The 72,089-nt window shown below is 45.2% G+C and overlaps 3 protein-coding genes across 4 annotated transcripts; 2 read left to right on the top strand and 1 right to left on the bottom strand.

The window, feature by feature from the left end:
• The first annotated feature begins 32,610 nt into the window (after positions 1–32,610).
• LOC128309229 (uncharacterized) lies at positions 32,611–36,907 on the top strand. Its single transcript, XM_053045607.1, has 2 exons — positions 32,611–33,085; positions 35,832–36,907. Exons 1-2 carry the CDS (start codon positions 32,611–32,613, stop codon positions 36,905–36,907), a joined length of 1,551 nt encoding a protein of 516 aa, XP_052901567.1.
• A 10,942-nt stretch (positions 36,908–47,849) lies between these two features.
• On the bottom strand, positions 47,850–49,011 carry LOC128309237 (uncharacterized). The gene is made up of 3 exons (XM_053045614.1): positions 48,867–49,011; positions 48,193–48,379; positions 47,850–48,006 (listed from the first exon to the last, which is right to left on the bottom strand). The coding sequence occupies exons 1-3, from the start codon at positions 49,009–49,011 to the stop codon at positions 47,850–47,852; spliced, it is 489 nt and encodes a 162-aa protein (XP_052901574.1).
• A 4,357-nt stretch (positions 49,012–53,368) lies between these two features.
• LOC128309227 (myosin regulatory light chain sqh) lies at positions 53,369–56,410 on the top strand. 2 transcript variants are annotated; one of them, XM_053045605.1, is made up of 2 exons: positions 53,369–53,443; positions 54,912–56,410. In XM_053045605.1, the coding sequence occupies exon 2, from the start codon at positions 54,967–54,969 to the stop codon at positions 55,489–55,491; it is 525 nt and encodes a 174-aa protein (XP_052901565.1). In that variant the 5' UTR covers positions 53,369–53,443; positions 54,912–54,966; the 3' UTR covers positions 55,492–56,410. The 2 variants fall into 2 exon arrangements, with proteins under 2 accessions (XP_052901565.1, XP_052901566.1); XM_053045606.1 differs by having other exon boundaries at positions 53,436–53,443; positions 54,932–56,410.
• Positions 56,411–72,089: the final 15,679 nt, after the last annotated feature.

Raw genomic sequence — 72,089 nt, forward strand, 5'->3', positions numbered from 1 at the left:
CACCAACAAAACGTGAAGTATTGTCGTATATTATGAGCTTTTTTGATCCCTTGGGATTAATTTCTCATATAACAATACATAGAAAGATCCTAATGCAGGAACTCCATAAGGAAACTAGCGGATGGGATACCCCTATATCACAAAGGTTGTTGGAACAATGGGACTCTTACCTTGAAAATGTAAAACTTGCCAACCAGATCCGTATTCCAAGATGGATCCTAAACACTGCTGGCTCTGAAATAGAGTTGCATGTATTTGTTGATGCATCTGACCTTTTCAGCAGTAATTTACTCCAGAAGTAAAAATTCCGTTAACTGTCCACATGTGCAACTTATTGTAGCAAAGGCTAGAGTTGCGCCAATTAAATTGTTATCGATTCCTCGATTGGAATTGCAAGCGGCATTATTGGGTGTACGCCTTGCAGATACAGTAAGAAATGAGACACGGCTAACAGTAACTAGATCAATTTTCTGGAGTGATTCGAAAACTGTGTTGAGTTGGATAAACTCAACACACCGCAAATATAAGCAGTTTGTGGCTCATCGCATTGAGAAATATTAGATACAACAACCGTGGACCAATGGAGATGGGTACCGTGTGGACAGAATCCAGCGGATGAGGCAACAAAGAAGGTTCCGGGATCGTCATTATGGCTGAAGGGTCCAGATTTCCTGAATAAACTAGAAAAGGTTTGGCCGCAATCCACAATTGGAGAAACAAACGAAGAGACTAACTTCGTGAACACGTTTCAGCAAAAGGATGATTATATTCAGGAAACAAAATTTTCACAGTGGTGGAAATTGATAAAACGAATTTGCATAATGATGAAGATCATTGAATTTGGCCTGAAACGCAAAACGTTTAAAAAGGCTTATACAAATGCAGATCGAGTACGGGCCGAAAGTATCCTTTACAGGAAAGCCCAAATGGACAAATATCCAGATGAGATTGAGGATCTCAAAAGGAATAAAGAATTGACAACGATAGGACCGTTGTCAGAGCTTGCACCCATATTGGATGAATATGGGGTAATGCGATTCTGGAGTAGGTTGGAATATACCTAGCGACTGCCAAAACCAGCAAGAGTATCGGTCATACTACCGAAAGATCCCACATCACGCACTTAACTATTCAATGGTATCATGAATTATACCATCACCAATCCCATCGAATAGTTCTATCGACACTACAACAACGGTATTATATAGTTGGTCTTAACACAGCATTCAGATACGTCAAGGCGATGTGCCAGCATTGTAAAAATGCCAAGGCTAAACCTACACCACCAATAATGGCACCACTACCTATTTGCCGAACGGATGCATATGTTTATCCGTTCACACATACGGGTGTCGATTATTTGGTCCCTTTGACGTAGCAGTTAAACAATCAGTCGAAAAACGCTGGGGCGTCATATTTACGTGTATGACGACGCGTGCAAGCCATATAGAAATGGCGGAAAAATTGGATACCGACTCTTTCTTAGTCTGCTTTATGAACTTCCAAGCTAGAAGAGGTGTAGTGTCGCAAGTGTACAGCGACAATGGAACAAATTTCGTCGGGGCGAATAACGAGTTAAAGGAGTTAATAAAAAAAAAAAACTCCGTGATGGAAGGAGGCGAAGCGTTGAAACTTAACATCGCCTGGCATTTCAACCTACCGGTAGCGCCGCACTTCGGTGGATCTTGGGAAAGGCTGATTCGGATAATAAAGTCCAACCTAAAGGAAATGATACAATGCAGGCCAAATCACCCACATAATTCCGAAACATTACGAGCAGCGTTAATACACGCGGAATTTATCCTGAACTCACGACCGTTAACGCATATACCGCTTAATCACGAGGATGATGAAGCACTAACGCCATTCCATATTTTGATAGGAAGAGCGGGAAATTATTCGGTACCCACAGAGTTTCAGACGCATCCAATGGAACGAAAACATTGGCGTCTAGCGGTGCATTACGCCAAGGAGTTTTGGCGTAAGTGGAGAAAGGAATACCTTCCGAAAATTGCTAAAAGACCAAAGTGGAACCGATATACCGAACCACTAAAGGTGGATGATATTGTCGTCATAACAGATACCACCAACAAATTTGGCGCATTGTTAAAGGGTCGAGTAATAGAGGTACAACCAGGGATGGTGAAATACGATCCGCAACAATAAAGACTTCGCAAGGGACATATCGTCGCCCAGTTACTGGAATAGCGGTATTGGACGTTTATAATAAACAAAAACCAATAGGAAGCGAAGCAAAAGGAATCCAAGGGTCTGATGATGATCAGACCAACAAGGATCAAGTTGAGGTAAAAGAAGACCAACAGAACTTCATAGGCCTCATGAAAGAATGCCAACAAATGGAAAATTTCAATGCTCAACACAAAAAGGGTGTAAAGCAAAAGAAGAGAAAAAATTGTTTGAAATATTCAAAACATCTTCTGAAAGACACAACGGATGTTGGTGCAATAACAAGTGAAGATGAGCCCGTACCAAGGAAGCGTACGAGCAAAAAAGGGTTTAAATTGAATATATGGAATACGCTATTAATCATTCTTCTTCTATTTTCAGTTCAAGCATTCGGGAAAACGATTAATGGGTTAATCGCATATGATTGTGCGAATGACAATGTAAATATTACAAGCTATTCACTGATGAAGGTAGCCTCTTGCATACCCCCAACTGAAAACGTAACCACAGTAGAAACAAAAATTCAGGTATTACAACGTAGTCCGAAAACATTAACACATGTGCGCCAGTGGGTTTGGTCTCACTGCGGGGCTTGGTCTCACACTTCTGAATATGAAAAAGGATTCGCGTACATAGTAAAAGAGTTTACTCCAGATGAATGTAGGCACGCTCAAGTGGTAGGCGAAATTTTACTCTCTGATACTTATAAGGTTAGGGAATTACGTCGCAATCATACTACAAGGGGTCAAGCATTAATCATCGGCAGCGTCACGGGCTCATCGTGCGAGGGAGGTGTCTACTCAACACCATCTTATACGTGGACGAAGGCGCTGGTATACTACGAGTACGAGATCAGCATGTACGACTACGTGACGACAGCGAACTTCGAGGAAGACCAAGTGACACTTCGAAGTAGTATCGTGTGCCCGTACAGTGTTGGTTGGTGTTTGGACACGGAATACGGCTATCTCACCTGGGATTTAGATCAACAAAAGCTCTGTGAAAGGACCGACTTCGAGATCATCTACGAAGGTACGGTCAATAAGACGTTTAACGGCAACAAGGGCGATCGCATAAACGCCGTTTACACCTTTACACACGAACAGATGTTTTCAATAAGGGCGCGTGATGTAAAACAGATCTGCGGTTTCGACAGTTTCGATACAGATCACCCGAGGATCTTTATCCTTGAGTCAAACGGGTATTAATCGCCGTTTAAGCGCAAGGCGGTAAATGAGAAGAACTTGGATCTCTTCACATATTTCAACTCCAAAATAACACTGGTTGAAAACTACCTTGAGCAGAAACTGAATGATGTATACACCGCGGTGATGACGGAGATATGCAAGGTTGACAAGGCATTGATGGAAACGAAGTTGACTTTAGCACGCATTAATCCAACCGAATTCGTTTCCAATTTGATACGGCGACCGGGGCACACAGCGATAGTCGCCGCAGAGGTGTTGTATATTCTTGAATGCAAACCAGTTTTCGTCACCTACCGAAGAGAGGACGAATGTTATCAAGAAATACCAGTGCAATACAACAACCGATCAGTTTTCATGGCACCGGTAACGAGAATGTTGCAGCTCCGAGGAACGCAAATAGATTGCACTCCGCTACTACCGGCTAAGTTCAACATCGGAGGAAGATGGTACACGACGGATCAGAAATTAAGGGAAACCACACCGCCACAAGAACTAACGACGGACGTCGTGATGAGTTGGTCATACACACCCTTGCCGAGTCTAATGGAAAGTGGCGTGTACGACTACGAGAACCTGAAGCGGATGAAGGACATGGTGTATGAGCAAAGCGATAAACGTATCGCCTCATCAGTCATACACAAAATGATATCCGGCCAGCATCCCAATCTTCAAGGCTTCACGTTCGAGACGCTCATCTCCGAGAACGTCATTCATAACGCCTTCCATAAGTATTGGTCAAAGGTACTATCGTGGTCAACATGGCTGGGAAACATCACGTCTACAGCAATCGGCATCTACGTGTTAACCCGATCCCTCAAATTCATCGTCGACACCATCATTCACGGTAGGATTCTGTACGACATCTACGGTATAGGATGGCAGCTCTTGGCCTCGTTTTGGGATTCATTGACAAACTTCTTGTCACATCGTAATCATATGAGGAAAGATCAGCACCAAACCGATGCACCAGCTACAGCACCTACAATAACGACTCAGCTTCCGAACACCAGAACCAAGCGGTATCCGGATTTACAAGGGAAAATGATCAACCTTCAGAACCAACGCAACGATTTCGAGCCATGAAGTCTACAACATCATCCTGTTCATCAGCCCTTCAACGATAAATGCAAGTACGTAATTGAAACTTCGATTAATTGAGAGTGAATTGATTTATCGCGTTAAGATGGTAAAACTTGTATGTTTACCATACCAGGGAGAGTATATTACGAACGCGAATGTAAATCGAGCGAGCGAACCTGCATCGGAGAAGGTAAACGTAAAGAAACGTAGAGAACAGGAAAGGACTAGCAAGTAGACGAAAATAGATAAAAAACCAATAAGGTCCAACGCTCAAGCGTGGGCGTAAGGTGTGAAATGACACACGCAAGGATACTGTTGTGACTGTTATCACAACGCGCGTTGTTTACACTAGAGTAGCCCCTTACAACAGCATTGCTGTTGTAAGGTTTCTTAGTTAGGATGATGGTAGAACAGTGCCCACCATCATTATAGCAGCGGTTACGATGGCGCCCTGGGCAAAAAGCATAAATAAGGCCGAAGGATGCGCCTTCGGCCTCTTTCACCGCGAACCGTACTAAAATACACACTAATTTTGTGATATACTTCAAAAGAATATCGAACATTATTATTTTACTTAGAACGGGACGCAAAAATCCGCAACATTTCACAAAATTAGTTTTCACTTCACTTCGTTCGAACATTTCGCGTACGTAAATCTTGTAAAAGTAGTGCGTTAAACCGACCGAACGATACGCGCGCGCATTTAAATCTCGCCACTTGGGAGTAGTGTAAATCGTGTAAATTCCTTAACGAATTAGTGAAGAAAGTTGTTAGTTGCCGATGGAGAGAGCAACGATGGATACCAGCTGTGAGGAGGTTGTCGAGCTGCAGGAGCAGCAGGCAATGACGTCAGCAGCCCTTCAGGAAAGACGCGTAAGTGTCGTGGAGGAGCATTCGACGAACGGGGAAGCGCCACAACCTTTCCTTCCTCGGGACCTTGAGATAAGGAAACGGCGCCTTGAGCTTCGAAAGAAGGAGCTAGAAATCGAACGGGAAGAGATCGAGTTGGAGGAAGAAATGTCTGACCGAAGCAGTCAGGTAAGCGCGTACGTCGCGAAAACGAGAGCCTGGTTACAGGATACGAACCGCATCGGAGTGACACCGCAGGATCGTCTTGCTGACGACGATCTTCGCAATGGTGGTTCGGGTCATCAACCCTTGAACCCGATCGCAGCCACGGGAGCGTGGACGGCGCGTATGGGCCCGGCACCGCTGCGGTACAACAATGCGATGGCGGCCGACGTGAAGGGTCATCAACCCTTGACCCCGGCAACGACACGGTGTCCACCGGAATATGACCGTACGTGGGCGGAGGACCAAGCAGCGGCACAGGAGCGGGAATACGCGGAATGGAGGCGTGCGGTGGAAGACTCCATCAAGGTCCACCGCGAAAGCAAGCCCTACAGGGCTGAAAACACGGGCGTGAATTCGACAATACTGTCGAAACCCGAGCCACAGAGACGTGTGCAACGCTTGACGCCGGATCAGGAAGCATCACGCAAGGTGGTTCCCAAAGAACTTCCGTTCTTTTCAGGAGACGTTGGACAGTGGCCGCTGTTCTACGCAACATACGTGCGTTCTACCGAGTTGTGCGGATTCAGTGATGATGAAAACCTGGTACGGCTTCAACGGGCTTTGCGTGGGCCGGCACTAGAGTCAGTGGACCACCTGATGCTGCTACCGGACGGCGTACCCAAAGTGATAGACATTCTGCGCACAGAATATGGCAGACCAGATTTAATAGTTGATAGTCTAGTGAACAAGGTGAGAAACTTGCCTCCCGTTCGGACCGAACGCTTGGAGACGTTAGCCGCTTATGGTAAGATGGTGCGGAAGATGTCCGCAACGATTGAGGCTTCGGGGCTGCACGATTATGACTGCAACGTCACGCTGCTTAAGGAGCTGGAAGCAAAGCTTCCCGGCGAGCGGGCTTTAGAATGGGTTCGCTACAAAATAAACAACAAACGACAAACCATAGGAGAGTTCAACGCGTGGTTTTCTGAGATTGCACTGGCAGCGAGTGCCGCCTCTAAAACGTTCGACCGAAATCAGACACGACACGAAACACCACGACCACCCCCGGGAAGGAAAACACCCGTGCACGTAAACGTACACAATACAACGCGGAAAACTACATGCGCACTTTGTCACGATTATTCTAGTACGTTGGCTGACTGTGCGCGATTTGGAGAAATGACAACACGCGAACGGCGATCGTACGTTATGGGACGTAAATTGTGCATCACGTGCCTGGGAACGCATCGAGGCACGTGTTTTGTCAGGACACCTTGTGGTACTGATGGTTGCCGAGAAACTCATCATAAGCTGCTTCACTACAGGAACTCACAACACACTCATTCACTAAATTCGCACATCGGTAATGACACTAATTCACTTTTCCGCTATGTTCCAATTGTAGTGCACGGCAAGAAGGCAAATATTAGAACATTTGCGTTCATTGACGAAGGATCCTCATCCACATTTGTTGACCGTGGGCTGATAGAAGAACTGGGCATTGTAGGTACTTTGAGCCCTCTGTGTTTGAAATGGACGGATGACACGCAGCGAAACGAGTTTGATTCGAGGGAAGTCCAGCTACGTATCTCAGGCGTACACCAAAGGGCAGCGGCGTTCGACATAGGGAGAGCACACACCCTTCAAGAGTTAACGCTTCCGGCGCAGACGTTACCAGTTTCGAAGCTGGTCACGCAGTACCCATATCTAACGGGGCTCCCGATAGCGTCCTATACTGATGTGGTACCGCGCATCCTGATCGGCGTCGACAACATCCATCTGGGCAAGCCACTGAGATGCATCGAAGGGAAGTTCAACGAGCCGATTGCCGCCAAGACGAGGCTCGGATGGACATTGTTCGGTCCCTGTTGCTCACCCGCCGCGGTAAGTACCACGGCTTATTCAAACTTTCATCTATGTACCTGCAATGAGGAAGAATATCATAAAATGAACACGGCGCTAAAGGGATACTTCTCTTTGGAATCCATCGGAGTTGGTGCTTCGCAAATACTCATGCCAAGAGAAGAAGAACGTGCAATTGCGATGCTGAATACCGGAACGCGGCTCTTAGAGGATCGCTACGAGACGTGCTTGTTGTGGAAGCACGATCATGTGCGCCTTCCTTGCAACCGCGAGATGGCCCTTAAACGTCACATGTGCCTGAAAAGAAAGTGCGAAAAGAATCCGGAATTAGCCAAGGCAATCAATGATAAGATGGGCGAGTATGCAAGTAAGGGGTATATTCGCCGTGTGTCGGAAGGAGAAATCTTAGAGAGAGGAAAGAGGGACTGGTACTTGCCAATTTTCCCGGTTTACATTCCGAACAAGCCCGGTAAACTACGAATGGTGTTTGACGCTGCCGCGAAGATTAACGGAGTAAGTCTGAATACATTTCTACTCGCCGGTCCAGACCAGCTAGTGGGGTTAGTACAAGTCCTTTATAAGTTTCGGGAGAATCGTGTTGCTGTTACGGGAGATATCCGGGAAATGTTTTTCCAAGTACGCATGAACCACGCGGACCAGCGAAGCCAGATGATATTTTGGGATGATGGCAGCAAACAGAATGGCGAACCCAGTGTATACGCCGTTTCTGTTATGACCTTCGGTGCGGCATGTTCACCCGCTAGTGCCCACTTCGTGAAGAATCTCAATGCGGAAAGATTCATTGACCGTTTTCCGCGAGCAGTAGAGTGCATTAAGTACGAGCACTACGTGGACGATATGTTGGCTAGCGTCGAAACCGTAGATGAGGCGGTGACGTTGACGGAGAATGTACGGCTTATACACTCGAAGGGCGGTTTCGAGATCCGGAACTGGCTTTCCAACGCGAAGGAGGTCGTACGCAAGCTACGGGGAGAAGCCGCAAATAACACGTGTGTCGATGTGGGCTCGAACCAAAACACCGAGAAAGTTCTAGGCATGTGGTGGGATACGGATAAGGATGTATTTACCTTTCGTATAAACCCACGTATCAGCGAGCAGCTGTTATCAGGTGGTAAACTGCCAACAAGACGTGAAGTATTAAGCACGCTTATGATGATCTACGATCCTCTAGGGCTTATTGGTCACTTCCTCATGTTTCTTAAGGTACTTTTGCAGGACCTATGGAGATCCGGTATACACTGGGACAAACAAGTCGATGGCGAAGCTGCAAGGAAGTGGATAAAATGGATCGGATTACTGCCCGAACTAGAGAAGATAACGATCAGAAGGTGCTTTCGCAATCTTACGCCGTCAAATGCATCTTGCATACAACTCCACGTTTTTACGGACGCGAGCGAAAGTGGGATGGCGGCGGTTGCTTACCTGCGATTTGAGGAGAACGGCGTAGTAGAGTGTGCCCTGATTGGTTCCAAAACTCGGGTAGCCCCGCTAAAACTCTTGTCCATACCACGATTGGAGCTTCAAGCAGCCGTGATAGGCGCACGCTTCGCGGACCACATTGCGAAGTCACATCGGCTGAAAATCAACAGAAAAGTGTTCTGGACGGACTCACGGAACGTGGTGAGCTGGATAAAGTCGGACCACAGGCGTTACAGCGCGTTCGTTGCCTTTCGGGTGAGTGAACTGACCGAATTAACTAATATTAACGAATGGAGATGGCTCTCTACCAAGGTTAACGTGGCGGATGACGGAACGAAGTAGCAAGGGGATCCCGATTTGTCCTCCTCTAGTAGATGGTTCCGTGGTCCAGAGTTCCTGTGGGAAGCGGAAGAAAAGTGGCCGATTAATAAGGATAACCCAAGCGAGGCGTCGGAAGAGCTACGTAAGAATCTACTGCACCATGCCATCGTAAATCCGGTAATCGATTTCACCCGGTTCTCACGATGGAAAAGGCTATTAAGAACAGTGGGCTATGTTCATCGATACGTCGGAAACCTTCTTCGACGCGTTAAAAAGGAATCTAAAGGGTCTGTAGGACCACTTACCCAGGAGGAGCTGTTGGCTGCTGAAAGGTTACTGTACATCTGGGTGCAGTCGGATGGGTTTGGTGCTGACATTAAACGGTTGAGCAGTGACGTGAAGAAGAAACATCCCTGGAAGGAAGTAGTAAAGAGAGATAGTGTACTGTACAAACTGTCGCCCGAACTGGATGAAAAAGGTATACTACGAATGCGAGGGCGGCTAACTAAATGTGTATCGTTAAGTGCTTCACTTGGGAAGCCTATTATCTTACCTAGGAGGCACCCCGTTACGGATTTGATCATCAAGGATTACCACGAGCGATATTGTCATCAGAGCCATAGTACGGTAGTAGGCCAACTCCGCACGCGATACTACATTCCGAAGGTGCGGGTGGAGTTCAACCGAGTCCGGCGTGGTTGTCAGCGTTGTAAGATCAGGAACGCTGCGCCAAATCCACCGTTATTGGGCAACATTCCCCTGCAGAGAATAGCAGTGAACCAACGAGCATTCACGTACACCGGGTTGGATTATTTCGGGCCTATACTCGTGGTCGTGGGTCGTCATTCCGAGAAGCGCTGGGGAGTGCTGTTCACTTGCCTCACGACGAGAGCAATTCACCTCGAATTAGCACATTCACTGACAACCGCTTCGTGCATTCTAGCTATCCGGCGGTTTATCGCAAGAAGAGGGTCGCCTAGGGAGATCATCAGCGACCGGGGAACTAACTTCGTCGGTGCGGCGAGAGAGCTTCACGACGCCCTGAAGGATGTGGACGAAAACGCAATGGAGTCAAAATTCAGCGGCCCTAATATGAATTGGAGCTTCAACCCACCAGCGGCGCCTCACTTCGGTGGCAGCTGGGAACGTCTCGTGCAGTCGGTGAAGAAGATCCTATGCAGCTTTGACCTCCCACGGCTACCTACGGATGAATTGCTATTGTCAACATTGGCGGAGGTGGAAATGATAATCAACTCTAGGCCACTTACCTATGTACCGCTTGACGAGGACTCGGAGAGCCCTATAACACCGAACCACTTGCTCCTGGGGAGCTCCGATGGAAGTAAACCTGCTTCCTGTTTTGATGATTCGCCGAGAGCAATACGAACGTCGTTGGGTGCCGTACATCTGAACGCAAGGATATTCTGGAGACGATGGATTGCGGACTACCTGCCAACTCTAACCCGTAGGTCGAAATGGTTCCACCCAGTGCCGCCGATCAAGGAAGGTGACGTGGTGCTGATTGTGGATGGAAATTTACCCCGGAATACCTGGCCGATGGGACGCGTACTCGAAGTGACTCGCGCCAGGGACGGTCAAGTTAGGCGAGCGAAAGTGCAGACAATAAACGTATTAGAGAGACCGGCAACTAAAATTGCGGTTCTGGATGTCGCGAAAGCAAAATAAGTAGACCGCGTGGGTTTCTTTGACAGGTGACAAGTGTAAACATCGTTAGGAGAGTGTAACCCCCAGGAGCGTTACACTGGTAGGGAGAATGTTGTGACTGTTATCACAACGCGCGTTGTTTACACTAGAGTAGCCCCTTACAACAGCATTGCTGTTGTAAGGTTTCGGAGTAAGGATGATGATAGAACAGTGCCCACCATCATTATAGCAGCGGTTACGATGGCGCCCTGGGCAAAAAGCATAAATAAGGCCGAAGGATGCGCCTTCGGCCTCTTTCACCGCGAACCGTACTAAAATACACACTAATTTTGTGATATACTTCAAAAGAATATCGAACATTATTATTTTACTTAGAACGGGACGCAAACATCCGCAACAGGTACGTTACAAGTAAAGCACACAAGGAACACGCCCAAGGGACAGGTAATAAAGGATAAGAAAAATCCTAAGCAAATTACAGATCGCCGGTTCGGCTTAAACTAAAGAACAAAACTTCATAACAAACACGCCTTATGAGAAACATGTAAACATTAACCGCCATTAGGGTAATGTCATAAAATACCCAAGGATTCGTAGGTCAGATAGCGTACCGGATAAGGGTAATCAGGTAACACCTGAACTAATAAGCGAAATAGGGCTTAGCGAGCGCGCCATGCGCGGGTAACCAAAATATCCTATGCAAATAATACGAATCGAGATGCACTCGGACTAGCGAGGTGCAATAATATGGCATACCTGATTTCATGTAAACCTCGTTTAGGTAAAAAGGCAATAGTGATAAATAACGAGATGAAGTTTCTATCGCATTCTAATTCTTCCATCTCATTTGCACTTAAAAACTTTCAAGACACATTGTTACTTTAAAAGCAGGAAATTTTGTTAAATAAACTCACTTGTATTTGCAACTTTACCGTGATTGGTGCTTATTCGAGTCGCTGTGTTTGCCATCGAATTGGAAAAAGGTCTGCTGGGGAACTGATTCTGCTTGCCAGGATAGAAGCCTACTCGCTCGACCCAAACGATTTGATCGCTTTCACTTCTACCTGAGATTTACGCGAGAGTCTCTCCTGGGTGATCATACCTTCGCGTGATCATCCAACAAACGGCGGAACCGTGTTCCGATTTTTTCCCGTCAGTAACAAATGGTGGCTCCAGAGAGGAGATTATTATAACTCGCGTGTGTATAAAACCTCTTCGAACGAACTTACGTTCTGGTGTGCTGTCGCCCAAAGAACAGCAAGGTGCAAATCCGAGTGATAAGAGATTGTGACGAGTGCAAGTTTTAAAAGGCTACTGGCTAAAGTGAAGTTTAAATATCTACGGACAAAAGAGTTGCGCGCCTTTTAAACCAAGTGTCTAAAGTTCATTAGCCAGCGGACCTAGTGAGCCAGGAACTCGTGAAAGTGCCGGTGAAAAACGCGGACCGAGAAGGGGACGAGGAGTATCGCTGGGACAACGATAATCCAGTACCGGAAGCACCGCCAGTTGAAGAAAACAACGTCGAGGAGCAGTTAGTCGTCGACGAGGAGTACTTCGAGGAGTACTTCAAATGAAACAGAGGACAACGACGAACGCATCCCAGCCAGTGCATCAAAGGAATCACCAAAAATCCGAGAGTCAGTAAGTGAAATATCCTATTATAAGCACGGCAAGGAAATCTTAGATTCGTCCGAAATGCCTTATAAATTCGTAAACAATACGAAAGGCAGTTGTCGCCTATGCACAGCGGAAGATACCGCTTTGGCATCAATGATCGCATGTTCCGAATGCGATCGATGGTTTCATTTAACGTGTATCAAGTTGACACGTAAGCCTGGGCCAGAGGAAGTCTGGCTATGTGGCAAATGCCAACAGATTAAGTATGAACTTAATAGGCAAAAGGATGAGCTCAGAAAATTAGCCGAAAGAGACGCTAAAAATACAGAAGAGCTCAAGGCCTTAAAGGAAGGCCAAATGGACCTCGGTGAGGTTAGTTCCATGAGGGAACAAACGTTAGAAGAATTAGTTTCGAAGTTGCTGGTAAGTCAGCAACAGCAAATGAAAGAGTTTGCTAAATTGTTAGCAAACAACGGTGGTGAATCCACCCAAATGGGGATCTTGGTCAAGAGACAAGCCCTAATGCAATTGCCAAAATTTGATGGCAAATCCAAGCATTGAACAACCTTTAAAAAAACCTTTGAAGACACAACCCGAGAAGGGGAGTTTTCTAATATAGAAAACTTAAATCGTCTTAAGTTGGTTTTACAAGGAGCAGCTTATAAGACTGTTCAACAGTTGATGATGGAAGCAGAGAATGTTCCGGAGATAATTAAACGTTTAGATGAAACGTATGGAAGACCTAACATGGTAAACATGGAGCTGTTAAAGCTCCAAAAAATACGTAAGGATTCCAAAAATGTAGTCTCGGAGATAGTAAGTGCTTTAGAAAACATCATTTCAAATGTAAAATTGATGGGGTTACCAGAGTATTTGAATGATCACAGATTAGCGATAGATCTATTGGCTAAGTTACCGCACTACATTCAGAGGGATAGAGCAAAGTTCATATCATCCGCAACCTCAAAGATGGATGTTCAGAACCTTGACGAGTTATGTCAATGGCTCAAACCCTATGCTAAGATGACGGACGTGATGAATACAATGGCAGGCAACACATCAAAGGAAAATGTCCATGTGCATGAGCAGGGCTCAACGGATAAGCAAGCCACGAAAAAAGGAAAGAAACCAATGAGATCTTCTAACAAAGGATGTCTGATCTGTAAAACACCGTGTTAACGAAAATTGTAGGCGAGAATTAAATTGGCGTTCGATTCGGTTTAGTTCTAAAGCAATACTAATCTATATTTCTCTTAATCGCTATTCTTAATTCTATTCCCATTCGGGTTCGCTCGTGAGCGCCGTTTACATATTCCGCTTGGCCACTTCAGGCTGATCCTATCTCAATCCTTAACAAACCGCATGGGACGATAAGGTGCTTTGCATTGCTAAAAAAGGTTCCGTCAGAAAGATTGAAACTTGTTATAGAAAAACAACTATGCTACGGATGTTTGAGTTCCAATGAACATAGCTTAAGAGAATGCAAAGGTGCCAAAACATGCGGAATAGATGGGTGTACGGATAAACATAAGAGAATGTTGCATCAAAAACAAGTTGAAACTATTCAAACAGTACAGATGAATAACCACAACAGTGTGGCAACAACTTGGATAACCCATTTTCAGACATTGCCCGTAAGGTTGATAAATGGTAATAAGTCGGTAAATGCTTACGCATTTTTGGACTCGGGATCTTCCGTAACATTAATTGAGGCGGATGTCGCTAAACAATTAGATCTGAAGGGGCCCGTAATACCACTTCAACTTACGTGGGCACAAGGGATCAAATCCATGCAGGATACCAGCCAAAAGGTCCAGATGACCATCAAGGGTGCAACCAAAGAAAGTTTTCCTTTAGATGATGTAAGAACGATTAGGGAGATGAATTTACCGCTCCAATCGATGCAGTACGATGAAATTACTGCCAAATATCCTCACTTGAAGGGACTGCCAATTCAAAACTTTAATGCAGTTCGTCCTTCATTATTAATTGGGATAAATAACAATCATCTATTAATTGGAACTAAGCACAGAATTGGCAAACCTGGAGAACCAGTTGCAATGAAAACCAAATTAGGCTGGATAGTCTTCGGCAAATTGCATTGCGAAGAAACTGTAGTTGATCATACAATGGTCGTCCAAGAAGAGGACGCCATCAGAGGAATGATGAAGAAATATTTCTCTGTAGAAGACTTTGGTGTAAAACCAGTTGCACGGCTACCAGAGTCAGAAGATGACAAGCGTGCAAAACCCATCTTGCAGAATACGTTAAAATTCAAAGATGGGAGGTACGAAGTCGGTCTTTTATGGGTAAAAGACAATCATATATTTCCATGGAGTTTGGATAACGCCATGACAAGATTGAAAAGTTTGGAGAACAAACTAAACAAAGACCCAGCCTTAAAGCAATGGGCGATGGAAACCTTCGAGAGCTACGTAACAAAAGGTTACGTAAGAAAACTAGAACCCTGGGAGATCATAAAAGATGCTTCGCCATTATTCTATCTACCTCATTTTATAGTAATCAATAAGAATAAAAACCCACCTAAACCACGGTTGGTTTTTGACGCAGCAGCTAAGGTGAAGGGACAATCGCTTAACTGTGCGTTACTATCTGGTCCCGATGCTGCAACATCCTTGTTTGGAATTCTAGTAAGATTCCGTGAAGGAAAGTATGCGATCTGTGGTGACATTAAGGAAATGTTTCACCAAGTTAGAATTCGAAAAGAGGACCAGAATGCGCAACGTTTTATTTGGCGGGATTGCCAAAATCGATATCCTGATATTTACGTCATGCAAGTAATGACGTTTGGATCAACTTGTTCACCTTCATGCGCACAAGCCGCCAAGAACACAAACGCCGAACGTTTACAAAATAAATATCCTCTCGCTTTAACTCCTATTAAAAGTCAACATTACGTTGACGATTGTGACGACAGTTTCAACTCATTGAACGATCCTATTAAAACTGTCGATCAAGTAATAAGGGCTCATGATGAGGGAGGATTTTGTATTACGAAATTTTGCTCCAATAGCGATGAGTTAATTGTATCTTTACTCAAAGACAGGGTAGATCCTGATGCAATAAGAATGCTAGATGAAAAGGATGGTGATGCATCCAAAATATTAGGAATTTATTGGAATACGGCGAGGGATGAGATAGGATTCAAGTCAAGATTGGACGTCCTACCAAAGGATGTTTCAAGTAAAATGAGACCACCAACAAAACGTGAAGTATTGTCGTATATATTGAGCTTTTTTGATCCCTTGGGATTAATTTCTCATATAACAATACATAGAAAGATCCTGATGCAGGCACTCCATAAGGAAACTAGCGGATGGGATACCCCTATATCACAAAGGTTGTTGGAACAATGGGACTCTTACCTTGAAAATGTAAAACTTGTCAACCAGATCCGTATTCCAAGATGGATCCTAAACACTGCTGGCTCTGAAATAGAGTTGCATGTATTTGTTGATGCATCTGACAAGGCCTTTTCAGCAGTAATTTACTCCAGAAGTAAAAATTCCGTTAACTGTCCACATGTGCAACTTATTGTAGCAAAGGCTAGAGTTGCGCCAATTAAATTGTTATCGATTCCTCGATTGGAATTGCAAGCGGCATTATTGGGTGTACGCCTTGCAGATACAGTAAGAAATGAGACACGGCTAACAGTAACTAGATCATTTTTCTGGAGTGATTCGAAAACTGTGTTGAGTTGGATAAACTCAACACACCGCAAATATAAGCAGTTTGTGGCTCATCGCATTGGAGAGATATTAGATACAACAACCGTGGACCAATGGAGATGGGTACCGTGTGGACAGAATCCAGCGGATGAGGCAACAAAGAAGGTTCCGGGATCGTCATTATGGCTGAAGGGTCCAGATTTCCTGAATAAGCTAGAAAAGGTTTGGCCGCAATCCACAATTGGAGAAACAAACGAAGAGACTAACTTCGTGAACATGTTTCAGCAAAAGGATGATTATATTCAGGAAACAAAATTTTCACAGTGGTGGAAATTGATAAAACGAATTTGCATAATGATGAAGATCATTGAATTTGGCCTGAAACGCAAAACGTTTAAAAAGGCTTATACAAATGCAGATCGAGTACGGGCCGAAAGTATCCTTTACAGGAAAGCCCAAATGGACAAATATCCAGATGAGATTGAGGATCTCAAAAGGAATAAAGAATTGACAACGATAGGACCGTTGTCAGAGCTTGCACCCATATTGGATGAATATGGGGTAATGCGATTCTGGAGTAGGTTGGAATATACCTAGCGACTGCCAAAACCGGCAAGAGTATCGGTCATACTACCGAAAGATCCCACATCACGCACTTAACTATTCAATGGTATCATGAATTATACCATCACCAATCCCATCGAATAGTTCTATCGACACTACAACAACGGTATTATATAGTTGGTCTTAACACAGCATTCAGATACGTCAAGGCGAGGTGCCAGCATTGTAAAAATGCCAAGGCTAAACCTACACCACCAATAATGGCACCACTACCTATTTGCCGAACGGATGCATATGTTTATCCGTTCACACATACGGGTGTCGATTATTTGGTCCCTTTGACGTAGCAGTTAAACGATCAGTCGAAAAACGCTGGGGCGTCATATTAACGTGTATGACGACGCGTGCAAGCCATATAGAAATGGCGGAAAAATTGGATACCGACTCTTTCTTAGTCTGCTTTATGAACTTCCAAGCTAGAAGAGGTGTAGTGTCGCAAGTGTACAGCGACAATGGAACAAATTTCGTCGGGGCGAATAACGAGTTAAAGGAGTTAATAAAAAAAAAACTCCGTGATGGAAGGAGGCGAAGCGTTGAAACTTAACATCGCCTGGCATTTCAACCTACCGGTAGCGCCGCACTTCGGTGGATCTTGGGAAAGGCTGATTCGGATAATAAAGTCCAACCTAAAGGAAATGATACAATGCAGGCCAAATCACCCACATAATTCCGAAACATTACGAGCAGCGTTAATACACGCGGAATTTATCCTGAACTCACGACCGTTAACGCATATACCGCTTAATCACGAGGATGATGAAGCACTAACGCCATTCCATATTTTGATAGGAAGAGCGGGAAATTATTCGGTACCCACAGAGTTTCAGACGCATCCAATGGAACGAAAACATTGGCGTCTAGCGGTGCATTACCCCAAGGAGTTTTGGCGTAAGTGGAGAAAGAAATACCTTCCGATAATTGCTAAAAGACCAAAGTGGAACCGATATACCGAACCACTAAAGGTGGATGATATTGTCGTCATAACAGATACCACCAACAAATTTGGCGCATTGTTAAAGGGTCGAGTAATAGAGGTACAACCAGGGATGGTGAAATACGATCCGCAACAATAAAGACTTCGCAAGGGACATATCGTCGCCCAGTTACTGGAATAGCGGTATTGGACGTTTATAATAAACAAAAACCAATAGGAAGCGAAGCAAAAGGAATCTAAGGGTCTGATGATGATCAGACCAACAAGGATGAAGTTGAGGTAAAAGAAGACCAACAGAACTTCATAGGCCTCATGAAAGAATGCCAACAAATGGAAAATTTCAATGCTCAACACAAAAAGGGTGTAAAGCAAAAGAAGAGAAAAAATTGTTTGAAATATTCAAAACATCTTCTGAAAGACACAACGAATGTTGGTGCAATAACAAGTGAAGATGAGCCCGTACCAAGGAAGCGTACGAGCAAAAAAGGGTTTAAATTGAATATATGGAATACGCTATTAATCATTCTTCTTCTATTTTCAGTTCAAGCATTCGGGAAAACGATTAATGGGTTAATCGCATATGATTGTGCGAATGACAATGTCAATATTACAAGCTATTCACTGATGAAGGTAGCCTCTTGCATACCCCCAACTGAAAACGTAACCACAGTAGAAACAAAAATTCAGGTATTACAACGTAGTCCGAAAACATTAACACATGTGCGCCAGTGTAAAGTAATAATTAAACGCTCGATAAAACACTGCGGGGCTTGGTCTCACACTTCTGAATATGAACAAGGATTCGCGTACATAGTAAAAGAGTTTACTCCAGATGAATGTAGGCACGCTCAAGTGGTAGGCGAAATTTTACTCTCTGATACTTATAAGGTTAGGGAATTACGTCGCAATCATACTACAAGGGGTCAAGCATTAATCATCGGCAGCGTCACGGGCTCATCGTGCGAGGGAGGTGTCTACTCAACACCATCTTATACGTGGACGAAGGCGCTGGTATACTACGAGTACGAGATCAGCATGTACGACTACGTGACGACAGCGAACTTCGAGGAAGACCAAGTGACACTTCGAAGTAGTATCGTGTGCCCGTACAGTGTTGGTTGGTGTTTGGACACGGAATACGGCTATCTCACCTGGGATTTAGATCAACAAAAGCTCTGTGAAAGGACCGACTTCGAGATCATCTACGAAGGTACGGTCAATAAGACGTTGAACGGCAACAAGGGCGATCGCATAAACGCCGTTTACACCTTGATCACACACGAACAGATGTTTTCAATAAGGGCGCGTGATGTAAAACAGATCTGCGGTTTCGACAGTTTCGATACAGATCACCCGAGGATCTTTATCCTTGAGTCAAACGGGTTTTAATCGCCGTTTAAGCGCAAGGCGGTAAATGAGAAGAACTTGGATCTCTTCACATATTTCAACTCCAAAATAACACTGGTTGAAAACTACCTTGAGCAGAAACTGAATGATGTATACACCGCGGTGATGACGGAGATATGCAAGGTTGACAAGGCATTGCTGGAAACGAAGTTGACTTTAGCACGCATTAATCCAACCGAATTCGTTTCCAATTTGATACGGCGACCGGGGCACACAGCGATAGTCGCCGCAGAGGTGTTGTATATTCTTGAATGCAAACCAGTTTTCGTCACCTACCGAAGAGAGGACGAATGTTGTCAAGAAATACCAGTGCAATACAACAACCGATCAGTTTTCATGGCACCGGTAACGAGAATGTTGCAGCTCCGAGGAACGCAAATAGATTGCACTCCGCTACTACCGGCTAAGTTCAACATCGGAGGAAGATGGTACACGACGGATCAGAAATTAAGGGAAACCACACCGCCACAAGAACTAACGACGGACGTCGTGATGAGTTGGTCATACACACTGTTGCGAACGCAACAGGGCAACAAACACGCGACACGAGAAAATTCACTTTTTTTAATACCTTTATTGAATACCTTAATTGTAGGCTCACGAGAAAGGATTAAAAAATCAAGCGTGTTCTTTAGCGCGGTTGGCTTGTTACTGGGGCCCAGTTCGCCTGATTCCACGCGTGTCCTCCGGTCATCGCCTTTGCCAACAGGTCATCCCTTTTCCTTCGTGTGTGAGTGAGCGCGCCGGACTTTCTCCACTCAGGGCTAGATTCACTCACGCCCGCGCTTTCTGTCAAATCGGCTGTCATCGACGTTGATGTTTGTCAACACTGGCCCCCAGTGTTTTGACTTGTCAAAGCACTTCCCTGTCTGTCGATGTCAATAGCTGCTATCTTAACCGCCGGTCGTTCGCACGTCTTTCCGTTCGCTAGACGCACGTGTACTCGACGAACCGCACCGTCCTTCGATTGTATTGCGCGTATTTCTTGCCCTTTTGGCCAACAGCCGCGCGGGAGAGTTTCATCCACAATCAAGACTACGTCTCCTTCCTTGAGCGGTTCACGGGGCTGATACCACTTTGTCCTTCGGGTCAGGGTAGGAAGGTAGGCTGCCACCCATTTTCGCCAAAATATATTCGCGTAGATTTGTGACGTTTTCCAATTGTTGCGCAGTGTGTCCGGCGAGTCGTCTATAGTCACAAACGGCTTTACTCCAGCTGATGAACCTAAAAGCAAGTGATTTGGGGTTATTGGTTCATCCTCCTCACTATCAATTGGCACATCCGTCAACGGACGAGCGTTCACTATATGCTCGACTTCGATCAGCCAACTGCTAAGTACCGCGTCCGTTGGGTGCCGCGTGAATCGGATGTTGTGTAAAGTCTGCTTGACCGTCCGGATTAATCGCTCCCACGCTCCCCCAAAGTGTGGTGCGGCTGGCGGATTGAAGACCCATTGAGTGTTCGGTAAGTTCATCGTCTCGATCATCTCATCCATGTCTACTTCTTTTAGGGCCTCTCGAAGTTCGCGGCTCCGACAAAATTTGTTCCTCGATCCGAGTAGATTTCCACCGGCGTTCCACGACGAGCTATGAAATTCCTCACCGCTAGTATGCACGAACTGGTCGACAACGACGGAACTGTTTCAATATGGATAGCGCGCACCGTTAGACAGGTAAACAGTACCCCCCATCGTTTTTGCGTCTTCCGTCCATCAGCCACAATGAACGGTCCAAAGTAGTCGATTCCGGTGTAGCTAAACGGGCGTGAAAACGGCGATAATCTCGCCACGGGTAAATCTCCCATCATGGGCTCGCATACAGCAGCTTTACGCAGTCTACAGAACTGGCAATTGGTTCTCACTCTATGGCATGCTGTTCTTAATGCGGGGACATCAAATCTTTGTCGTACTTCGTTGATAATCGTCTGGTGATTTTGATGCCTATACCTACGGTGATAATCGTCTACAATGAGATCGGTGACTTTGCTAGCATCACCTCGACTGATCAGCTTAAACTGCATCCCGGAAATGCCGAGCGGTGAGCTAAACGGATCCGTTAGTCCGGTGCCAGTTCCCCCTCCGCTCGTAGAAAGATTGCTCTTCGAATGATGCAACTCACTGTCCGGTGTCAGGCTGAGTCGGTCACCATTCTCATGCTTTCGCAGTTCCCGGGCGACACGTGATTGCTGCTGGTGCTGCAATTGCCTTTGATGAAGGTGATGCTGATCCAACAGTTGTTGGTGCTGCTGATTTTGCTGTTGCTGCTGCTGCTGCTGCTGGCTCTGACGCTTCAGCTTGTCAGCACTGTCGCAGCGTAGCCGTTCGCGATCCAGTATGCTTAGGTCCAGTGTTGCCAGATTGTGTTGCTGCTGTTCACGCTGTGCGGCAACCTGCTGCTGAGCACGCTTCCGTTCCCGTTCGCGTTCGCGTTGCTGCTGTTGCTGAAGATGATGATCGGCAAGGCTGAGTGCGAGCGGGTGCTGATTAACGTCTGCGGCAGCGGTAGCAGCAGCGAACTGCGCACGCAACATGTCCTTCTCTGTCGTTTCGTCCTCCATCTCATCCTCTTTGGACCGGATAACGTCATTGACCACCCCTCGAGGAGCTTCTAAAGCAAAGCTTCCCTTCAGGACATTATCTATTCTTATCTCGATGTCTCGGCACTCGCATAGTTGGACACGATGTGACGATATTGTTTCGCGTACAACGGGATAACGTCCACTGCTGCTGCATAGGCCTGATACCACCCATCCAAGACGCGTTTTTGTTGCGACCGGTTCGTCGATAAGTCCTTCTACGGTTTTAAGGGGACGGGTTAAATGATAATTATCCATACCTAGTAGTATCCGAGGGGCTGCAGCGCTGAATGATGGAATCGGCAGGGAGGATAGATGTACGTATTTTGCGCCGAATTGGTCCATATTGAGGCTTTGTGTGGGTAGTCCTAGTCTACGAACCGTGCGGATGGCCGGTACCCTATAATGGCGATCATGGCCTCGAATGCCCGAGATGTTGATGCTGACTTCAACCGACTCCGGTTCATCGCGGTGCTGGCCCCCGGTCCAACTGAGGCAGAGAGGTTTCGGATTACCGCTAAGACCAAGCTCCTGGGCTAGAGTGTGTTCCATCAGGCTAACAGACGAGCCTTCATCCAGCAACGCGATCACATTTACTTCTCGTTTATGGGCGCGTAGGGTGATTGGAATATATCGCAGCAATACTTCGCGATGAGTTCCTATGGAATGAGAATTAGTGCTTTCGTACTTGCCAGGATGTTCCTTGGTTTGATAATTATGAAGTAGCGTGTGGTGTCTCTGGGAACATCCAGCCTTTCCACAGGGTTGTTGAAGCCGGTACTGGTTTTGATGTCGTCTTAAGCAACATTTGCACACGTGATGATCGTTCACGTATTTCCAACGGTTCTCGGCACTCATCCTCAGGAACACATCACATTCAGTCAGGCGACTGCACTCGTCGTCACACGCACATTTTCTTAGCTCGGTTTTGCTCGATTCAGCTTGTCTTACAGTCGATAAGACTTTCTGCCGAGGCTGAGTGGTTGTATGGCTTGGTGAGTGGACGTTGACGTGTTTAGGAGATTGCTTTTCGTCGCGAGCGGCTGGTCTTGGGCTTACCCGTAACGCACCATTTCTAACCTTCGTCATCCATCGCGCAAACTGTGCTAGAGTGACACTCGGGAGGGCATCACAGTGCATACCCCAGTTGAGGCGCAGTACTGGTGGGAGACGCGCTACTAGCTCCTCAAGCAGAGGCCCATCGTACGTATTTTCCACACCGATTTTCCTCACTGTTGCGCAGATTTCCTCTACTTCCAGGCCGTACTCAACTAACGTCTCTAATTTTTCCATTTTAGGTAACGGAGCTTGTCGTATCTTGTCTCGTAGTGTGGCAATAACTAGTTCTGGTCGTCCATACATCGACCTCAACGTCTCTAGAACTTCCGAGAGGTTATCCCCGTAAAAGAGGCGACGCTTTACAGCTTTCAGTGCATGGCCCTTCAGCGCTTCTCGCAGGCGATGCATATTTTCGCCATCGCTATATCCGCACAACCGTGTTGATTCCTCAAACGTTGCACAAAACATATCCCATTCATCGGGATCGCCGGAAAATATGGGCAGCTTTCCGCTTACGACCTTTCTTGCTGAAACCTGGCTGAGCGTTATTTCGCCCTCGGTGAAATTCGTGTGGTCGAATGCGGTAGAACACGGATGCATGAACCCGATTGCACCCCGTGGGTCGGCTCCATTTCGGTTCGTCTCCATTTTGCGTTCCATGGAAGACAGTCTCTCCATGATGGTAGCAAGCGTGCTGGAAAGCATTGTACTGGCCGCCTGAGACTTACACCTGGAACACTTCCATCTTCTTCCTAGCGCAGCTTCGCCTTCGTCGACGCACGCTACATGATGTTTTCGGGCACACTCACTACATTTCGCCGTTTCGCCTCCTAATGCTCGGTCACAGGAAGCGCATGGTTCCTCGATCGGTAAACTGCCAAACGGGGCGGTACACTTTTCCATACACGCCCTAATCCCCTCGAACATTCGGCTTATCTCCTTCATCGAATCGGGTTGGCCTTCAACGGCCGGGGTTGACACAACGTTCTGCTCGATCGGGTTTGGTCTGCAGTTATCGCACATCCACTCGCGATCATAAATTGTTTCATCCTCTTTGATACACTGAAGATGAAACCAATCTTCGCAAGCGTCGCACGCGACCATCTTATCTTTCTTTACTGCCTTACAGATTACGCACGGCTTTTGGTTCTCCATTGTTCAATCCTACTTTCAGTCCGATCACGAGCGTTCCGCGATTAGTAAATGTTCCGAATTTCCTCAGGAATCTTACAATGACTTGCAACGCGGTAACTATTGAACTCTGACACCGTGGTAGTGAAAAGCAAGCTCTTCCGATTTTCCTCAAGAGTGGTACTGATTTTCACACGTATTCACAGCACCTAAGTTTCTCTCGCGAGGACACAGGCAGTCTTTCGAACTGGATAATTAGCTTGTATAATACGAGCTTGATTTTTTAAAATGTTGCGAACGCAACAGGGCAACAAACACGCGACACGAGAAAATTCACTTTTCTTAATACCTTTATTGAATACCTTAATTGTAGGCTCACGGGAAAGGATGTTCTTCAGCGCGGTTGGCTTGTTACTGGGGCCCAGTTCGCCTGATTCCACGCGTGTCCTCCGGTCATCGCCTTTGCCAACAGGTCATCCCTTTTCCTTCGTGTGTGAGTGAGCGCGCCGGACTTTCTCCACTCAGGGCTAGATTCACTAACGCCCGCGCTTTCTGTCAAATCGGCTGTCATCGACGTTGATGTTTGTCAACACACACCCTTGCCGAGTCTAATGGAAAGTGGCGTGTACGACTACGAGAACCTTTTTTTTTTTTTTTTTTTTTTGTTAACGGGGAGGGAACCTTCAAAAGGTACCCACCTAGAGGGGCATATCGCGGCTAGACACCGCCCCTCGAGATGGGTTATGTGGGATTCATCATGAAGCTTGACCCGTGAAGCGAGTCAAGCAACCTATGCGACCGCACTAAACCACTCCTCGACCTGATCCGAACCCTGCCGATGCGCTGATGTGCGTAGTACTCCATGCGGGGTCGTGTGTGCGTAGCACCCTTGCTGTTGCGCACTGCTGCGTCGTCCTTCCTGGTTGTCCTCGCTGCTGCTGCCGCTTCGTGTCTTCCGTCTGCTGCTGCTGCTGTTGTTACGAATCCACCCGTCCGTGGCCGCCACTCTCGGGTGGGTCCTAGCTCCTGCTGCTGCTCTGGTTTCTCGTCGCTACCGCTGCTGCTTCTGTTTTCGTTGTCCTGGTGTTGTTGGTGGCGGGGGGCCGCTATTGCTGCCCCCGTTGATCCGCGTTCCTCCGTCGCTGCTGCCGTCGTCCTCTGGCCGTCGGCGGACTCTCCTCATTCCACCTCACTTGGAGGCTTTTGAAGATTGTCCGTGCGGCCGTCCGAACTGCTTCCCATGTGCTGCGGCTGGCACACATTTCCGTGGCAAGGTTGTCCATCGTCAAGCGGGTGTGGCTCTGTTGCTGCATCTCGTGTTGTGTTCGGGCGAACCGTGGACAATGGAACATCACGTGGTCGACGTCTTCCACGTCATGCTCACACACCGGGCAGTTAGGCGAGCCCTCCAGGATACCTTTGTTGACGAAGTAGCTCCGCAGGAACCCGTGTCCCGTTAGGACTTGGGTAAGATAGAAATCTATTTCCCCGTGCTTGCGGCCAACCCATGAACTGATGTTCGGGATCAGCCTCCTTGTCTTCAAACCTGGCGAACTCTGCTGCTCTGCGCCGGCTGTCCACTGGCGTTGCCAGCGCTCCATGGTCTCTTCTCGCTGCCGCTTCCGTATGTCTGGTGCTGGACCTCCCCTCGCTGCCTTTTCGTCGTGGCAGCGGATGTCCTCCTCTAGGAGGAGAACTAACGGGATGGTGCTTGCAACCACGCAGGCGGCGTCGTATGAAACCGTTTGGAATGCGCTGGCCACTCGAAGCACTCCGGTGCGATGCGACCTCTGGACTGTGGTGCGGTGAGTGTTCCTCTGTAGAAGCTTCCGTCCCCACGCTGGCGCAGCGTAGCGGACAATGCTATTCCCGACGTTCACCAGGGGTCTCCTTCTGCTGCTTTTTGGGCCACACTTGTTCGGCATCAGGGCGGTCAAGACGTTCGTGATACGAGTCGCCTTGTTGCAAACCTCCTCTAGATGTCGACCGTGGTGCTGTTTGCGGCAGAGCTCAACCCCGAGGTACTTGAGCGTCTCCGTGGATTCGATCGTGTGTGTCCCCGCTCGTAGTTGGCCTATCTGCGGGGTGTGATGGGTGCAGAAGATCATGTAGCCGGTCTTGTGATGGGCCAGCTGCAATCCCACTCCTCCCATCCAACGCTCGATCGTCTCCAGGTTCCTCGTAGCAAGGGCGCTGATGTCCTGCGTGTCCCGTCCAACGAGGGTGAACGTCACGTCGTCAGCAAACCCGATGATGTCCGCACGCTTCCCGAACAGCTCCAGACGGAGAAGGTCGTGTTGGCCCTAGAACCGAACCCTGAGGCACGCCCGCCGACACTGGTAGCGAGACCAATCCTTCGTCCGTCTCGTAGTGGAGCGTGCGATTCTCGAAGTAGTTCCGCAGCATCGCCAGGAGGTACGGTGGCGTGTTCCTTCGCTGCAGAGCCTCTCCGATCGCTATCCAGTTAGCCGTGTTGAAGGCGTTCTTCACGTCGATTGTCACCATCGCACACAGTCGGTCGCCCTTGCCCTTCTTGTCGAGCGCGATCTTTCCGTTGGCGAGCACCCTGTTGATGGCGTCCATCGTAGAGCGTCCCTTTCGAAATCCGTACTGGGCGTCAGACAGACCACCCGTCGCATCAAGATGCTCCGTGAGTCTGCGCTGAATGAGTCGCTCCAGTACTTTCCCGAAGACGCTCAGTAGGCAGATTGGCCGGTACGACGACGGTTCCCCGGGTGGTTTCCCCGTCTTGGAGAACAGCACTAACCGTTGCCTCTTCCATTCGTCCGGGAAGTAGCCTGTCCGGATGTAGTGCTGGAACGTTCTCCTGAAGACACCGGGAAAGGCCGTCATCGCCGCTATCAGGGCCACGTTCGGGATATTGTCGTCGCCCAGGGCTCGCTGCGGGTTGAGCGATTTTACAATGCTCAACAGCTCCTCCTCGGTGACGGGATCCCGGTCGATGTCCTCTTCCGACTATCTGGCCGCTGTGGGCCACTCCATGGGCGGTCGCTCCGGAAAAAGTTCGCCGACGATGTGCTGGAGCTTCGCTGGGTCCCGTTCCATCGGTACGCGCGCTCCAGTCCACTGCTGCTTCCTGATCTTGTAACCCGGCCCGAATCCGTGGGGCCCTAGCTGTTCAGGTAGCTGTTCGCCGTACTCCCTCTTGCTTCGCTTGACCGCTTGCTCCAATGCTGCTCTGGCTGCTGTACAGGCCGGCCGTCGTTCCTCTCGCTGGTCGTCCGTCCGTGCTCTCCTGAGCCGTCTCCGCATTCCGATGTAGTTGCGGCGTAGCTGGGCAATCTCCTCGTTCCACCAGTACACCGATCGTCGTCTTCCTCGGGCCGCAGGCAATCTCGGCATCGTCGCGTCGCAGGCGGTTGTCATGGCCTGCGTCAGCTCATCCGCCAAGAGGGTGTGGTTGTGGATGTCCAGCGAGCCCATGACTTCAACGAAGAGGTCCTTGTTGAAGAATCGGGTCGCCCACCTACACTCCGCCGTTTGCTGCTCCCTCTGTCCCAGGTTCTGTTGTGCCGTCGTCCGCTCGACCGTGAACTTGATGGTGTTGTGGTCGCTCGGATTTTCGTCACAGACGCGCCAGTCGTTGTCTCCCATGAGCGACAGGCTGCAGAAGGATACGTCGACGATGAAGCTGCGACCACTGTGACCGCTCCATGTTGGATGGTTGCCCCGATTCAACAGGACCAGTCCCAGCGACGCCGCTGCGTCCATCACCACCGCGCCCCTGTGCACCCGCTCTCCATCGTTGCTTCTGCGTTCCATGCCCCACGCTCTTGACCAGGCGTTCACGTCGCCGCCAATCACGGTGTCCCGGTTCCGCGGTATCACCGACGCAATCTCTGTCCATTTGCGCCGGAAATCCTCTACAGTCGAATCGGGACCCACTGGTGGTAGGTACACGGAGCAGAAAACGATGCCACGCATCTCGACAACGACGAAGCGATCCCGTCGATTCTCGATAATGCGTTGGATGGGGTACCTTCCTGTCGATACTGCTGCCACGTTGCCCGTCGGATCCGCAACCCAGTTGCCGTTGTTCTCGGGGATCCGGTATGGGTCCGAGATCAGCACTATGTCGCAGCCTTCTGATCGGGCCGTTTGCAGCAGCATGTCCTGGGCCAGCTGGCTATGGTTAAGGTTCTGCTGGAGTACCTTAACCATTGCAGGGCCGGCTGGTGACCCCTCCTCCTACTTGGCGGCAGTTGCGCTAGCCGAACGAGTGTCCGATTGCGTCCGGGCCCTTGCAGACGAGACATTTCCGCTCCTTAGTGCAAGGTCCAGAGTGCTTAGGCTCAGCACATCGATGGCATCTGCTGGACCGATCCTTGCCGCGGCAGTTGGTGGCGATGTGGCCAAACTCATAGCATCGGTAGCACTGGCGCTTCGTCTCCACCTTCCGGAGTCTGCAGCACCGACTTAGCCCGATGACGTGCTGCGTCTGCAGCACCTCCTCCGTCGCGGCCACCTCTGGGCAACCGAAGAACGCGACCAACGTACCGTAGTTCGACTTTACGGTCGTGACCTGATCCGCGTAGATGGTTACTCCCAAGGCGGTGCTAATGTCCGTGGCGATGTCCTCTTTAGAGCAACTGGGCGGGATGTTTGTGCAGGTGAGCCGAACAGTGGGAGTCCGCGGACGGGCTTTCGCCTTGCCGTCGGGCGCCGCGGACACCTTTCTCCACATGTCCAGAGTTTCGGTGTGGGTCTTGCAAGACAATTCCAAGAGAAGATTCCCTTGGAAGTTGGTCCGCACTCGCTCCACTACCTTCCTGTCGTCGCCAAGCTTCTCCTTTACTACGCGCAATATCTCGTCCGGCGTGGTGTCGTTAATCGCCTCCAACTCCAGGGCGTCCGGGACTCGATATGCACGTTTCTTGGGCTGCGTCGGTGGCTGCTGGTGCTCCGGCTGCTGCTGATGTTGTTGACCAACTTCTGCCGCTGCCTGCTGCTTCCGCTGCTTCTTCCTCATCCGCCGTTTAGCTTGCTTGCTTAGGACCTTCGTCCATCCGGATTCCGGTTCTTTTGGATGGTCCTCCTGTTGTCCGTTCTCGTTTGCCTAATTTTTGTTCCTGATCCGTCGCCGTTTGTTGGTTTCGTTTGTGTTTGTTTGTTCGTTTTCGACTTTTGCGGTTGTGGTGTTATGTTGGTGGTCTGGTGTGCTGGTCGGGGCGTCCGTTCCAGCATTGGATGTTGCTGTTGTTGTGGCGGTAATAATGTCGTGGCGGGACGTCCGTATTCCGTTGTTTTTGCGCCTGTTTGAAGATTTTCAGCTTCGACAGGATTTCCATGTTTGCTTGGATGAGGATGGTAGCCAACTGCAGTTCGCTCGCCGTCGTCTCCACTGTGGCGCTGGCGAGTGGAAGCGTCGTGAGAGGCTCAGAAGGCGACCGGGCTTCCATGTAGGTAGACTCGGTCTCCTCCCCACCGTTTCCCTCGCGCCCCCGCACTACCAGCGCCGCAGCGAGGTCCAGTTTGCGTTCTGCCCCCGTTGGTGCTTCCTCGGCAAATTCCGTCTGCGTTGTCGCATTCCGCTTTTCCGATCGCTGCTGAATCTCTTGGAGCGCCTTAATGGCCGAGCCCAAGACAGTCTCCCAGTCTCGCGGCAGGGTGGCGAAGCCCTTAGCCTTCTGGCCGTCCTGAATGGTGCGGACAAGGCCAGTTAGCAGCGAGCTTGCCCTTTGTGCCGGATCCGCTGGTCTATTGTCGTTCTGGCACAGGCCCGAAGAGGCTCCTCCGTTGCTCTCGACCGACGATGTAGCCGACGGGCCCGCACACTCTTCGATGACCGGCTGCATCGTCAACCGCTTAGCTGGGCCCATTCCAACCTTGGGAGATTTCTCCATAGGTGCGGTGGAATCCGCTACTGGAAGGGCGTTGGCGGTCGACGAAGAGCCTCGTGTCATTCGCCGAGTGAACAGGGTCTCTTGCCTGGCTGTCATCTTTGGGGGAGCTGAGCTGCAGCAACAAAAACTTGAACTCCGCGAACGCGAGTTGGAGTTTTCAAAAGGGGAGTGTGAAATAGCGCACGAATCGCAATACGAGCTAGAAAAAGCGAGTGCTTGGCTGCTGCATCGAGAAAATGGTGGTTCACTTGATGTTGCTGGAAGGCGCGTTGGGATCGACACGGAACACTTTCGATGTGAGGACAACCCTACCGTGGCCACCAGTAAATATGCACCAACGCACCTCCCGACATGGCCAGCGAACGAAACCGCGAGACGTGACGCGGAATTTCGCGAGTGGCAAAGCGCGATGGAGGATCTCGTGTCGCGAGATCCTCGCCGCATTGTAGCAGATAAGCTAATCTGCTAAACAGCTAGCAATATAAGATATATATATATATATATAAGATAAGCAATAGCAACATTGTAGCAAAATAGTATTACAAAGAACAGTTACAGGAGACCAATAGACAAAAACCAGAACTAGGTCATAAACAACCTAAAGGTTGACACTAGGGACACATGAGCCTACATACGCATAATTACAGTTCAAAAAACCAGAACACAACATGTGCAGGAAACTAATGGGCCCACCCAAAAACCAAGCGAAACGTAAATACGGAAAAACGCAAGCTAAAGGAAAACATGTGCCGACCGCTAAGAGGTTCAAGTACAAGTGCTTGCTGCGCAATCCGAGAACTTGCGCGCATAGCTACAACGCGCGCAACAGAGCCCAGATTGTTTACGAGGTGACAGAACCCAATGAGCGCACCGCAATGACGTGTACAACGGAGCCCAGATTGTTTACGAGGTGACAAGAACCCAAAACAGGCACACTCGAACGAGGAAAGGTTCTAGCGTGGGAAAGTAGGTCAGCTTAGGTAGGCTCCGCCCAAACCGTCGGACAAAGGCGTCGAACCCATAACATGCGTACCCGAACGCAAATGAGTAGAAAATAAAGAGCCCGCACAAGGGAAGACAAAGTGCAGTTGACTAAGAACCACGAAGTAATTTGTGTCGTCTCTTATACTGAATCATCGTGTGTCCCCCGACCCACGGTAAGGCCTCGATGCTTTCCCATCAATCCGAAATCTGCGAAGTCCGAATCTTACGCTGATCCACCAAGTGATGGACACTAAGATTAAGTCGACGTACAGTTAGGTAAAACGAAATCTTAACACGGCAAGATTCTACGTACTTACCACATGGCGACCGTGACGTTAATTTGTAGCTTCGGTGAAAAGTGAAATCGGATAAAGTGAAAATGGAAATTAATGACGGATTCAACGAAGAATTTTTCCATGAGATAAGGCATATGCAATGTAATCTATCGAAGAATCTGATAGAAAACCTTATCAAAGCTCTGGAGGAATTCCCAGACGAGTTAGTGCAAATAATATACAAAGACGAAATAGAAGAATTAGTGAGTGACGCAAAAAACAAGTTGGAAAGTGACAATGAAGAAGAGTTGGACGAGTCAAGCGAAACGCTCACCAACTACTTACTCTTCCTAAGAGCGGAAAGAAGATTTATGGAAGAAAATAGAATCTTCACAGGTGAAGTGGAAGAATAAAAGTTAAGAAGTTCATCAGTGTATCGAGGTATCAGTGTATAGCAGTGTACGAAGAAAAAAAAAAAAGGACTAATAAGTGAATAGTGTATCATGGCTGTTGGCGGAGAAAGTGAGCCTCAGTATATAGAGGAGGAAATAACAACCGAAGAAGAGAACATTGAGGAAGAAAATAATTATTCCGGACCGTACATACCAACGCATGAAGACTTTCTGGACGTAATCGCGGATACATTGGAAATGTTCCAAACAACAACCTCACAAAGATTTAACGCCCAGATGCCAGTATTTATAAACATAGTGGAAGATTATAACAATAACAAAGAAACGCTAAAGCGCTCGTTCGGTCTAATGTGTGAAGTGCAGTGGGAAATGTTGAAGCAATAGAAGAAACTGTGAACTAATATACAAAGAAAAAGAAAGTGCTAACAGACTAATATAAAAACAATAAGAGAAGTGCTACGAAATGGGAGGAAGGTCGACTAAACCGGTCACCAAAGTTAATGGTGACCATGATCTCACGATCGTGCAAACGCAAAACGTGCATACAGAGCACCATTTGACACACGAACTGAAGTTGAACATCATTATGGTGTTATTAGTGATTCTGTTGATAGTAAAAATCACCAAAGCGTGTTACAAACATTTATGCAACCAAGCACAGAAACACGCAGTGAAAATGCTCTCGTTACCGAAGTGAAGTACCGGTGCCAGCAGAAAAAGAAAACTACTGAGGAAGGCGAGACCATGGTTCAAAAATAATTTTGACCAGCGGGATCTAAAGAGGCAGGAGCCTTCTAACGAAGGAAGAAAACTACGAACGAGCACATGCAGGACAAATAATCAACGGGACAGCGAAGCAGTCAAAAGATGAGCAAAACACTTTATTATGCACCCCAAAATAGAAGAAAAGGTAAAAAGACTTAAAGACATATATGACCACCTTAAACATCTCGACAGATGCTACAGATTGTGCGCTATAAGCACCTATGAGGAGAGCGCTTTAGAAGCATACAAAAAGATACAGGGAAAATTACTAAAGCATGAAAGCACGTTGACAGACGCAGAAATAACAAATACTTCAAAGATAGCTAGAGCATTATATTTTGATATCCAAAAATTTATCCGCATACATAGAGAAAAGAACAATAAACAAATACTAATGACAAAAAGTAAACGCATATCATTCAAAACAATTGCATGCTGCATCACGAACTTAATACGTCTAGCTAGAAATAATAAGCATTACATTAAAAATACAAAAATGACGTCCCCTGCCGAAATGTTAAAACTGGCCTCGGCAGTCGTGCCGCGATATGACGGTAACGAAAGTGAAGCAGATAATATTATAGCGGCGTTAACAGCATTAAAGACAACAGTTAACGAACAAAACGCTCAAACAGCAATCTGCATTATCGTGTCAAAACTATCGAAAAAGGCAAAAACAGTAGTAGGAAGCGAGCCTACCTCAATCGATGACATTATAAAGATCATCAAAGAAAAGTGCAAAAGAAAAAGCACTCCGGAAACCCTTACTGCAACATTAAATGCAACAAAACAGCAGGGTAGCGCGGAAGATTTTGCCAATGAAATTCAAAATCTGGCAAAACAACTCGAGAAGGCTTACATAGCAGATCAAACTGCACCAGCCAAGGCCCTGCAGAAAGCAAACAAAGCAGGTATAACAGCGTTTGCAAATGGCCTGAAGAAAGAACAACACCAGACTATTGTCATGTCTGGTAGGTTCGAAACGCTACCGGAAGCCATAGAAGCTTTGGTAGAAATTGAAAGGAAACAGAAAGAGAATACAATCCTTTCTATCAATAAAGTGGAAAAGGTACACCACGACATTCGACAAGGACCGCAAAGATGGTCAAGAGATAGGCCAGGATATAATAACAATAACTATAGAAACAATAGACAAGGAAACTTGTACAATAACAATTACGGACACAACTCCTACGGTAACAGGAACCGTAATCACAACACCTACAACCCAAGACCTAATTATAACAATAGAGCACAAACAAATTTCAGAACAAATCAACAAAACAGCAGACAAAAATGGCAAACAAACAATAATCGTACAATATACCGTACAACAGCAGAAGAACAGGAAAACCCTTTTTTAGAACAACCAAGGTCGTTCCAGAACAACGACACATATTTGCCATAAACCTATCGGGCACAGACTACATTAAAGTAAAACTACAGATAGCAAAAGATGCGTATTGCACACTAATAGTGGATACAGGCGCATCAGTGTCTTTGCTACAAGCAGAAAAGGTCAGACAAGGTGTCGAGATAAACATTAACAACCTAATAACGCTAAAAGGAATCAGCGACAACCCAATAAGCACAATAGGATCAGCATACACAAAAATACACTTCAACAACACAACAATAGATCACAAATTCCATTTAATAACAGAGAAAGTTGATATACTGGCTGACGGAATACTAGGTAGAGATTTTTTCAAAAATTACCAATGCGACATTCTTTATCGCATGGAATCACTTTATTTGGTTCACAACGGAATTGAAGTATATCACCCGTTGGAAGATGGAGATATAGGAGGACTTATCTTACCACCTCGTAGTGAAGTTATTAAAAGAGTATATTTACCACAGGTCAAAGAAGATTCGATCATAATTGCTCAAGAAATAAAACCAGGAATTTTTTGTGGCAATACCATTATAAAACCAGAAACCCAATTCATTAAATTTATCAATACAAATGAACAACCAATGTTAATTAGAAACAATGAATTCAAACCATATTTTGAGCCTTTAAATAATTACAACATACTCAAAGTTAACCCAAACGGCAACAACAGAGAAGAAAAACTGTTGACCAAAATAAACATTGAAAATGGTACCATCACAGATCAAGAAAAATTAAAACATTTAATATCCCAATACAACGACATCTTCTGTTTGGAAAACGACCAAATAACAACTAATAACTTCTATACTCAGGAAATACAGCTAAAAGATAACATTCCTACCTATATCCCAAATTACAAACAAATACACTCACAAACTGAAGAAATACAACAACAAGTAAATAAAATGCTAAAAGATGATATCGTTGAGCATTCCGTATCATCATATAACTCACCGATTCTGCTAGTACCAAAGAAGTCAACAGAAGGAAACAAAAAGTGGAGACTGGTAGTCGATTTCAGACAACTGAACAAAAAAGTATTACCAGACAAATTTCCATTACCAAGAAAAGACACCATTTTAGACCAGTTAGGAAGAGCGAAATACTTTAGTACCTTGGATTTGATGTCAGGATTTCATCAAATTCCACTTGAACAAAATTCAAGGAAGTATACCGCATATTCAACGCCAACCGGGCATTATCAATTCAAACGAATGCCTTTTGGAATAAACATAAGCCCTAACAGTTTTCAACGAATGATGGCTATTGCTATGGCAGGTTTAACACCTGAGCTAGCGTTTGTATATATAGATGATATAATAGTTACTGGATGCAGCGCGCAGCATCACATCAGTAACATAGCTAAGGTTTTTGATAGATTAAGAAAGTACAACCTTAAACTTAATCCGGAAAAATTTCATTTCTTTAAGACAGAAGTGACATACCTAGGTCATAAGATCACAGATAAAGGAATTTATCCAGATGATTCAAAATATGAATCAATAAGGAAATTTCCAATACCAACTAACGCAGACGAATCTCGGCAATTCGTTGCATTTTGCAACTATAATAGAAAATTTATAAAAGATTTCGCAAAAATAGCGAAACCTCTAAATAATTTGATAAAGAAAGACATAAAATTTGCTTGGACAAAAGAATGTCAAACAGCATTCGACACATTAAAACAAAATCTATTGTCACCTACCATATTGAAGTATCCAGACTTCACCAAACAATTCATCATAACCACAGATGCATCCGACATGGCATGTGGAGCTGTTTTATCGCAAATAACAAACGGAAATGATTATCCAATCGCGTTTGCCAGCAAAAGCTTTACTCCAGGTGAAAAGAATAAACCGATTATTGAAAAGGAACTAACAGCAATACATTGGGCAATTGATTACTTCAAACCATACGTATAAATGGAACAACGCACCGACCTGGACACGATTTTGGGCACAGCACGTTGGCACAACCGCACGCAACCGATCACGACACTTCAGCAGCTGCCCACGGACACGATTTCGGACACAGCACGTCTACACACACACACGGAAACCGATACGGACACACCGCCCAACCACACGGACTCGATCACGGTTATTACACGTTTATACCGCCCCGGGGACTTGGTCAGGCAAACAGCACTTTTGTCCAACCGCGCACGAGCGCGCCAGCAACGTACCCGCACAATGTTTTCGTCGACGGGCATGCGGGAACACTTGGAAGCTTGGGATCGACTTTCTTGAGTCAATCCCAAATTGCTGCGCGGAAAGCCAGTGGAAGAGAGCTTCCTACATTTTTGGGTTCCGCAGAACAGTGGCCGCTCTTCATCTCCAGCTACGAGCACTCGACAGCAATCTGCGGGTACTCCGACTACGAGAACCTGCTGAGGCTACAAAAGGCGTTGAAAGGAGCTGCGCTGGAAGCGGTCAGCTCGTTGTTGTTGCTGCCTTCCGGACTTAAGGAAGCCACAGACGTGCTCAAGCTACGGTTTGGGAGGCCGGAGGTGATCGTTGAAAATTTGATGGAGAAAGTGAGACGTTTGCCAGCCCCACGAGCGGATCGGCTAGATACTCTGGTTGAGTCCGGATTCGCGGTGAGGAACCTGTGTGCGACCATCCAAGCATCTGGGCTGCCGGAATATACCTGCAACGTTATCCTGCTGAAGGAGTTGATCGTGAAGCTGCCGTCGGCCACGTGCATCGAGTGGGCGAGGCACCAACAGCAGCTGCCCTCTGTTACGCTGTCGGACTTCGGAAGGTGGATCGGCGAGTTGGCTGCAGCACTCAGCAGGGTAGTTCCGGTGAAGAGCGAACGTTTCGAACGCAGTGGATCCGGCGACTCGGATCGTCGGAGCAGTGTGAAACCGGTACGACCAGATCAGCGCCAGCCCACCACCGCACGTTTGAACATGCACGCCGCCACCACGAGCAGTAGGTACCCACATACAAATGTTTCTAAATGTTCAGCCTGCCAGGGAGAGTGTGCCGCACTGGATACATGCCAGCGATTCCAAACGATGACCGTCGCTGAAAGGAAGGAACATATAAGAGATAAGAAGCTATGCCGAAAATGTCTCAAGTACCATAAGGGGTGGTGTCACCTTAAAACAGTTTGCGGATCCAATGGGTGCGAGGCAATGCACCATAGGTTGCTACATGGTTCTCTGGGAATGACCAATACAACAGAAAAGCATTGTCTTACTCATTCCGGCTCCAACGATCGCACTTTGTTCCGCTACGTACCGGTAACGATGTATGGGAAGGATGGCAGGACGGTTCGAACGTACGCCTTTCTCGACGAAGGTTCGTCATCGACCTTCATCGATCATAGCCTGATGGACGAATTAGGGCTGATCGGAACGTCACGGCCATTGTGTCTCAAGTAGACCGGGGATACTACCAGAGAAGAAAAGGCTTCCGTCCAGCTGGCAGTGCAAATATCAGGTGCATACGAAGGGGCTCCAGTGCATGAGCTGACAAAGGTACACACGGTCAGCAATCTAGCCTTGCCCGCGCAGACGATAGATGGTAAACAATTGCAATCTGCGTATCCACATCTGAAGGGTTTACCGTTTACCTCCTACTTCGATGCCGTACCTCGAGTACTAATTGGTGTAGACAATTGTCGTTTGGGAAAGCCGCTAAAATGTACAGAAGGACGTGTTAATGAACCGATTGCTTCGAAAACTAGGCTGGGCTGGGTGATATACGGACCCTGCCCTATTGCAACCGCTAGTGTAACTGGAGGACACGGAAGTTTTCACATCTGCCGCTGCGAAGGTAACGTCGATGGTGTACTCACAAGCGAGGTTAAGGCGTTCTTCTCGTTGGATTCACTGGGTATCACTAAGCCATCACGCTTACTCAAATCCAAAGACGATGAACGTGCCCTGGTGATACTTAACCGAGAAACTAAACTGCAGGGCGATCGATTCGAAACGGGCTTACTATGGAGATATGATGACGTCCGATTGCCATGTAACAAAGCTGCAACGATGAAACGGTACGAGCTCCTGAAAAGAAAACTGAGTAAAGATCCGGAGTTAGCTGCGGCGGTTAATCAGAAGATGAGAGAGTACATCCAGAAGGGCTACATTCGATGTTAGTTGCGACCTACAGTGCGAAGGTACTTCGGTCGCGTACGTTTATCGCGAAAACGGATCCCTTTCTCGAGACTCAAAAGATTGTAACTTTCGAGGGTTACTTCAGAGAAGACCAAAACGCAGTGCGTCTCGGGCAAACATCCGTTCTTGAACCCTTGTATTCCGCATGGCTTAGCGGTTTTACAATACTTGATTGTGTGTTTGTTTGATGACAGGCAACCCAAACACAATTGTTTCTCGCTAGCAATTTTCACTCTTTCTGTAGGAATTTGCTTAACAAGCGAAAAACATTTAACCGTCTCATGTGGTTTGATACATATTAGGCATGTTTTATTTGTACCCTTTGCCTGGTTATTCTTTTGACTCATGGTGCGCTTATACAAGGTTCCCTGTTCATGTAAATTAACATTTCCCTTTTGGGTATGAACAGCGATTGTGTTCATCATTTCTGCCGTTTTGGCAAAAGGTCTCAACCACTGGCATAATTCTTCAATGTTTTGGACATCTAATGATGATGATGCGGCTGCCATATGCTCCGCTCTCTTCACTTGGATATGATGCGGTAGCTTAGCAGTCAAATCCATAACCAGTCTATGATCGTTCAAATACGCTGGTCTTTTCATTATCTGTACGTTCTTGACAAGATTTTCCAATGCACTTGTCATTTCCGAAACAATGTTTTTTGAATCTTTCCGTAACTTTTGAAGATCCTTCAGCAACTCGAAGTATACTAAATCGGGTCTTCCAAAGTTTTCATTCAAACGCGTAATTATTTTAGGAACGTTTTCTGATTCCAACATTAGTTGCTGGACGCTCCTATACGCTACTCCTTGCAAGACTTGCTTTAATCTATTCAAATTTTCTATGTTAGAAAACTCTCCTTCTTTCGAAGTATCATCGAAAGTTTTCTTAAAATTTGGCCAATGTTTCGGATTCCCGTCAAACCTCGGCAACTGCATTAATGCCTGCCTTTTTAGCATTATTTCAATGGGTGATGATTCTGATTTCACTCCAACAAGGTTTGCCATTACCTTTGACAGTTCTTCCGTTTGTTCCCTCGAGTGCTGTTGCTGGCCTATTATCAATCTTTCCAGTAGCGATTCAAGTCTTTCGCCACTGGGTGTTTGACTGCTTTTGAGACGATTTAGCTCATAAGCTATTTTTTGGCACTTTGGACAAATCCAACAATCATTAGCACTTGGTTTGCGTGTTAACTTCACGCAATCGAGGTGAAAACATCTGTCACATTCTGAGCATGCTATCATGCTCTCTTCCGATGTGTCAATTTTGTCACACATCCGGCAATTGCCGTTCGGATTAACAATAAACTTGTAAGGCATTTTTGAGTAAGCTAATTTATGCCTAAGCCCTGATTTAGCTGTTGTTAGTATTAATACTTACTTGTCTTTCAAATTCGGATGAATTTGAATTACTTTTTACCCAACCTTGATGTTGTTTACCCGATACGGCTAATTCTTCCTTGGTCGAATTTTTTGTGAACTCCTACGCTGTCAATCTGCGGATTGGCTGGTTCACGTTTGGCTAGTTGGTCCTGGATACCGCTGGTTCGCGATATCGTAAATCCACACGTCACAGTCTCGAGTTCCACACTGATGTGTGTCTGCTGTTCCTAGATGCTGGATTTGGCATTGAATACCAGATCCTTCTGATCGTGGTTGCTTCGCCGATGCAGGATATGTTTAGCCTTTATAATTGTCTTTGATCACTTTGGATACACTGAATATTTAGCAAGATCAGCCGTCGTCACGGTTATATGCTACTGACCAGTCGATGCTCTACAACACGACCGTGTGTTTCCTTTTAGGTCCGGAACTTATTCCGTCACTTGTGACACTTTACCGAGTAATTTTTCACTACAATATTTATCACTGTGCACTTTACTACGGATTTTCACTTGCTGTTCTTATGAGGCGACAGCACGCCTGTACGTAAATTCGTACGAGTGAGGTTACAAGACACGCGCGATACAAATATGTAACCTCCTCTCTGGAGCCACCATTGTTAGTACGCGACCGAAGTACCTTCGCACTGTAGGTCGCAACTAACATTCGACGTTTATCAGCGAGTGAGGCGGAGGGCAAACGACCAAACGACTGGGTTTTACCTATTTTGCCGGTTACCAACCCTAATAAACCGGGAAAAATTCGCATGGTTTTTGACACGGCGGCAAAGGTGAGTGGAGTCAGCCTTATTTCGTTCCCTTTAGCGGGACCCGATCTGCTTGCCGGGCTCCTTTCCGTTCTTTTTAAGTTCCGAGAGTTTCGCGTCGCTGTCGTGGGAGACATTCGGGAAATGTTCCATCAAGTGATGATGCGAACGGAAGACCAACGAAGCCAGATGAACCTTTGGGATGGAGACGATCCAAACGGCGATCCAGCCGTATACGTAGTCACCGTGATGACGTTTGGCGCTGCTTGTTCGCCGAGCAGCGCACAGTTCGTGAAGAATCGCAACGCAGAGCGATTCGAGAAAGAGTTTCCGCGTGCAGCAAAATGCATCAAAGACGAGCACTACGTGGACGATATGCTCGTGAGTGTGGAAACGGAGGAAGAGGCCGTAGCGGCGGTGATTGGTGCCCGATTAGCGGCTACGATCGTCAACTCACACCGATTAAACATCTCGCGCACGGTGTTTTGGACAGACTCGCGGAACGTGTTGAGTTGGTTGCGATCTGATCATCATCGCTATAATCAGTTCGTAGCATTTCGGGTCGGAGAACTGCTCGAAACAACGGAGGTTGAGCAATGGCGTACGATCCCAACGAAATTGAACGTAGCTGATGACGGGACCAAGTGGACGAAAACACCGGATCTATCGCCTACTAGTCGCTGGTTCAACGGTCCGAGCTTCTTATGGGGCTCTGAATCACTCCGGCCTGGCTCGGAAACAACATCTCCAGACTCCCCCGAAGAACTACGTCCCACTACGAAGAACTACGTGTTGCATCGTACGGTACAAAGGCCTCTCATTGATTTTCATCGTTTCTCGAAATGGAGAAGGCTTCTACGGGCAGTTGCGTATGTGGTAAGATTTGTCACTAATGTCCGTCGTGCCATCAGGAAAGATGTCATTTTAGGTGAACCGCTAACACAAGATGAGCTTCCACGAAAACCGACGGACGAGGTGCTGATGTCGACGCTAACGGAAATCGAGTTCATCATCAACTCGAGACCACTTACCTACGTGCCGTTGGACGACGAGATGGACACATCGGTGGACACACCGATCACACCAAATCATCTACTATTCGGAAGCTCCAACGAGTGCAAGCCGCCCGCCGTATTTGACGACAGTGGTACCGCTGCTAAATCAGCGTGGAGAGCCGCCCAACGCGACGCTGACGTATTCTGGAGGAGATGGGTATCGGCATACCTCCCCACGCTGACCCGTCGATCGAAGTGGTTCGAGTGGGTGCGGCCGATTCAGGTGGGAGATGTAGTAGTACTAGTCGACAATTGTTTGCCGCGGAACAGTTGGCCAAAGGGACGCGTGATCGATGTAGTTAGGGCCCAGGACGGTCAAGTAAAACAGGCAAGCGTCCAAACCGCCAGTGGAATTGCAACCTGCAACAAAGATTGCGTTATTAGATGTACGGAAAGGAAACTTACCTGCGTGAGCTAGGAATGATAAACAAAGTACGGCGCATGGTAAAGTGACAGCGATCGGCAGCGACAGCAACAGGAAGTAGAGCGAGAGTGAGTAGAGGATGAAAAGCCAGTTGTCTCACTTCCGGTGGCAATGTTGTAAACAAACGATGTTTACACCGACCGCTGCTGTCACTGTCGGACATTATATCGTATTTACGAAGTTGTCGGAAGAAAGCTTCACGGTCGGGATATCTGAGTACCGCGGTGAGTGAAGGACTAACCGAAAAAGAATGTATATAAGGGCAGGACGACGCGCGAGCCGCCCTTTTTTACCGCTAGAAAACGTTGACGAATAAAGAACTAATTTTTTGGTTCGCTCTAGTAAGATGGCGTTCTTAATTAATTTTCGACTTTTTGCGTTTTCTACACCGTAGTATGCACGATTTCCCTGAACAATGCGCCTTCGGATTTCGCTGCTTACGTTGTTGTTCGAAGTTACGATCGTGCCAAGGTAGCAGAACTCCTCTACCACCTCGAGATCGTCGCTGTCAACTGATACTCTGCTTCGGAGTCGGGTTCTATCACGATCAAAGCCCCCGGCAAGCAGGTACTTTGTCTTCGTCGCATTAATCCTCAATCCAATCCTAGCGGCCTCACGTGTCAGTCGGGTGTACGCCTCGCACACCGCCGCAGATGTCCGTCCGATGATGTCCGATATTCCGTGAGTACCTGTGCCGATTGGGTTTCACGTCGTCCCCGAACTGTCGCCGATGCCCTGGGGTGCTGGAGTCGGTGGAACACGCTGTCATTCATTGAACGTATTTTGCCGCAACCCGACAGGAGCTGCTCGGTGAGGGTGGACCAAACCCGGTGACCGCGGACAACCTACAGCAGTGTCTGCTCCAGAGTTCGGAGCAGCTATCGTACTACCGGAAATCCCCTGTCGAAAGATAAGGCAGAATTTAGATAATTTGGTGCTGGAAGAATTAATAATAATGTTTAAAAAGTGGGTATCTATGCAAGCAACATAATGGCACCTATCGCGAACGAAATTAACTACTAGTCGATAAAAATATCAACCCTTATGATGACAGTAATGGCGGATTGGTATCGCAACGCAACAAATTTGTCAACCCTTAAAACGGTGAAGGCAACTGCCATGACTACCATACAAATCGTGGGGGGGACAAATGTAATGGGAAATGTATTGTTGAAAAGGAAAAATACAAACTTATAAACAAAATTACAAATTTTCGTTAATTCAATTTTTTTATTTTGGTAGAACGGACTTTCGTTTTTTATTTTCTTGTTTTTTGTCTATTTTTCTTTACTAATTCCTTTCCTTTTCTCAACTAAACGTTTTCTGTTAGGCCGTCTCCACATGAGTCGCGGCCGCCGCGGTTCCGCGGAAAACGCGTATTTTTTTTGTTGCCAATACAGAACATCTGCTCGGCCCGGTTTCATCTCGGTCCGTGTCGGTTGTCAAATCTTCCGTGGCTGCTATTCCGCAGAGTTGTCCATCTTAAACAAAGCCGCGTTTTTCGCGGTACCGCGGCGACCGCGGCCTATGTGGAGTCGACCTTACCTTGATTTAACCACGTCCAAATGAAAAACATATTACACTAACGTTTACGAAAAACCAATTCCCTTCAAAAAGTGATTATTAGAGCCGGACCGCCTGCAAACGGGAAATCTCACTCCTATTCTTTTTTTTTTGGAACTTTTTAGAACTTTTTAGAAATAATAAAATGGAAGAACTAGCCTAGTTGTGGAATAGGAAAGGTGGAAGGAATGTGCTGCAAGTTGCTGCATCACGCAAAACACTTCTTCTTTAGCCGACGGTATGAAGAAAAACCACAGATTTTGACAAATGGCAAAACTACTAGATATGTATTTATAATGGTTGGCATGATTTTATAGACTGGTAGGGGAAAAACGTTCGCGTTACCATTTCTAGTAGATAAATATAATGGTGGATAAAACCAAGCAGGTGGATAAATTTTAACAACTTGCTTCGCGATAGCTACCAATATTATGTAGTTGAAACAACCCATCATACGGTTGATGCCATGTGACAATTAGTAACTGTTTAACCACAGTGCTGTTACCGACAACGGTAAACTAATGTTCATTTTGCAACGGATTGAACGGTAATAGACCCACGCTATAAGTAAGTTTAACCACCCCAACTGACATTTTATAGCAGAACTGTAGCGTTTTTCGAGCGTTCGGTGCCTTAAAGTGGCGCCTTAAACGTGCCTTAAACCGCAGACGTTTAAGGCACGTTTATACCAGTTCGACGCTTGCTTTCATGCAGTTCTTCTAGCGCTACCATTGCCATCCAAGCTGTCAAAAGCCAAAGGCGCAAACAAAAAAATTTAAAATCAAAAGGGCCGTTGTTGTGACGTTTTAAATTGTTGGAATTAAAACACTGCGGAATTAGAACACTGCCCCTATATGTATACAATGTTAAATTTCGCATCTTCGGGGGTGGGGAAAAGTTCGGGGGTGGGTACGTGGGTACGACTGCAAGAACAATCACTGTTTTTTCCGAGAAATCTGGGAACCTACAATGCTCGTTTTTGTCATAGTGTAAATAGAATGTCACACAATTGTCCGTAACTGGTAGCGATTGTGTGACACCATAAGGCGCTCTCCGGCATAATCGGTCCGTTCTGCCAGGGTTTAGTTCTTCCTCCTTATCCTCTTCCCTTGGTCCGGAGTAGTTTGGCATAGTCCATAGGCCACCGATGTGTTCGTACCTTCTTTTCCTCCTTCCCAACCAAACCCAGTATCGCGCGCAGAAGCTGAAATAAAAACGTAAAGGTATGTAAAATATTGATATTGTACAACTTGAAAGTGATTTTTAACCTACTCTCATTCGCTTGCAGGAAAAAATGTCTCGGGAATCGGTATCTAAGGCACCGGATTGCTCGCTTCTTGCGTTGGCGGCTAGGTTTCCACAGTTAACAATTAAAAGCTGTCCACCAGTATCTACTGTTAAAGCTTCCCAGCAAACAACATCACCATCGACAGCTAAAACAGATGAGCTAAAACAGATAAAAGCATATCCCAAAGTTACAAAAACCGAAAAAATATACCGACCAACACCTTTAGTAAAAAATCCTTGCAGTAACAACCAGCATCGAACATCTTCAAGGTTACCTGTATATACTATAACACCATCCAGCATCGCTTCAGCACCACCGACAGCTTGCCTTCCTGAGAATGTAGGAATAACAGGGAATCAATTACGTTTAAAACCAGGAAAACTTTATCGGCCAATACTTACAACATCATATAAAGTCGCATCCTGCAGTACAGCATCATCAACTGTCGTTGCTGCAACACCGGACCCAGTTCCAGTGCGTTCTGAGCAAGGAAAAGACACGGCAGACCAACTAGCTGTGATGAATAAATCGTTGATGCTTCTTTGGGCCGAGATGAAGAATTTGACGGATTATAGAAGCCATCGACCCAATGGAACAGCTGTAATGGAAGCAGAACAGCACTCGTCATCATTTCTGCCTTTCATTACGTCTGAAGAAGAATTAACGTGTTTTGAAGATCAGCTCCATGAAAAAACTTATTTTCAAAAAAATCATAAAACTCTTGTCGATAGGTTGGAATCGGAAACAGATGTGAAGAGCCGAATGCATAGCGCGTTTCAAATACTATTTGATAAAAAATTTGTTGTGCAGTGCAGCTGGCGAGGCGGGGGAAAATCTGGTCCGAAAATAAGATTAGATGAAAAAGGGAATGTTTTGCGACTATTTAAGGCCATAGATGAGGATATCGGGTTTGTAGTAGGTGAGGAAGATGTAAAAAAATTCTTCGTAACAAAACTTAACAATGCGCAAAGCAGCGCAAATAATTTTAAAGGAGTGATTAAAAGCTCTAGTAAGTGTTATCACAAACGTGAAAAAAATGTTAATGAATAAATAAAAAATTGTAAATGATTCATTATGTGCATTATGACTATTCCTCAACTTGCATTCCTAGTTTATAAATCACAATTGCTTTGACTACTCAAACTACAATTATGATTTGAATTTACTAACTTATCTGGTATACGATCCTTTCTGGATATAATCTATGAACTACTCACGGTCAAGCACGATCGTCTCGCATTTCGGTCTTGCTGGAGTTAGCTAAAAAGAGTACAATTTATGCATCAGTAAAAATTATCACTAACATTATTGAACTAACTTACTTGGACCGAAGTGTATGCAAAAGAGGGAAAAAAACTGTTGATTTGGGTTGAACAGATGGATGAACGGCAACAAGTTTGCATCTGATGTCTGCTATATCCACTTCTACGTTTTGTGTCGTAACATCATCTGGTATTTTATATATAAGGATATCCGAAGAAGAAAACATTGACTTCGGATCATCCTCGCTAAAAAGAAATGAAAAAAAAATCCAAATTGTAATCATATTGTTTACCCACTATCGTAAAATTGTCATTTGTTTGAACGAAATTCAAAAATTTGACAACCCCGTTACCCTTTGTCAAAAACCATTCGTCTCTAGGCAATGGACGTAGAAAAAATCGGATGCCAAAAAAATGCCTTTCCCATTTGTGGTCAAACGTGGATAGTGACGATTCGTACTATCACTTGCCATCCCCAATGCAGACCGTTCTTCTGAACGTGCTGCAGCTTGCACCCCACACCGAAAGCCCGATTGAATCGACCGTTTAATCACCCGCAGGTGGTTTTCAAAACAATACGTAGAAAAACCGTCTAGCGGTCCGTATTTAAAAACGTCCTTAGCAATGTGCTGGAGATTATGGACGTTGCTGGTGAGGTTCTCACGGCCATAAATCTCCCCATACTGCTGAACAAAGCTGTTCAAAAAATCAGCTGCACGATCCCAATGTCTTTGATGATACGTGGAAGAAAATATAGTCACTGCACAAAAATAAAGCATAAAGTGACTATTTGCCTCCACGGTTAAAAACTCTTCCATCAGCACTACACTGGCGTAATGAAGATATGATCGAAATTCCGAACCCTTCCAAAAACGTATCACATTTAACCCTCTAAGTTTACGATTAATCTCAGAGGGCAGTTGTACGTTGGTAAGGAAATTCGATATCCACATTTTTGCTGCAGAGAACAAAGGAGCGAAATTGGAATACTTATTTTCCACTAAGTATAACTGGTGGCGTCGGGTCACTCCCAGATCGCATGTATGCAGACGATCGCTCTTTGGCACGTTCTCGATCATGTCGAAACCAAGCAAGTCTTCTAAGGGCGAGCGCCATAGTTGATGATGACCCGGACATTCCCTCGCTCGAAATCCTGCATCCGTCCGTAGGGGAGCACCAACCGTGTTGAAAATCATTCGGTGAGCATGATATTCGCCGACACACGTACACCTCATACAGCCGTGATATCCATTATTGTTGTGTAACTCCGTAGCCTCCGTGGTCATCCCAATTATAAGTTCACTTGCACCTTTTTTGTTTTATTTACTTTGTTGGTTTCACCTTTTATTTTATTTATGATCGATTTAGTATAAATGCGCGTTACTAATGCGGATAGAACAGATGCGTAAAAAATGATTTCGTCTGACTAACTGATTTTTGACTCCGCGCCAGCCTCCCTTTTATATAAAAATAATTGCATTGTCCTTATGGGCGTATTTAGCCCTCTAGCTCTGTTATGCGAGAACATATTTAACTTTCTCTTTCTAACGCGTGCATTATGCGTACGTGATTTTTCACAGGTGCGTTTTACATATTTTAATGTTGGTAACAATTCCTATTGTCCTGCTGCGCAATTGGATGAACTCGCTCTAATTTACATAGTTTACCTTATCGCATGTGCTATAAAAATATTATCCTGTTATGACTAAAATTCCTATGCTACTTTTGGAGGTATTCAATGTTATAATCGCTTTTGATCTTATTTTTAATTGACAGAAAAATATCTTCATGTGTATGTATTGAGGACGCCACTTCTCCTGCTGTCTCATTAGCTATCTTGTTCTAATTTCTGACTGCTTTAATTCACTTTGATCCTAGGCGGTTTGTGTCTAGGATGATCTGAAATTCATGTGGCTTTATTGCGTAAGACGTTTACTAATCATTGTGTCTTAGCTATTTTAAATTGTTTTTGCGTTATTAGTCAAAGGTGTCAAACCTGCATGTTACAGTTGGTTGTTGCTGCAAATCCCAATGAGTTAGCTAGTTAATGAACTGTAAATGTTGTAAATGTTGTTTGTATCATACAGACCTTTAATGAACGCTCGTGCTGGAGAATCGGCAACAATAGCGCGAAGCTTCAATTGCACAACTTTATCGCAGAGCTGCAATCCTCTCTGTTGAATCGCATTCAGCTCTTCTACCAACGGCCTCAAAAAGACTTGCAGGCTGGTTGGTTTTTCCGGTCCGCAAAACATCGAAATCATCATGATTGGGGCTTGGGGGAGCTCTACCACTTTCATTAGGATGGGCCACAGCTGTGTTGGTGCACCTTTATGAAGGGGAAGCCCGTCAGTGGACAAAATGATGGTTAGTTGGTCCGTTGGAGGAACAGTTGACCTAAAATATAATATAATGGACACATGATTAGGAATACATTATTGCTGAACATAATACAAATATTTACTTACTGGAAGTAGCTGTTGAGCTTATTCTCAATTCCTTTGTACCAAAACTCTCCCCCTTCAACGGTTCGTATCTCCTGGCTGATGGTGGTTGATGTTTTTAACAGCGTACGTGAATCCCTTGGAAGCGGAAGGTCGGTCCATTGTCTTAAAATAGCCAAAATTTCATTAATTGATGAACGTGGTTGGTTATGTACGACTGCCCAATCTTTTAAGCAATCGCTAATATTGCGGTGGTTTCTACAGTTATGAGCAGTCGTACATTCGCCAACAACATCTTCATTGTCGCCATCAGAGGAAAGGTTACTCGCGTAATCGTCCTCTTCGACAATTTCCAAACTACTATCTAAACTAATATTCCCACCACCTTCTTGATCTATGCTATAACTATCATCTAAGTCATCTAAAACTGCATCCCCATGAACACCACCACCAGAAAGATTAAAACTAATTTCGCTTGTGACGGCCGGGTTTGCAGGCTGCGACGAATCTTCTATCTCCTGGGGTTGATTGGCTCCCTGCGACGTTGAATCTGTAAAACGGATTGAGTTTATTAGTTACCCTTAGTACCCTTTAGTGCAATATAATGATATTAACAAAACTTAACGGCTAATCGTAACAAGGTTTCTGTTCTGCTAAACCTTAGCAATAACAAGCGCACGCAACAGTACAAACATGACCCGATGTTTTCACATTAACGCCCATCGTTCAGTCACTTTTTTATTTCGGTGAGAGTGGGCAATTCATAGATTTCATCGTGCGCAAATAATCTTCCGAACGCACGAATCGCATCGAACCGTACTTTCACACAAAATGTTCTGCCGGCAAACACCGCTAGGATGCTCAAGCCGGCCAGCCGGCCGTTACCTGGGGATCTCCGGGTGTAATTTCACAACACATACGAAGGCAAAGAAGGAGAATTCTTGCACTATTTCGTCACTGCACTGAATTTCACACACTGTATTACACCAAACAATCCTACGTGTCCAATTTAGCTAAATAATTAAGCAAAAACTTACCGATATGTTGAGGCACCAACCGGCTCGTTCCCGGCACTTCCGCATCCAGGCTTTCTTCGCGATGGTGCTCAGAAACTAACTCCTTCAGCTTCTTGTTGGCCCGATTCGTCAATTTGCGGCTTCTCTTCAACGGCAGCGAAGACATTTCGATAGATTTAATCGCTTTTCTTTGCTGGTAAAATTTCAAACACCCGACCGAAATCAGTTGAAAGATGAAATTGTGACAGTAGCGCCGATAGAAAATGTAAACATAGATGAAGCGTCATCATGGTTGCCAAGTCGCAACACGGAGGATTACACACACAAGCACATTTCACGTTTCGAAAAGCAGTTGGTCACGCATACACATACAGTTTCGAGTGATTCGAGTATGGCTCGAGCAGAATCGAGCATTTTTTTCTACAATTATAGCGTTTATTTAAGACCAGTTGTCAATTGGGACGGATAACTCACGACGGAACCGCCATTCGAATTCTTAAGGCGGTGCGTCGCGGATAGTGATCTGGAAAGCGAATATAACACCACAATCATGCCGTTAGATTATCCACGGGTCACGGAAACGCACTATTCACACAATCATAATTAAGAACAGTGTCTTCTCTTTCATTCCAAATGGCCAGGGAAAAGTTGCAAATCCGCTTTGATTCCCGAATCAGAATCATTTCAATCGATCGAGGAATCGTTGACCTAAACCTTTGCGCCCACAACACCAAACTAAGCGTTGAGCATACAATTGGTTTATTGCGGTTAAAACCGTGAATTAATGCACAACTGTGTTGATCGAATACTAATAAATCACTTCCCACTTGATATTTTACCGATTTTCAGCGATGCCGCCACCAAAACAGAACCGGACAAAATTTAGGACGCTTTCCTATGGGCTGAGGGTAAAATGAGGATATTCACCTCATGGGGCATGTGTGACTGCGCGTTTGCAGCACAAAGATCCCGGTAATCTCACTTTTCCACCCACAAAACCTTAAAACTATGCACAACACATTCTCGAACACATTTTATAACACTTCCAGTAATTTATTAACTATATTTAGTATACAAAAACGATTTTACTTACCAAAGATCATCTCCGTCGATGCCGGCACTTAAACTGTACCGGAACACGCCAATGCGTTGAGTTTTGTGGCGTTTCTTGTTTCTTCGGCGACGGCGCAGATGCTAGGATGGTTCCGACTTCCATTTTATCCATGCGGAACAGTTCTTTTGCTAAAAAGATATGAAATATAAGTTCGGGTTCGCGATTGTTATGGTTTTGCTTACCGGCTTCCTTGGATTTGTAAAATTTTCAGCAACACGCGTTTCATATACACCAACACAACCATACATGTCACCAAATCACTGTGTACAGACACGTTCGGGTGGATCGAAACTGGCCGTTGGTCGTCTTTAGAGTAGGGCAGACATATTCGAAAAAAAGAGGGCAATACGAAATCTTTTGTGCGACCACAAATGTGTGGACCAAGTGAGGTACGCGGGTAGAGGAACGTGTGTAAAACTACTGGAATTGTCTAGGCGGCCAGACAATCGGTTTCACGGGTTGCCATAAAGTTTGAAGGCTGATATCTTCTGAAATTATTGAAAATTTGTTGAATTCTTCTAGTTTACACTGCTATTAATAGGACGCCAAAACTCAAAGCCGTATTCATGCTATAGCTCTTTGAAGTGTACCAACATTTTTCACTTGTAGATGTTTTTGAAACAAATACGTAAACCCTGGGTAAACCAAGCGTTGGATACCTTGGTTCCTTTCGCAATCTTGGGTATCTAAGAATCTTGAAGGAATGTGACAGAAGAAAAATAAAGCAGAAGGTGAACGTTAACAGAAGGAGGAACGTCGCTTTAAGCTTTGTGAAAGAATAAAAGAGATTTACAAACGTTTTCGGCAATAAAGCTAGTGAATACATTGAAACACATTTGCTATTTCCTTTTTATACGCATTGCACACAAACGTCTTTCTTCTGTTCTTTTGTACACAATTGCTTTCTAAGTACTCGTTTGGAATCTTGAAAGCATGTACTGTTTTCTGTAACTTGTAACATTGTAGCTGACTGTTTGATAAACTCATAACGTGCTTTGTATGTTACGGTGAAAACGTAGCCACTGCGTAATGATTGAAATAAAATTGTGTTAAAGTTGTTATTGGGGATCTTCGTAGTGTTTAAGAAATTTATTCTTACATTGATCTCAGTTCAGTTTCCGTTTTTCAGAAAAAGTTAAGGATTTCTCCTCTTTCTTCTATGTCAACTTTCCAAAAACGGAGATGTGCTTCACATGAGCTTTCAATGATGATTATGCCTGTTTAAATGCTTCAAATCGACATGTATTTACAAAGGAAAAACTGAAACAGTCCTTAGTTTTGCTTGTCAATATAAATGCTTGAGCTATGTGTAAGCAACGGAAAGAATTATACCCACTATTCTGCTATGGGGGTATGGGATTGTGTGAGTGCGCATCTACAGCCTAGGAGTGTGCATGTATTAGGGAGATAACTCGTTATGTACGTATGCATGTGGCTGTGATGGTTTCATTCTCACGAGCTTCTTATTATTCCTCTTCTTCTTGAGCTTTGAAGCGGCATGACAATCGAAACATTGCCCAAGGTACGAGCAATCAATGGTAGCCAATCTCACGGTTGTTGGCTTAAAATAAAAAACGCGGAAAACACACATGAATGTCAAAAGACATACGTAAAGCAATGAGAAATTAGTTTTGAATGTACTTTCATGGTCTATTTGCTGCTGAATTTGCAGTAATCCTTGGTTTGAAACAAGTGCACTCGCGAACCAGGAATATAAACACAAGAAATTGACAACCAGTAAAACATCATATTCCAGACAACCGGTTTCACGTGTAGTCAGAAAGTTTGAAGGCTTCCCAAGCTCCAAACGTCACACGAAAGGGCGCTCGAAAATGCTCCCGCAGGGCGCCCGAAATTGGTACCGTCGGGCGCCCAAATAACGATGGCTAAGGCAGGTTTTGACATTTGCAGTAGCCAAAAAATTGGCAACGCTGCTAAAAACAAAATTTTCGGTTCCATCCTGCCCCTCTCACCCACCATTCCCTACCAGTTCTTTTTTTCTTCTATGCATTCCCCAATCATTTTACTGTCTATATTTAGAATCGAACTCGTATTGTATGTGTTTGAATCTCTAATGTGTTATGTATTTGTCTTTTACGTCTGTGTTGAATTGGGGGCTAATATAGGGCTATAAAAGCACCCATGATGGATTCAAGCGAAATATGCACTGCGGTGTATGTCGTCGTCATGAATTTGCGCTAGATGCACCAAATTGATGGTGCAGTAAAAGGTCGGTATGTATTTTGGTTTCGTTGAAGCCTCGGCCTCAGCGAAAAGTATTTCCTGAATTGAATGGCGGTTTAAAAAGTCTGTATTTACCATTCATTTTCAGACACTGATTCCAGTGGAACAGCATCATAATTACCGTCATCAAACCGTCATGAGTTTGTCTCGTCTTGTTTTCGTGTGATCGTAGAGTAAACTATTGTAAATACATTAGAGGGGCAAATATAATGTAACAAGAGTTCTGCTTGCAACCAAACGTGCGATAATAATTTAACTTTCACGACAAAAAATATCACATGCACATTCATAGGTCGGATGCGGTGATGAAAATTGTAACCCATTTTAACCACTGTGAGATGGCACTGGAGCTGTTGTACGATGTAAAAGGATCATCTAAAGGTTAAGGACTCTCTTCTAGTACAAGATGGACTTGAATCATGGTAAAAAAGCACGTTCATTTCTTTAATTCCTTTGGTTCTGCCGGCAGCATGATCATGACGGTGATACCGGTTGCACGAACATGACGGTGATAAATGTGCGAATAACGCTTTTTTCGCTATGGTAGCAGATGCAGAAGACTCCTCATTGTTATTCTCTGCATGTAAACAACTGCATTTTATATAATTGCAGATAAAACTCGTTCGTTTCTGCAGCGGCTTCACTCGTGTTGTTTACGTGAGCTTCTTCTTCTTCTTCTTCTTGGTGAAGGTGTGACAACCAATATGCTGCCCAAGGTACCAACATCAACAATAGCAATGCCCCCGAAGGTGGGCTAAAACTTGCAAAATGGTGAAAAATCGTCTGAATGTTAATAAAACGTGTTTGTAAAATTAGTTAAAATCTTCTTAAAGTCATATAAGATAAAATTGCTGACCATAATGCAGTAAAAATGCCTTAAAAACACGTGCACTCTTGAACTGTGTAGCGTAAATCGACAATGTTAGCCCGTCCGGCTGTCTTTAGCATGCTGGGCAGTCATATAGCGACTTCCATCCGGCCGCTTTCGGACCAGAGCTCAAAATTCACTCGAAATTCACCCAAATTGCTTGTTGGGTGTTTACTCGTTTTGAATACTTCTGCAAATTGGACGACTCGTGTGTTGTGCGCCAATGTTTTCCCTACTTCAAAGAACTGGACTCTCAGTTGTGGACACAATTCCAGCCAATTGTCAGTTCAGCGAATCGTTCCAACTGAGTTGTACGCGTACGAATAAGCTAAAGAGCTTGCAACTGGTGTCCTGTGTGTCTTGCTATTTGCGGTAAGTAAATCAAATTTAACTGAAATGTTGTATTTTCCTTAAGAGTAGAAAATTAGCTTGTTTCGTTAAACATAAAGTAGCATAGTTTTACACGTAGATGTAGATACACATGTGCGTTAAATGAAAGCGAGCGTCTACAAGGGTGGAAAATTAACTTGGGATGTTTTGGTTGCCATTTTTCTTTCCTTTACCTTTGTCTGCATGAATGTAAAGTGATTAGAATGTTGATGATTCACCAGCCTGAATACTGACTGGTACCATCCGTCGGCGAAGTAGTAATTTTCATTCAAACTTGTAACGTATTTGCAGATGTTTCTTGCATTTTCTTTCATCATTCCATTCATAGTTCGAGCTTGTTTTCTTTACAGTTTTCTAAATAAGACAGTCAATCGTCAGATCGTTTTGTCATTCGTTATTGTAGTGACGATTGATAAAATAAACTTGTATAAGAAACCATTAAACCCTGGTCCAAAACATTCCACCAACTGTTTATGGAAGTTTAATGTGTCAACATCGTTTGTAATGGAATGAAAAAATGTTGTTTTTCCTTTAAAGGAACTGCTACTCGCAAAGTTAACTACCGAAGCTGTGAATCCCTTCCAAAAGCTGACTTAGGGAAAGGATTTGACGTTCTTATGTGTGCGTTGTGCAATGGAGAAGAAATAAAGGTAGGGCTGGAGCAGGCCACACGGGGAGGTCACTGTTTACCAAAAGGGGCAATAATTTTGTCCGTCTTTCACCATATAAGGATGCGATTTTGCAGCCTGTACACACAGCTCACCCAAAGTTGGTTGGGTTGATTCGGTGAAAAGTATCCCGTACTGGCACAACCAACTCTCACTCGACCTCGTTTTGCGACTTTGGTGGTGGTAGCTCAATTCTCGAATACCGAGTCGACCTATACGGTACAGCAAAATCAACAACTTGATCAACATCTGGATGGGTTTAATGGTCGATGTAACACATGGTGCATCACTGAGTGCACGAGCTGGAAACGGGCGGGGGCCCGGGAGAAGTCTCTTGAACTCTCGACGCTTACATATTCGTTGAAGTGTAGGCACCGTGACTCAAAACGGTCCCCACCAATACACTGAACAATGTTTGAAACGTCTCCATAAGTCTGTGGCAACGGGGACTTGATGCAGTTAAGTCCAAGGTTTGCGATCTCGTCGTCTTACTCGATAGGAGCTAATGTTTAGTCGCAATATTATAGTCGTGGACGTAGGAAGGTTCAGTTATTCAGTGCTGATAGGTTGCTGAACCATCTGTGTAGCATAGTGTAATATTTGGTTAGTTTAGGTTTAAAAATAAGAATTACAAAATAATCCTATTCTATCGATTCAAAGTGGTTATACTCTCATGATGCATTTTGTTTCGTTTCGTCCGTTTTTTTACGTTCAACGCACAAATCAACTTCAATCAACATACTCGCCATCCACCAATAATCCTTCCTGTGGCATCTGGCCAGCATTCTCTGTTCTGCTTTAGCATCAACAATACATCAACAAGCACAAGATATAAACATGTCTTCCCGCAAAACTGCCGGACGTCGGGGTACGACGAAAAAGCGTGCACAGCGCGCAACGTCGAACGTTTTCGCTATGTTCGACCAAGCGCAGATTGCCGAGTTCAAGGAGGCATTCAACATGATCGACCAAAACAGGGACGGATTCATTGAGAAAGACGACCTCCACGATATGCTGGCGTCGCTCGGCAAAAACCCAACGGAGGACTATCTGGAGGGCATGATGAACGAGGCGCCCGGTCCGATCAACTTCACCATGTTCCTAACCCTGTTTGGCGAACGGCTGCAGGGTACCGATCCAGAGGAGGTGATCAAGAACGCATTCGGTTGCTTCGACGAGGAAAACGCGGGCGTCATGAATGAAGACAGGCTACGTGAACTGCTGACGACAATGGGCGATCGGTTCACTGACGAGGATGTGGATGAAATGTTTCGCGAGGCACCGATCAAGAACGGACTGTTTGATTACATCGAGTTCACTCGCATCCTGAAGCACGGTGCCAAGGATAAAGACGAGCAGTGAGAAATAAGCAAACAACAATATTTCAATAACAATATAATATTAACTTTAAAACAAGAAATTCTCGGGACGCATTTACCTTGAAATGATCGTACTTTAATGTACATGCTGTAAACAAACGATGTTTACACCGACCGCTGCTGTCACTGTCGAACATTCCCCCTAGACATTTAGTTAATTTTTACATGGCCGGTTTGGCCATAAAAAAATATGTTTTTATTAACTAAAACTTAAAACTAAGTCTTAACAGATTGAATGTCTAATTGGAACTGTTCTGCTCGGCTGTCTAACTAGAACTACTTCATCTGAATACTCAACTGGAACTATATTGCCTTTTCTTTGTTTTGCGTGGATGCCGGTTGATCTTGGGAATGGATGTTTATGTTGAATGCGCGTTGTCAGCTCTCTTGGTGTCAACGCGATTGTGCTCTTTGTTCGATGTAACGCTGCACGGGAATTTGTTTACGCTGCGGCGCAATCTTTTTACGAAACGCGATCTGTTTATGAAGTGCGATCATGACTGTAGGAATATACGTTGCGCTATGTTTTATGCTGAGTATGCATTATGCTGCCTTTGTGTTGAATATGTGTTGTGCTGACTGTTGTGCTAACTCCTCCCCTCTTAATTACTTTGTCCTCAAAGTTTGTGCATCGCGTGAAAACTCAATGGTATTTCTTTATGCAGGTTTTTATCCGTATGAATTCTTGTATCTGGTATTTGAACTTCTATTTTTTGTTTACGACATTTAAGAAACACGTACAATATGCCAATGCCAGTTACAATTACGATCGTTGTTGTTCCTATCGATCCGAATAAATGCAATTTGAATTCCAGAGACTCATTTTGTAATTTAGCTGAATATACTTTCTCATATTGGCATTCTGAATTTTCTCCTTGTATAAGTTGGTATACACATTGCGTACAATGTTGAAGGTTGCTTCCTTCACATAGATTATGAGTACTTTCTTCTTGGCATGGTTTAATGACTTCGAATACGTGTGTTTCGTTTCTTATGATGAAGTTCTGTTTCAATATATTCGTTTCCAATTTTTTACTATTGGTTCGACGAAATCATACTTTGTGAGATTTGTGAGAATATTCTTGGGAATTTTAGCATATACAGAACATGTGTCGTATTCATCATGAATTGCGCTACTGATTGAGCAAGAAGTTCTTCTGTTGTATTATAATCAAAACCGTTCTTCTTCAGGAATTCGTTAATCGTTTGTAAGTCTTCGGTGAACAATAATTTGCTGTTCGGTATTCCGTGTTTGGCTGATATAATGGCTTCTTCGATAGTTTCAATCTGGTCTTGCGAAATATCTAAATTAGATAGTATTATTAGCTGTCTTGTTTCTGTTGCATATGTTTCATATCGTTTCGCTTCGTTTGTTAGCACTTTGTTAGCAATATCGGTTACTTCTCGTATTCTTCCATTCAAAGCTTCGTTGATCATTACTTGGTGATTGTTTTCTTCGATGAGAGAGTTTAGCGTACTGTTGATTTTTTGAAGATCATCGGCATCAGGGTTGCCTGTTATCCATTTCCAAACTTTCCCTATAGTGTTCCATCTTTTTTGTCTCTTAAATGGTTTTACCTTCTTGAATGTTTCTTGTAACTTCATAGCTTTAATCAGAATTAACTTTTCTAAAGATTCTGTATGTACTTCTGTGGGTATTCTTCTCTTGTTGCTTTTCATATACTTCGGCAATCATTTTATCATTTTCGTTTCTTTGTTTAGTTCGTTCTTTGAAACTCATATTGTTGAGAATGCCGCGAAAGTCCAAAATTAATTCTGTACGATATCTTAGTTTACAGAAGAATCACAAAATTAGTCCTTTATTTCGGCAAACAGTCGCGGTTAAAAGAGACCGAGGGCGCGTCCTTCGGCTCTATTTATCCCTTTTTTTCCCAGGGCGCCATCGCAACCGCCGCTATAATAATGGTGGGCAATGTCCCACCGTTGTTTCTGCTCTCGAAGCTCTACAACAGCAGACGGCTGTTGTAGGGCGTAAGCGTTATCAAAACAAACGCATTTACAACAATCTCCCCACCAGTGTAGCGCCCCTGGGCGTTACACTCTTCTAACGTTTGTTTGTTTATCTTATGCATCCTAATCTGTCACGAAACCACGCGGTTTCCCTATCTCGCGCGCGCCTCATTCGTTCGTTTCGCGTTTCCCGACATCCAGAACCGCTATCTTAGCTGCCGGTCTTTCTAGTATCCCGCATGTCGTTTGCACCGTTGCCCTTCTAACCTGACCGTCTTTAGCCCGGGTCACTTCTAGAACGCGTCCCATTGGCCAGGTATTCCTCGGTAAATTCCCGTCCGCGATTACCACTACGTCTCCCACCTGGATCGGCGGCACCGGGTGGAACCATTTCGTCCTGCGGGTGAGTGTTGGTAGATAGTCTGCAATCCACCGCTTCCAGAATATATCCGCGTTGGTTTGCAGGGCACCCCATAACGACCGTATTGAAGTCGGTGAATCATCGAAAAAAGCGGCTGCTTTACTCCCATCGGCACTACCGAGCAATAAGTGGTTCGGCGTTATCGGACAGTCCAGCTCATCGTCGATCGGTAAGTATGTAAGTGGTCTGGAGTTGACCATCATCTCAACTTCTGTTAGCGTGGACAGTAACAGTTCATCCGTGGGCAATCGTGGTAAATCGAAGCTACACAGTATCTTCTTTACCGACTGGACTAGACGCTCCCAACTACCACCGAAATGAGGTGCTGCCGGCGGGTTGAAGCTCCACTTCAACTCAGGACTATTGAACCTCGACTTAAGCGTGCTTTCATCTACTTCCTTCAAGGCGTCTTTGAGCTCTCTCGCCGCCCCGACGAAGTTGGTACCCCGATCGCTTATTATCTCCCTCGGCGAGCCTCTTCTTGCGATGAACCGGCGGATAGCTAAAATACAGGAAGCAGTTGTTAGTGCATGAGCTACTTCGAGGTGAACCGCCCTTGTAGTAAGACAGGTGAACAGCGCTCCCCAGCGCTTCTCCGAGTGACGTCCCACGACCACGAGTATCGGTCCAAAATAATCTAGACCGGTATACGTGAAGGCCCGTTGATACACTGCTACCCTCTGCCGAGGAATGTCCCCCATCAGGGGTGGATTTGGCACGGCGTTCCATATTTTACACTGCTGACAGTCTCGTCGTACCCGGTTAAACTCCACTAGCAGTTTCGGTATATAGTACCGCATCCGGAGTTGAGCCACCACTGTTCTGTGGCTCTGATGACAAAAGCGCTCGTGGAAGTCTCTGATGATCAGATCTGTGACGGGGTGTCTTCTTAGTAAGATAACTGGCTTTGCAAACGAAGCCCCTAACAACGCACAATTTGTCAGTCGTCCCCTCATACGTAGTACACCGTTTTCATCAATTTCAGGCAAAAGCTTGTAGAGCACACTGTTCCGGTTAATCGCCTGTTTCCAAGGATGTTTCTTCCGCGCATCGCTGCGCAGGCATTTAATATCGGCAGCAAACCCTTCCGACTGCACCAACGTGTAGAGTGTCCGTTCCGCAGCTAGCAGTTCATCCTGTGTCAGTGGCCCTGTTACCTTCTTCACTTGCCTTATCCGTCGCCGAGTGTTCCCGATATACCGAAGAACATAACCGACCGCTCTCAATAGTTTCTTCCAGCGTGAGAAACGAGTGAAGTCGACTACAGCATCAACCACGGTATGGTGTAACACGCTCTTGCGTATCTCTTCTGCTGTCTCACCCGGATCATATCTATTGATTGGCCACTTTTCTTCAGATTCCCACAGGAACCCTGGCCCTCGGAACCATCTGCTGGATGAGGTTAAGTCCGGAACTCCCTGCCACTTCGTCCCGTCATCCGCTACGTTGACCTTAGTGGAAAGCCACCGCCACTCGTTAATCTCTGTCGTCTCGACCAGCTCACTCACCCGAAAGGCGACGAACGTGCTGTATCGCCTATGTATCGCCGATCGTATCCAGCTCACAACGTTCCGCGAGTCCGTCCAGAACACCCTCCTGGTAACCTTCAACCGATGCGTCTTGATGATGTGCTCCGCGAATCGTGCTCCTATCACCGCCGCTTGAAGCTCCAACCTTGGTATGGATAAAAGTTTCAGCGGTGCGACTCGTGTTTTGGACCCAATTAAAGCACACTCTACTATCCCGTCTTCCTCGAAACGCAGGTAAGCCACAGCAGCCATTCCACTTTCGCTAGCGTCGGTGAAAACGTGCAGTTGTACGTTCGGTGCCTTCGATGACGTTGTGGTTCGGTAACACCTCCTGATGGTTACCTTCTCCAGTTCTGGTAGTAGCCCGATCCATCTCAACCACTTCCTTGCAGCTTCACCTTCAATTAGTTTGTCCCAGTGAATACCGGATCTCCATAGATCCTGTAAGAGAACTTTGAGGAACATTAGGAAATGGCCAATAAGTCCTAAAGGATCGTAAATCATCATTAGTGTGCTCAATACTTCACGCCTTGCGGGTAATCTGCCACCTTTTAGTAGCTTCACATCGATACGCGGATTTATTCGAAAGGTGAAGGTGTCGTCAGCTGTATTCCACCACATACCAAGTACCTTTTCGGTGCCTTGATTTGAACACATGTCCATCGACGTATCGTTGTTAGCTCCGCTCCGTAACCTATGTGAGACGGCCTTCTCGTTCGACAACCAATTTCTTATCTCGAAACCGCCCTTCGAATGCACGAACCTTACGTTCTCCGCCAAAGTGACTGCCTCGTCAACGGTCTCGACGCTGGCCAACATGTCGTCCACGTAATGCTCGTATTTTATACACTGCACTGCTCGTGGGAAACGATCCACGAACCTCTCCGCGTTGAGGTTTTTTTACGAAATGAGCACTAGCGGGTGAGCAAGCCGCCCCGAACGTCATTACGGAGACGGCATAGACGCTGGGCTCTCCGCTTGACCTTCTACCATCGTCCCACAGAACCATCTGACTCCGTTGGTCGGCGGGATTCATGCGCACCTGGAAGAACATTTCGCGGATGTCTCCCGTTACAGCGACTCGATACTCCCGGAACTTGTATAGCACTTGAACCAACCCCACCAGTTGGTCTGGACCTGCGAGCAAAAACGTGTTAAGGCTAACTCCGTGTACCTGCGCAGCTGCATCGAACACCATACGTAGCTTGCCGGGCTTGTTCGGATTGAGAACCGGAAAGATCGGGAGATACCAATCCCTCTCCGTTCGCTCCGCGATTTCCTCCGCCGACATACGCCGAATGTATCCCTTGTCAACGTATTCACGCATCTTATCGTTTACCGCCTTCGCTAATTTCGGTTCTTTTTCACATTTCCTTTTCAGACACACATAACGTTTGAGAGCCATTTCGCGATTGCATGGTAGGCGCACGTCGTCATACTTCCACAATAGGGACGTTTGATACCGGTCACCTATCAATTTAGTTCCGGTATTCAGCATCTCAACCGCGCGTTCTTCTTCCTTCGGTATCAGTTTGCGGGAAGCGGTGACTCCAATGGAATCCAGAGAGAAGTACGCTTTTAATGCCATGTCAGCTTCTGACTATTTTCCTCGTTACAGGTACACAAATGAAAATTGTTATATGCGGTGCTACTTACGGGACCGGATGCGCTGCACGGACCGAACATCGTCCACCCGAGCCTTGTCTTTGCGGCGATTGGTTCGTTGAAACCACCTTCAACACAGCGTAGCGGTTTCCCCAGGTAAATATTGTTCACGCCTATCAGGATGCGCGGTACCACATTCGTGTATGAAGAGATTGGGATTCCTTTTAGGTACGAATGCAGCTTCACCATCTTCTCGATCGACAGAGTCTGTGCTGGCAACGAGAGATCTCGCAAGGTGTGTACCTGTCGTAGGTCGTATACCACCGCTCCTTGATGCCTCCCCGAGATCCACAGCCCAACCTCTAACGAATCGGCCTCGTTCCGCACAGTGTCGTCCGTCCACTTCAAGCACAAGGGGTTCAAAGTACCCTCTATACCCAGTTCTTCGATCAGCCCGCGATCCACGAATGTAGCTGAGGAACCCTCATCTATAAACGCATAGGTGTTTATATTCGCCTTCTCACCATACACTACAACGGGAACATATCGGAAAAGAGCGTTAGTGTTGTTGCCGAGATGTGAGTTAAGTGAGTGAGTGATTAGTGTGTTCCTGTGCGATCCTGGTTGTTCTGTGCTGTGTAACAGTTGGTGGTGCATTTCCTGGCACCCGTTAGTACCACAGCGCGTCCTGACGAAACATATGCCCCTATGCGTTCCTAGGCACGAAGAGCATAATTTACGCCTCTGAATGTGTGTGCGTCTCTCCCGCACCGTCAATTCAAGAAAACGTGCGCAATCGGCTAGCGTACGGCAGGAATCGTGGCACAGGACACAAGACGTTCTTCGCGCTGCACTATGGACGTTTACGTGTGCGGGTGCTTTTCTTACCGGTAGTGATCGTGTCGTTTCGGGTCGTATCGTTCGTTCGAGAGTCTTTGCCGCGGCGCCCGCGGCCGTAGCGATTTCGGAAAACCATTTATCAAATTCACCTATGGTTTCCCGCGACAGCTTAACTTTGTACCTGGCCCACTCTAGACCTCGTTCGGCGGGAAGCTTTGCTACTAGCTCCCGTAGCAACGTAACGTTGCAATCGTAATCGCGTAACCCGGAAGCCTCTATTGTGGCACACATCTTCCGCACCATTTTTCCAAACACCGCTAGCGACTCTAAGCGTTCGGCCCTAACAGGGGGTAACCTCCTCACTTTCTCGATTAGACTGTCCACTATAAGGTCGGGACGGCCATATTCCGTGCGTAAAATATTTATCACGTTCGCTAGACCGTTCGGTAGCAATAACAGGTGATCCACCGAATCTAACGCTGGTCCTCGCTGGCTGAAGCCGAATTAGGTTTTCATCGTCACTAAACCCACAGAGCGTTGTCGATCGTTTGTACGTCGCGATGAAAAGTGGCCATTGTTCAACCGTCCCGGAAAATATCGGGAGCTCTTTTGGGATCGCCTTGCGTGCAGCCTCTTGGCTCGGTGTCAGGAGTGATACGCGAACTGCAGGGCCCTTTTCCTCCGTTACATTCGGCTTATTTTGAATTGGCGTTGCTGCTGCCATTTTCCCAAGCTTGTATGGCCGTCCAAGCTTGGTCTCGCGGTGCGTCTTGATGGAATCCTCCACCGCACGTCTCCACTCCGCATACTCGCGTTCCTGAGCCGCCGCTTGATCCGCTGCCCAAGTGCGATCGTACTCTGGGGGGCAACGGGTTGTTGCTGGGGTTGACGACCTTGCGCATCGTCCGCCAGCTCGCCGTCGTATCGAAACGATATGGGAGCCATACGTGCCGCCCAGGCACCCGCGGTTGCACTTGGGGTCAAGGGTAGATGACCCGGACCACCATTTCGATGATCGTCGCCATGGTGACGACCCGACGGCGTCACTCCGATACAGTCCGTATCCCGTACCCAGGCTTCCATTTTCCCCACGTAAGTACTCACCTGGCTGCTTCGGTCGGAGATTTCTTCCTCGAGCTCGATTTCCTGCATTTGGAAAGCAAGCTCCCTTCGAGCTTTCGCGAACTCAAACTCCTTTCGAGCCGTTTCAAGCTCAAACTCCTTTCGCTCTATTTCAAGGCGCTTCCGCCTTGCCTCCAAGCTCCGATGTTGCCTCGCTGGTGCCGCGTCCTCGTCCTTCGATGGCTTTTCCACGGCGCTTAGGCGCCTTCCAGGGGAAACAGCCGATGTGCTTGCTAGCTGCTCTTGCAGCTCCGCCGCAACCTCTTCGCAGCTTTCGTCCAACGACGCTCTTTCCATTCTGCAACAAAACTATGCTTTCACTCGCGAAAAAAACACAACTCCCGATGGCAAGATTTACGTGCCTACTTTCGCGCGGTATCGTCCGTTCGTATTACGCGTACTACTTCGCAGTGAAGATTTAAATACGATTAAATATCGCGAACGAGTGAGTGAAACGATACTAATTTTGTGAAGTGTTGAGAATGCCGCGAAAGTCCAAAATTAATTCTGTACGATATCTTAGTTTACAGAAGAATCACAAAATTAGTCCTTTATTTCGGCAAACAGTCGCGGTTAAAAGAGACCGAGGGCGCGTCCTTCGGCTCTATTTATCCCTTTTTTTCCCAGGGCGCCATCGCAACCGCCGCTATAATAATGGTGGGCACTGTCCCACCGTTGTTTCTGCTCTCGAAGCTCTACAACAGCAGACGGCTGTTGTAGGGCGTAAGCGTTATCAAAACAAACGCATTTACAACACATATTTTCATTATTCTCTCCTGTATATATATTTTTCGGCGTATTCTTAATCACGCTATGTATTGAATTATTATACTTATACGTTGCCTCTTGTATCTATGTCTGGACACTTATATCTGGTTTCGTTGCTTTAATACATCTTGCTAATTCTCGAATTGTAGAGTGAGCTCTTTCCACTTGTCCGTTCGTTTCTGATCGATTTACTGGTGTTTTAAAAATTTTAATTCCTAGATTTAATATTGTTTGTTTGAAACAAATTATATTTGAAACAAATGAACTTTCATTATCCATTACAATGGTGGCGGGTATATCCCAATTATACAACAATTGTATTAAAACTTCCTTTATGTCTGCTATTGACTTTGATTTTATTGGCCTCATTTTCAAGTATTTTGAAAATTTGTCTAATGAAGAAATAAACAGAAAACTTGCATTATAAGCAAAAATATCAATATGAATTATTTCTCCTGGATACGTGGGTATTGGTGTTTAAACAGCAATAAACTTTTGAGGTTTCCTATCATATTTTTCTGTTTTACAAATTTCGCAATTTTTAACATACGACTCTATTAATTTTTTCATTGTAGGAAAATAAAACTTTTTAATAAGTTGTAATGAATTTTCTTTTGAATTTCTATGAGCAAAATTGTGAATATTTTTTATTTCTTCTAATTGTCTTTCTTCTCCTGTTAGATCTTGTAATTGTACCTGAGAGTATCGGCATTTCATTGTTTTTGGATTGAATAATTTTTATACACTTCTTGAATACGATTCATAGTTACTTCATCGGTTAGTATACCGTTAATGATGTTAGGATTATGGAATCTTTTTAGTTTGTCTGCTAAGAATTCATTAGTGAAATCTGATTCGTAGAAAATTTGTCTTTTAAATTTTGGGAACGGTGTGATTAGTTCATACGATGAATTGTTAGATATTTTGAAAATTAATTGATTACGATAAACGTTAATAGGGGCTTCAGTAGATAGTACGTATGTACTGTCATCATCATCAGCGGAATGCTGTGTTGGTGTTAGCGAGTTAATTTGGATTCTAGATAATGCATCGGCTACGATGTTAGTTTTTCCAGGTTTGTAGCGTAGTTCATAATTATGTTCCTCTATGAACGCTTTCCATCGTTTAAGTTTTGCATTGTTATGCCTTGGCGACATTGCGTACGTTAGGGGTTGATGATCGGTTAGTATTATTATTTTTGCACCATAGATGTAATTTCGTAGGGAATGTAAAGCCCAAACTATAGCAAGCATTTCTTTTTCATTAGTAGCATAGTTTTTTTCGGTTTTTGATAAAGTTCTGGATATAAATGTTATTGGTTTTTCAACATCATTGAATTTCTGTGACAGGACAGCTCCGAGTGCTTTGTCAGATGCGGCTGTAGTCAAAATAAAATCTTGATTGAAATCGGGGTAAGCTAAAACGTCTTCGGATGATAAAATTTCTTTAAGAGTTCTGAAAGCTGATTTTGCGTCTTCATCAAATTTCATCGGAAAATTTTTCGATTGATTTTTTGTTATTTTGCAGTGGCCTTGGCCATCCTCCCCTCTTAGGAGTTTTGTTAGAGGTTTTGCTAAGGCTGCGTAATTTTTAACAAATCTTCTATAATAACCGGAAAGTCCTAAAAATGCTCGAAGTTCTCGGATAGTTTTTGGTTCGGGGTATTTTTGGATACTTTCAATTTTTTTCTCATTTGGTTTTAATCCATGTTCAGAAACAATGAATCCTAAGAATTCAACTTCTGTTTTCAAAAATTCAGATTTATCAGGTTGTATTTTAAAATTGGCTTCACGTAACGTGTTCAAAACAGTTTCTAAATTTTTCATATGTTCATCACATGTTTTTCCAAAAACTATTATATCGTCAATGTACACATGACAAATTTTTCCAATATGTTCTCTAAGAACATCATCCATGACCCTCTGAAAAATTGAAGGTGCGTTTTTTAGACCAAAAGGTAGTTTTAAAAATTCATATTTTCCATTGTTTTTTGAGAAAGCGGTTTTTTCTATATCTTTTTCTGTTAAACGAATCTGGTGAAATCCAGATGCTAGATCAAGTGTTGTATAATATTTATTGTTACCTAGATTGGCAAGAACTGTCGAAGTGTCAGGGATAGGGTACCTATCGCTCTTTGTTTTAAGATTCAGTTTCTTATAATCGATCACAAGTCGATATTTTTTTTCGTTAGATGCATCAGCTTTTTTGGGTACTATCCAAACAGGTGAATTATATGGTGATCTGGATGGTTGAATTATGCCATTATCTAATAGTTTTTTAATTTGTGTTTCCACTTCTTGTTTAAGAGACAAGGGGTATGGGTACGTCTTACAGTAGACAGGTTCGTCGTCATTCGTTGATATAGTTGCTTCGATTTTTGTTGTAAATGGCAACTTCTCATCAGGTGGCTGAAATAAATCTTGAAACTTGTTGAGAAATGAATGTAATTTTTCTTTTTCTTTACAGTTTAGATGTGTATCTCTTATTTCAATCCTATTAACTTCTTGTAATGGGTAAAGAGAAAGAGGTATTATGTTGTCGTTAATTATCAGATTATCTCTGTTAGTATCGATGAGTGCTCCAATTTCTTTGATGGTGTCATAGCCAATTGTGGCATCAAATGTTTTTAATTCCTGTAGATGATAAAATTTGGCATTTACATCGGAATAAGGGGCAAAAATTTTCGCTTGTGAATATTTGGTGATAAGTAAATCTCCTCCTACTGATAAAACAAAAAATGGTTAATTACTTCGTGTGAAATTTTCGCATGTTTTGGGTAAATGAAATTTTTATTGGATCCTGTATCAATTAGTATTCTTATTTGTTGTCCTGCTTTACCATTGTATATAAAATTTGTTTATATTCAAATTTCCATCAAGACCTCTGATGAAGGAATCTATTGCCTTTTTATTGTATGTTTCTATCAGAGCTTTTGAAGCTTCTGGATGTACAAATCTTTCATCTGTTTTTATTTGGTTTGCAATCAACGAGAGAAGTCTGTTCACTTCATCATAGAATATCTCTAAAGATCGTCCTCTTTGTTGGACGCTCATCAATTGAAAATCTAGTGTCTCTAGATCTCTCTTTTCTCCATAGTATGTAATCAATGTTCGTTTAATCATGTTCCAATTAATTCCGACATTTGACGCGACTAGCGAGTCATTGGCTTCGCCTCTTATCTTTCGACGAACGAATTTGCAAATCATGTGGAACTTGTTCTGTTGTTCCACTGTATGGATAGGTGTTGTTTGATACAATTTTATCAAACCATCTACATCATTGATCTAACTATTTAATTCACTTGGATCACCGGAAAATGTTGGTAAATCTTTAACTACTCCAGGAATCTTTTCGAATGATTCTGGGTTAACTGCACTTCCGTCACTTTTATAAAAATAGAGTGGTGGATCGCTAAAATCTTCTACGACCACTGTTTCTACTAATCGTGCCTCCAAGGCTGCGATTCGATTAGTTAGAGCTTCCATTTCGATATTTTCCGATTAACTTTTTTCTAACTTTGCCTTTTTCTTATTACGTTTTGCCGATGCTATTCTGGTGGAAAACCGATATAATGATGTCATTAAATCCTCCAGTTTGATGTGTTTTTTTAACAATATCGGAGTTTAAAATCGAATACCGAATTAAACTTTTTCACGAATTAATTTCACTCACTTTTAAACGAAATAATTTTTGTGTCTTTCTCACCTTTATAGCTTTTGTACTTACATTAAAAGATGCATATTTCCCTCCTGTGATGGGGCTGTTTTATCTTCACCTCCTCTTACGGGGCTGGTTTGTCTTCACCTCCTCTTACTGGGTTGATTTCTTCACCTTCTCTTACGGGGTTGATTTCTTCACCTCCTCTTACGGGGTTGATTTTGTCGCTCGGCCCTCCAGAGATTTCCAGTGACTCCTTCCTTCTCGGTGTGTTGGTGTGATCCTTTTCCTCCGGGAACGAGTTGTTAGCTGCTTCCGGCTACTCGGGCACCTGTGCACACGGCTGCAATTTGCGATCGGGAAAGATGTTGTCGCGACGCGGTGTGATTAACACTCTAACGTGATCACTACTCGGTACTTGCGACACTGTGTTTTACACTCTCACATGAAAACTACATGCAGTGTACTATACTTCACTAGAGGTCCCTATTCGGGCGCCAGTTAATTTTTGCATGGCCGGTTTGGCCATAAAAAAAATATGTTTTTATTAACTAAAACTTAAAACTAAGTCTTAACAGATTGAATGTCTAATTGGAACTGTTCTGCTCGGCTGTCTAACTAGAACTGTTTCGTCTGAATGCTGGAACTTTGTTGCCCTTGCTTTGTTTTGCGTGGATGCCGGTTGATCTTGGGAATGGATGTTTATGTTGAATGCGCGTTGTCAGCTCTCTTGGTGTCAACGCGATTGTGCTCTTTGTTCGATGTAACGCTGCACGGGAATTTGTTTACGCTGCGGCGCAATCTGTTTACGAAACGCGATCTGTTTATGAAGTGCGATCATGACTGTAGGAATATACGTTGCGCTATGTTTTATGCTGAGTATACATTATGCTGCCTTTGTGTTGAATATGTGTTGTGCTGACTGTTGTGCTAACTATTTCGAGAAGGTTTTCAAACGTTCCTCAACTTGCGCATCTCTTTTGGTCCACACATTTCTGGTCGCACACAAGATTTCATATTGACCTCTCTTTCTCAAATATACCTGTTTTACTCTAAAGACGACCAACGACCAGTTTCGATCCACCCGAGCGTGTCTGTACACAGTTTTTTTACATGTTTGTTTGTGTTGGTGCATATGAAACGCGAGTTGCTGAAAATTTGACAAGTCCAAGGAAGCCGGTAAGCAAAACAATAACAATCGCGAATCCGAACTAATATCTTATATCTTTTTAGCAAAACAATTGTTCCGCACGGATGAAAATGTAAGTCGGAACCATCCCAGCATCTGCGCCGTCGCCGAAGACATAAGAAACGCCGTAAAACTCTACGCATTGGCGTGTTCCGGTACAGTTTAAGTGCCGGCATCGACGGAGAAGATCTTTAGTAAGTTAAATCGTTTTTGTATACTTAATATAGTGAATTAATTTGCGGAAGTGTTATAAAATGTGTTTTAGAATGTGTTGTGCATAGTTTAAAGCTTTTGTGGGTAGAAAAGTGGGGTTATCGAGATCCTTGTGCTGCAAACGCGCACTTACACACACAGAAGATGAATCCCGTAATTTTGCCCTCAGTCCATACAAAAATTCCTTAATTTGTATCTGGTTCTATTTTGATACCAGCATCGCTGAAAATAGTGTAATATTAAGTGGAAAATGAATAACTATTGTTTTATGAACACAGGTGTGCATTCATATACGGGTTTAACCGCAATAATTCTATTATATTATCAACGCTTAGTTTGGTGTTGTGGGCGCAAAGTGAGGTTAGGTGAACGATTCCTCGATCGAGGGAGATGATTCTAATTCGGGAACCACAGCAAATATTGTCTCCTCCATGGCCTTTCTGAATGATAGAGAAGACGCTGTTCTACAATATCCATGTGTGGATTGGACAGTGAGTTTCCGTGATTTGATAGTGCGCTTTTTGTACGTTTGCTTTGTTATGTTCGCTTTCCGAATTGCTATCCGCGACGCTCCGTTTTCAGAATTCGAATGGCGGTTCCGTCGTGAGTTATCCGTGGTTAAACTTACTTTTAGCGTGGGTCTATTACCGTTCAATCCGTTGCAAAATGAACATTAGTTTATTGTAGTCTGTAAAAGCATTGTGGTTAAAGAGTTACTCATTGTACATGGCATCAACCGTTGTAAAGGGTTGTTTCAACCACATAGTATTAGGTTGCTTGCATATATGCCCACTTTTTAAATATTATTATTATTTCTACCAGTACCAAATTTTCTAAATTCTGCCTTTTCTTTCAACATTGGATTTCCGGTAGTACGATAGCTGCTCCGGACTCTGGAGCAGACACTGCTGTAGGTTGTCTGCGGTCACCGGGTTTGGTCCACCCTCACCGAGCAGCTCCTGTCGGGTTGAATGAATGAATGACAGCGTGTTCCACCGACTCCAGCACCCCAGGGCATCGGCGACAGTCTGGGGACGACGTGAAACCCAATAGGCACAGGTACTAACGGAATATCGGACATCATCGGACGGACATCTGCGGCGGTGTGCGAGGCGTACACCCGACTGACACGTGAGGCCGCTAGGATTGGATTGAGGATTAATGCGACGAAGACAAAGTACCTGCTTGCCGGGGGCTTTGATCGTGATAGAACCCGACTCCGAAGCAGAGTATCAGTTGACAGCGACGATCTCGAGGTGGTAGAGGAGATCTGCTACCTTGACACGATCGTAACTTCGGACAACAACGTAAGCAGCGAAATCGGAAGGCGCATTGTTCAGGGAAATCGTGCATACTATGGGCTTCACAAACTCCTGCGATCCAGTTGGCTCCAGCAACACACGAAATGCACAATATACCACACACTGATACGTCCGGTAGTCCTCTATGGCTATGCGTCATGGACAATACGGGCGGAGGACGCCAACGCTCTCGCCATTTTCGAGCGGCGGGTGCTACGGACAATCTTTGGCGGTATTGTTGAGCAAGGAGTGTGGAGAAGGAGAATTAACCACGAGCTAGCTGAGCTGTTTGGCTGAGCAGACATCCTAACGGTTTCTAAGGCCGGAAGGATACGATGGCTGGGGCACGTGATGAGGATGCCGGACTTATGCCCCACCATGAAGGCGCTCGCCAGTGACCCGTTCGACACGAGGCGCAGAGGAGCACAGCGAGTTCATAGGCTGGATCAAGTGGAGCAAGACCTGTCGGAGATCGGATGCAGCCGAGGGTGGAGGAATGCAGCCTTGGACAGAGTTTCCTGGAAACGGATTGGTGGCCTGGCCATGTCAGCACGACGTGCTCAACTGTGAGCGGGCCAAGAAGAAGACTCACGGAATAATCCGTGCCCAGAGAGCATCTGCAACAGCTGGAAAGTCACGTCTCCGTGTTTCCGGACTGCCCTAACGTCCGGAATGGTGCGGTGGGCCCATCTGGTGAAGCGGCTGGCGTCGCTGCACGATGCATCCTCATCCCACCGCTCCTACCACAGCTGCCACATCCGCTCCCGTTCCTGGTGGCGCAGCTCACTGCTGCTCACTGTTGCTGCTCCGTCGGCTCCTCGAAGGCGCTGGTAGACGCGGTGGTCTTCATCCACCAGTAAGCAGATCGGCAGCAAACCCGACAGCATCACCGCCGTCTCGTACCGCGTGATCCGGATTGATCGCGACACCCGCAATGCCGTCTTCTACTGCACCCGTTGCAGCAGCCGGCGACACTCCTGGATCTCCAGTCCATCGCGCCAGATTGGCGCAGCATAGCGGATCGCGGACTCAGTTAAAAGGGTTGGACTAGCCCATATACCCAACCTTGGACATACGGTAGCATATGCTCCAGTTGCGTACAACGAGGACAGAAGCATAGCTTAAAAGTATGTAAATGTCATTTTACTTTTACTTTATGTGTAATTAATATATTATTATAAATTTTCCTTATAAATTATCTATAAATTATCCTCTTAAAATTTCATCCTATTTACAGAACACGAAATCTGTTGTTTGATCTAATCCAACGGCTGTTTGATCTAATACCTCTGGCTGTTTGATCTAATACAACGAATAAATTCATCGTTGCAGATCGTAAAAGGTAAATATGATAACTAAATAAATCTTTGCATCACAGTGGTGGAAGTGTAAAATGCTTCTGATTCGGGAACCAAAGCGGATTAACAACTTTTTCCTGGCCATTCGGAATGATAAAGCAGACACTGTTCTTAATTATTATAGTTTATATATGAATTTCCGTGACCCGTGAATAAGCTTGCGACATGGTTGTTGTGTTATGTTTGCTCTCTGGATCGTTTTTCGCGACTTTCCATCATAAGAATAGGGATTGTGGATCCGTCGTATGTAATCCGTGGTTAAACCGTGGGTCGATTACCGTTTAAATCCGGTTCAAGAATTCTTTTGGCTGTTTGCAGTATAAAAAAGTACTGTGAACAGTTGCTCATTCAACGTATATCAATCGTTATATCAACCGTGTGATGGTGGGTGGCGATTGTATAGTTTATTGTTGCCTGCATAGTTGACCACATTTATAATATAATTTTAGTTTTTATCAATACTAAAATGTCTATTCCTACGTAATATTTCGACAGGGGATGTCCGGCAATACTGTGATAATCGATTCGTACAGCATTCGTCGTTATCCAACCAGAACATGGAGCTCGTTTCGTCAGCTAAGCGGTAATTATTTATCATTTATTTTCA

Source organism: Anopheles moucheti, unplaced genomic scaffold, assembly GCF_943734755.1.
Source record: "Anopheles moucheti unplaced genomic scaffold, idAnoMoucSN_F20_07 scaffold_34_ctg1, whole genome shotgun sequence".
Lineage (NCBI taxonomy): Eukaryota > Metazoa > Arthropoda > Insecta > Diptera > Culicidae > Anopheles > Anopheles moucheti.

Excerpts from the sequence above, each read along its gene's own strand:
- LOC128309229 (XM_053045607.1), top strand. The coding sequence starts at position 32,611 with ATGACGTCCCCTGCCGAAATGTTAAAACTGGCCTCGGCAGTCGTGCCG. Across the intron at positions 33,086-35,831 it reads CCAGACTATTGTCATGTCTG|AACAGTGGCCGCTCTTCATC; the intron begins GTAGGTTCGAAA and ends TGGGTTCCGCAG.
- LOC128309237 (XM_053045614.1), bottom strand. The coding sequence starts at position 49,011 with ATGTCTTCGCTGCCGTTGAAGAGAAGCCGCAAATTGACGAATCGGGCC. Across the intron at positions 48,380-48,866 it reads GTTGGTGCCTCAACATATCG|ATTCAACGTCGCAGGGAGCC; the intron begins GTAAGTTTTTGC and ends TCCGTTTTACAG. Across the intron at positions 48,007-48,192 it reads GGTGGGAATATTAGTTTAGA|GGCTATTTTAAGACAATGGA; the intron begins TAGTAGTTTGGA and ends TAATGAAATTTT.
- LOC128309227 (XM_053045605.1), top strand. The coding sequence starts at position 54,967 with ATGTCTTCCCGCAAAACTGCCGGACGTCGGGGTACGACGAAAAAGCGT.